This window comes from Lissotriton helveticus, chromosome 4_1 (assembly GCF_964261635.1).
Source record: "Lissotriton helveticus chromosome 4_1, aLisHel1.1, whole genome shotgun sequence".
In the NCBI taxonomy this organism is placed as follows: Eukaryota; Metazoa; Chordata; class Amphibia; order Caudata; family Salamandridae; genus Lissotriton; species Lissotriton helveticus.
The window spans coordinates 1,829,477,618-1,829,549,706 of record NC_136063.1 but is presented as its reverse complement, the minus strand read 5'-3'; positions in this window follow the sequence as shown (position 1 = coordinate 1,829,549,706).

Sequence of the window (72,089 nt, the reverse complement as noted above, 5' to 3'; positions counted from 1 at the left end):
ATAGGTTAATTTGAGGAAGATCACCAATTTGTTGGTGTGATTAAAATCCGGTAAATCTGTTAGGAAGGTATCTTTTGTGCAAGTTAAATTGCACAATTTACCACACACCAGACAGTGCTGAATTCCAAACACATGAAGATGTTTAATTCAAAATGACCAGAAAAGGAACAGCTGTTTGATTGTACCCAGCATAAACAGTAGATGATTTATATGCTGATTTACGAGATACTGTGAAATAAGAAGTATGGGATTTTTCAGGAAAAGACATCGGGCCAATGAAATCATTAAGACAATTTCTAAAAGGGCAGTAGCTATTTCCAGTGAAGACATTTGCGCTAATTATATGAGGGCCTCTGAAATTGGCATTTTAAAAACAAGGTTTGCAGATGAAGTTGGTAATAGGACATAAAAACTGACAATCTAATAAAAAGTATTGAATAGCTGCTTTAACATTTAGTCCACAGTACACTGACCATGGCTTGCTTTATTTGAGGTTCACAACTTAGGTATATAAATGCAAGTTTAAACCAATCCTTAAACATTAACGAATCTCCAACCTTAACTTCCTATTAGGATGGCTTGATAGATAAAGGTAGGTTTGAAAATTTCCTAACCAGTCTTTAACCCCTTCCATGCTCATGACGAGTTCAGCTCGTCATGCAGTACACTGCTTGTGTGCTGATGACGAGCTGAGCTCGTCATGAACAATGGGATTTAAAGATCTGCAGCACAGCACATAAATATGTGCAGCATCCATGTACTTAAAATAACAAACTAATGGTTTCTCCTTTAGATACTCACAATTTCTTTCCTCAGAAAACTCACCCAATGCAGTTAAAAATACGTTTTTAGTTCTAATGATAACATAACAGCATGCAAGCAGTCAGGGATCAACACATTCCAAAACAAAATAAGAGTGTGTGCAATTACGAGGGTCACCCGGGGAAACCAGTCTAACACTGGCAAAACCCTGCCAACAGTGTAGCAAAGGTCAGGTACTAGCGTGACCCAATGAAAATTCTTTTTTTGTCTAACTCCAGGCCTTTCATCCAACCTGCCCTCTGTGCAATCTGTCAACAGAAGTGGTCCCAAACCTGAGACATCAAGACCACAAAATATGGCACCTGCTTTGACTCCTGTCTTACTGCCAGGTGTGCCACATTAAGCTCTTCTGGTGAGTTGCACCCCTCAAAGAAACTCTCTCCCTGTTAGGAGGATCATTTTGCCACAGCAGAAGATGTTGCAGCTGCAACACCATATAGTGGTACTCAAAGTCAGGTGCAACAGCCCCCACCCATCAAAGGCAGATTTAAGTGTACATGTTGGTAATGGGGGTCTTTGGATGGCAGATTTTTATCTATCCAAGTGGGCACCCTACCTTCTAGTCAGAATACGGGGATTTACACTTCTAAAACAAGCCCTGCTCACCCCGTTAGTAGCTTGGCACAAGCAGTCATATTTATCTCACAGGCAATGTGTAAAGCATTTGCACATATCACAAAGTAATACAGTGAAATCACTACAAAAGGACACTACACCAGTTTTAGAATAATAGCCAATATTTGTCTGTGTAAACCAAGACCAAAATGATAAAAATCCAACATACAGTAATCAAAATACGAGTATTGTAAAAAAATAGACTCAAAATACTGTTCCTTGAAGCCGATAGCTCAATTCCGGGCTATCGCGTCGTTGTGAACATACAAATCCAACAGTTCAGGCCAACCGCGAGGTTGCAGGCCAGCTACCATGTCGGGAAGACCTGCAAACAGTAGCTTGGAAATGCAAGGTGTCGTGCACCTTGTGATGAGCTTCAAAGAGGCGGCATCATTGGCAGGTGTCATTTCTGGAGGTCAGTGCAGGAGTCGTCGGGCCCTTGAAGTCACACGTGTTGCAGAACAAACTCTGTGAGGTTGAGATCAGGAGAGCTGATGCCGATGCTACGATGCAAAGTAAAGTCCACATTTGTAAAGCGCACAATCACCCGTAAGGGTCTCTAGGCGCTGGGGGGCCGTCGGGGAGATTAAGCGAGCTATTGCCCAGAGTCACATGGTGCTGGGCTAACCTGCCGCCGGAGCCGGGGATCGAACCGTGGTCCCCAGATTCCAGCGTCAGTCGCCCTGGCCGCGGCGCCAAGTGGGACGATGCGTCGTGCGGTGCCCATAGGTCACGGTGCATGTAGGGCTGCACACAGCTCCTCACTGGTTATGGGCTGATCCAGCTCCTCAAGCATGTCCTTTGGCAGGTGGGCTAGACCTGCCAACCTCAGGTAATCGATTATCTGACATTCATTGATGTGAGCTTGGGTGCTTTGCCGTCAGCCCACAGCACCGGTGATAGTGGTGATGCAGGGTCTATTGAGTTCCCTGGGGAGGAGCCAAGACAGTAGGGCTCCAGTCTTGACCCCCTTCTGATGCAGTTGACATTGAAACATCCTGTGAGTGTATTTATCTGAACTATGATATGCCTCAATCACCGGACTTCTGCAAGGGTCTTTGCATCCTCCATGTCGAGGGGCAGTCGCACCTCCAGGTCAGCCAACCAACGTTCTCCTTCCTGAATATCCTTTTCTATCTGTGCAGCCACTTCCACTATGCGGCCTATGGTAGCCATACCACCACCTTCATGCCCTCCTACTAGGTTGCTCTCTTTGTGGCTGACCCCCAGTCATCCTCAAAGTATACAGTTACCCATATAAGTCACCTTGTTACACTTAGCTCATTGTCTTTGTTAATGCAGAAATAGTCCAGCCAGCTATAGAAACCAAGTAGTGGCTATTAGTATGAGTATATCCTGGTCTGCGGGTGACGGAGCTGTCAAACCTGAAACTTTTAAATTGGCAAATACGGTCAAGTGTGTGGACATTCTAGCAGGTGGGTCGTCCTTTGCTAGTTGCCTATCCGGCTGAGAGGACATCACACAGGTAAAGTCTCCTGGCCAGGTTATGGGGAACCCAGATATGGCACTGTTGATTCCAGTAGCCTAGGGATAAAGGTAATGTTGTCAATATTGGGGCCCTAAAGTTAGAAGAAACAAATAAGAACAGCGTTCAGTGTCTCCACTATCATTAAATAACAGGTCCCTGGTCTAGTCGCTAAATACTAAGGGCGCCCTTCTATTCAACAAAATCGAAACTTCCCTTGGCATAGGAGGAGTAATCTGCAGAGTATGGTAGTCCCCTTCATTTCGCAGCCAATTTAGTGTGTTCCCTTAAGGTGAAGTGTGTCTCCCGAATAAACACTATGCCTCCATGGTGCCTCCTAATGTAGGGAAAGAACCTGTTGCCTTCAAACCCCAGGCATTACAGCTGAGTAGAGTAATCTCTTTTGTCATCATAGTGTGTCCCCCCAGCAGGATTGAGAGCCAGCCCATCACCTCAATGGCATACAGTGTACTGCATTTCTCCATGAGAGCATTGATCAAGAAAAAACATTCCCCCTCAAACCCTCCTCTAACTGACAACAGTGAATGTTAGCAGTAGGTCAAATCACGCAAGGCTATTGCATTCTGACTCTTTACCCAATTTCATTTGGTCTACAGATTTGTGCAACGCCCTGGACCAATTACCCATCCCACCCCAAAGCAATCCCCATGAAAAACTGAATTAAAACCTAAACAGTATCCCAACCATGCAGGACAAAACCGCTTGTTGACCAGTCAGAGTATCAGTGCTCCAGAACCTTAAAGATTATGGGCATTGTGGCAACAAGCAGGGGTAATAGCATAGGCAGCACAGATGTAGCACCACCCCACCTCGTCCCCCACATATCTCATAGCTATTGAATATAAAAGAATTGCGTAAATGTCAAGTATCATAATCACAGCCATCCTCCAACGTTACCTTTTGACGATAGTCACAATCCTGTGATTTAGTCCTTCTCAGCCTTTGACAATTAAGGTTCCATCAGTGGTATCTTTGATGCAGAGCGGAGACCACTTTGACAGTGTAGTGTCATGAACTTCCAACTGCTGCGCTCCACTGTCAGTCGCACACTGGGAGCGAATACATTTATTGCACCCATGGCCACACATCCAGTCAGTTCCATACAAGTTCAGGAGTAGGAAAGAAATTAGGATTATTGTCCTTAATATCGTTAGGCTTTGCTGGACATGGGAGCATGTATTTCAGTCCTTCCTCCCGGAGACTTCTCTTCACTGCCTCAAAGGAAGTTCTGCTTTGTTGAACCTGTCAAGTGTTATCCGGATAAATCTGTATCGTCGCACCATTGTAGTGTACTGAGTCTCTCCGGCAGGCCCTTTACAGTATAGCGTCCCTATCAAGGAAATTGTGGAAGCGTGCGTTGATTTTCCACGGTAGAGCGTCAGGTGTTGGAGGTAGTAGGAGTGCCTTATGCGCTCACTCCACCGAGAAATAGTTGTATAGGCCCTTGAGCCTCAGCACGTGGAGAATCCAGTCCTCCAGAAATAAGTTCACCGATGGGCCCTTTACTCTCTCTGGGATGCCCAGGAATCGTAAATAGTATGCAGGGAATTTGCCCCCACATTTTCGGCCCTCTCCTGCAGCACTCTCATTGAGTTCTGAAGTTATATCACTGTCACCTTCAGCTCATTCTTGTGCCCCTAGATCTTCATCACTGTATTTTCCTGTGCCATCGTCCTATCAGAAAGCTTATGGAGATCCATCTTTAGTAAGGTCATTCCAATTGCCACAGCATCCATTGCCTGGCTGGAAGCAGTGATAGATCACATTAGGTCCAAAGCCGATGGCTCTGCAGGGCAGCCCCCTCCAGCATAGGCGCAGGGGACTCCGATCTCTCAATCACAGTATATTGCACCATTTTATTGCTCTGCATCTGTTTGCTCTGGTTGCCGTATTAAAGGCTAATCAAGTCTGCATCCAATACCAGGGCAGGATTTTAAACTTCTGTGCCTTATGATATGAGGTAACAGAGTCTCCTATACATGGAGGCAATCTCAGACCTGAAGGGCTTCTCCTGAGAAAAGAAAAGCAGCCAAGTAAGGTTCAAAGTATGGAGCGAGAGCAAACAGCCTTGCGTCCCAGTTGAGGGTTCCACCCCTATAGAAAGTCACAAGCACCTGGAAGCCCCCTCGTTCAGAGTAAGAAACCAGAAAAGAGGCAGTAGGCTCTGAATCAGCAGTTGTGTACCCATGCTGATTGCAGGCAGGTCTCCCAGGAGCTACTTTCTCTGCATCCCAGTTGCTATAGGGCCCACCACAGCACTGCCCAGGTGTTCAGTGAAACTCACTTGTTGCCATGCTATTGCCATGGTCAGCAAGGCCCAGCCAGGGATCCACGTGCCAGAACCTCCTCCTTCTCAAGTAGCTTGCAGCTTCTGTCCAGCATCAGAGAGGCCCAGAGATCATAAAGCGTTGGTCGGGAGCCTCCTTGGGGAAGCAGTCTTCAGTCCTGGCACCTTCCACACACAGTGAACCGCTACAGGGCCGCTCTCCATTCGATATGAGCCCACAGGCCCATTGAGACCCGCCTCTGCCAGTCCCAGGGTACCGCTTCCAATCCTCCAGGGGTCCACAGTTCTCTGTATGTTGCTGAAGCACAGCAGACCGGGGTCACCACTCACCCGCATGGCTACTGTGCAACTGCCCAAGGGAGCCGCCATCTTGAGGCTCACCACGGTCTACCAGGGCCTGTAAAATTTCCTCGGTCCAAGAACAAAAAGCAGGCAGAATTCATCTGACCTGGGGGGGATTGTCATCTGTGCATCCAACGAGTTCTTGCTGGTTCAGATGGGAGCTAGGCTCATGATGTTATAAGATATTTGCATGGGATGTTCAGAACTGTGCAAGATTGCGTCTATTTTACCATCTTGCCGGCCACACCCCCCAAGTATATAGGATTTTATTTATTTAGATGATCATCTTTCTATAAAACAGCAGATTAAATCGGTCTCTTCAACCTGTTTCTTTCAGTTTAAAACTATTAGGAGCATTTTGCTCTTTTGCCTGCATCTGTTCTTCCAAAAGTGGACTACTGAAGCATGCTTTATTGTACTTGTAATTGCATTTACATATACATTGCTCACTACACCTGACAAGGCGTCAAATCACTTTTCGGCGAGTAGTACGCTACTTCAGAACCCAAAAAGGATTAGTGGTGAATTAGTATAAAAAAAAATTATTTGAGCAGTGGGCATGTGAGTTTGTTAGTTGGATTGAAAAGGACAGTGGAGGCATAGAAAAAGGAAGAGTCTAAAAAGTGTTTATTTGGAGATCATAGCAGTAGAAGGAGGTTTGGCATGAGGAAAGGGTCACTCCCCATTTACGGGGGTGAATATTTTGACTGTTTCTGCTCCACTTGGGGACAGAGCTGCCTTATGCTTTTAGGCCCATCTACCACTCATCTTGGCTGGTGGATCGTGTGTGGACTGGTGCATTATTTGCATTTGTAATTGGAAAGTTGTATTACTCCTTTTTATTCTAGTGCAAAGCTTTTGATTCTTGTTTGCGGTTTCAGAAGTGGTGGATCTGCAGTTTTGCATAGTTGCATTTATTTGGTAAGAAAAACATTTTTGTTGTGTCTACTGCAAATGAGTATTATTGTCATGCATGAATGCATTTTTTGTAAATGGTGTCATAATAGCAGCATATTTAGTTTGTGTTTTGACTGTGAAATTCTTTACGTGTTTTGCTTTGTCATATGTGTAATTTTCTTTTCTTTTTCTTTTTTAGAGGCATATTGATGGTTGGCAGTGCAGAGTATGTGGTGGTGAGTCTAGCTACTTCTGGCTAATGAGTGGTATAGTTTTGGGATGTATAGGTCTTTGTGACATGCTACATTGAGGGGCATATTAGCAAGGGCCATATCGCCGCTTTAGTGGCACTGTTTGCCGCTAAAGCGGCAATATTTTTACCGCCCTATCAGCAAGCTGTCGCTAAAAGCAGTTAACGACAGCTTTTAGGCGATAGCGACCGGTTTGGGGCCCGCTTTGCATGTCAGCGATATTTATCGCTAATGACATGCAAAGTGGGCGTACCCAAACTGTTAGTGACTGAAAGCAGTCGCTAACACAGCTATCGCCTATTAGCAAGGCAGGCTTAGTGATAAAAAAAATCGCGCTAAGCGCGGTTATCACTATAATCTAACACCTGGTAAAAACATGACTTACCTGTTCATCCAATGGGAGATGGATTGTCAGGTTCAGTCCCCATTGGCGTTAATGCGTGAATATCGCTGGATTTCCATCGATATGCACGCATTTTGCCGCTATCGCTGGATATTTTAGCACAATGGAGAAAAACGTTACTAATAGCATGTTTTCTCCGCTAAAGTATCCCGCGATAGGCAGTGATAAAAAAATGCGCTAAGCGCATTTAGCGATAAATATCGCTATTCCTTGCTAATATGCCCCTTTGTTTATTATTGTACAATGTGTTTGTTGTTGTTGACTTGTTTGACAAGTTACCTTTATTAGGCAGGATCATGGCTAGCTGCAGAATTACTGCTCAGCAGGTAGTTGGTATGCTTTTTGAATCTTCCTCTGTCCGTGATAATGAGACTGACAATGTGTCTGAGGGAGAGAAGGAAGTGCAAGATACTGGCAGTGAGTTTACTGTTCAAGAGGAATCATCTGATGACGAAGCTACTTACAGTGCAGAGGAAGATACTCTTAGTGCGGATGAAGTACCTGTTTTAGAGGAGGACACTGATGTCTCGATGGTGCAGCAAGAGGCATCTGGATTGCAGCCTGGGGCTGCAAGGCTTCCCATTGGAAGTGCTGGACTCTAGGTTGATCCAAACATGGTGCAGCCGGTGTTGCCTGCCTTTAGTGGTGATGCAGGGTGTAGAAAGAATTGTGAAATGTTTTTTCCTATACAGTTTTTTCAGTTGTTTATGGATGATGTATTTTTGGCTGAGATTATTGAGCAGACTAATTTGTATGCTGAATAGTGTTGGAAGGACAACAGTGCAAGACTTAGGCACCGCTCTAGATCTACCCGGTGGACTCCCACAAATCTGGATGAGATGAAGATGTTTTTGGGTTTGACTTTTGTGATGGGCTTGGTCTACCAGTCCATTGATGGCAACGGGCATATTTCCTGCAATTATGAGTCATGATCGGAATTTACTTTTGCTTTGGATGCTGCATTTTGTTGAAAATGGTTTGCCGTTGCCACAAGATCCTCCTGACTGTGACCGTCTTTTTAAGATCCGACCTGTTCTTGATCACTTTATAGATGGATTTTCAGAGATCTGTACTTCAGGGAAAGAAATCGCTGTTGATGAGTCTTTGGTCCTGTTCAAGGGCTATTTGGTTTTTAGGCAGTACATTCCTAGCAAGGGGGCACGTTATGAAATTAAGATGTATATTTTGTCTGAGAGTAAGACAGGATATGTCTATAATTTCCGGGTGTACACTGGTAGGGATTCCACTATTGACCCCCCTGGTTGTCTGTCCACTTTAGGAGTTTCAGAGAAAATTGTGTGGGAACTTGCTAGAGGACTTTTTAACAAAGGTCACCATTTGTACCTAGATAACTTCTACACTGCTGTGCAATTGTTTGAGGAATTGTTGAAAGTGTACACTTTTGCTTGTGGCACAATCCGCTCTAACCGTAAAGGTTACCCAAAAGGGCTTTTTGCAAAAAGCAACAGAGGGGACAGTGCAGTGTCTTGCGTAGTGATGAACTACTAGCTGTGAAATTTGTGGACAGGAGGGGTGTGTAGATGGTGACTACCATCCATGATGACAGTACTTCACCTGTGACTGTTTGGGGTCAGGTTGCTGAAGCACACAAACCTGTCTGCATTGTAGTTTACAATAAGCACATGGGTGGTTTTGATAGAGTAGATGAGAGGTTGGAACCATACCCTCCTGTTCGTAAGTGTCACTTTTGGTATAAGAAGTTGGCCATCCATCATTTCAATTTAGCAATTTTTAATGCTTTGTTGTGTTCAAGGACTGTTCTCCAGCATCAAAGATGACTTTTGTCCAGTTTCAGGAGTCTGTGATAGGCAACCTTGTTGTATTGGAACAGGCAAGTGTTTCTAGAGTTGGAGTGGTGGAGGGTGTGGCTAGATGAAAAGATCGTCAATTTCCCGATTTAATTCCTCCCACGCCCCCAAAAAACAATCCCTGTAAGGGATGTAGAGTCTGTTTGCGAAGAAGTATGCAGAAGGAGAGTTGTATGCACTGTGCTGATTGTCCTTTTAATCCTGGGCTGTTTGCCCACATGTTTCAGATTGTATCACACTCAAAGGAGTTTTTGGGAGTAACTGTAAGTCTAATAGTGTAGTGCCTGGTCTGTATGGTTTTATATTTATTGTTCAGTTTCACAGTAAGCATTAGAATTATGTCTTTAGTTACTGCTGTTGTGTTTGTAGTTATAGTTTTTTATCTAGTTCCAATTGGTTTGTGTTTTCTTTCTTGTCAGAATTTTTTTATGACAGTGTGCGTGGACTGGCGCTTGGTGGTGGTGTGCATTGACTGGCGCTTGGATGGCGGTGTGCATGGACTGGTGCTTGGCTGGCAGTATGTTTGGATAGTGGTGTGCGTGGGCCGGCACTTGGCTGGCTGTGTGCGTGAGCTGGCACTTGGCTAGCGGTGTGCGTGGACTGGTGCTTGGCTGTCTGTGTGTGTGGGCTGGTGCTTGGCTGGCAGTGTGGGTGGGCTGGAACTTGGCTGGTGGTGTGGGTGAGCTGGCACTTGGCTGGCGGTGTCGGTGAGCTGGCGCTTGGCTGGCGGTATCGGTGGGCTGGCGCTTGGCTAGCGGTGTGAGTGGATTGGCGCTTGGCTGACGGCGTGCGAGAGCTGGCACTTGGCTGACAGTGTGCATGGACTGGTGCTTGGCTGGCGGTGTGCATGGGCTGACATTTGGCTGACGTTGTGTTAGGAGTAACTTGCTGATGGTCATTGCACAATCTGTTAGCCAAACACCACTGTACATACTATGTCAACCACCAGCCAGTGTGATTGCTGTGTCAGTCATGCGGGCATATGAAAGTGATGGATTCAGATTTTTAACCTTTCAATTATTAACAGTGGATTTCCTATTTTTGAAATCAATTGCTAATAACATTTTACGCTCTGAACCTTCACTCACCCTTGGCTAAATCCAACTAATATGTGTGTACTTAAGGAATAGTTCATTTTGAAGTAATATTTGTCTTTTCTGTCTTTCTCTGCCAGGGTGTACATTGTCTCTACATTGTCTGTTGATGTGAGTGTTGTAATGTGCTGGGGCCACAGCTGGTGGTGTGAACGTGTGTGCCAAGTATGTAAGGTGTGTGAACGGCCCGTAAAGAGGTTAGTGCCTTGCTGTGGCTTTACAGCACATGAGCAGTGTGTCATTGGTTTAGGTTTTTAACCTTTCAATTATTAATAGAGCATTTCCTTTTGTGAAATCTCTTGTTAATAAAATATAAATTTTGAACCTTTCACTCACCCTCATGCCAAATCCAACCAGTATGTGTGTGTACTTGAAGAAGAGATGGATAGGCAGTCATATTTGTCTTATCTGTCTTTCTGTGGTAAGGTGTAGTTTGTGTCTAGGGAAAATTTACCAACTTTTGATATTTTTGTAAACCAAAAACAAATGAGGAGTACTGGGTGGTGTGCCTCTCATGGATCCCAACAATGTGTATTACTCACAATGCCATGCAAACCTCAATATGTGACAATAGTCACACATTTTTCTTGCATTACTATGTCATAATCTGGTGGTATCAGAAAAAACACAATTTTCCTACCATCCAGCATTCCCCCCAGGTCTCCTGACAAAAATGTGACCTCACTTGTATGGGGGGCCAAGTACCCGCGACAGGTAAGGACCCAAAATGTATTGTGGAGACATCAAAATGACCTATCACAAAATAACCTGTATTGGCAAGGGGGGTCACCTGGGTTTTTTCTCCACAGGCTCAGCGGCCATCTAGGAAAAGCTACCAATCCAACACATTTATGAAAGCTAGACACCCGGGGGAATCCATTAATGTATAGCTGGTGTGGACCTCCCAACATTTTCCTACCGAGAATCCCCTGCAAACCTCGAATTTATCTGAAAAAAATAAAGTTGTTCTCAAATTTCTGTGTGGGAAAGTTGTGGAATCACTGGGTTGACACACATTTCCTACTACCCAGTGTTCCCCCAGGTCTCCCAATAAAAATGGTACCTCACTTGTGTGGTGGGCCAAGTACCCGCAACTGGAAAGGACCCAAAACATATTGTGGAGACATTAAAACGACCAATCACAAAATAACCTGGTTTTGCAAAGTGGTGTCACCTGGGTTTTTGGCCACAGGCTCGGCAGTCATCTAGGGAAACCTACCAAACCCACACATTTATGAAAACTAGGATCACCGTGTCGGCACAAATGTCCTACCACACAGCGTTTCCCTCAGCTTCCCAAGTAAAATAATAGTGTTATTACAAATTGACTTTCTTTGCATTTCTGCCTTCCAAACATACGACAATTTGTAAAAAAAATAAGTCTTTTTGAAAAATGACCTCTAATTCACATGCTTGTATGGATAACCACAATTTCGAAGATGTGCAAAAGCACTGCTTCTAAACTCTATATTTTGTTCACATTTCAGAAATATATTGTTTTCCTTGGTATGTTATACCAAATGAATTGTGATATACCCGGTACACAATGAAAAACCATTGCATGATTCAGCTCAGTTATTGGCTCTGGGTTCCTCAGGTTCATAGTGAACCTACACATCCTATATATCCCCGCTTTTAAAAATCTGTCATACTTAAAAGAAGTTACAGGTGAAAATGTTGGCATAAATGGCTGTTTTTGTTTTACTCAATTTCAATATTTTCGTTTTCAACTGTCAGTTTCTATAAAAAAACATTGAAGGATCTACGCAAATGACCCTGTGCTGAATTCAGAATTTTGTTTAGTTTTCAGAAATGTATAGCTTTCTGTGATCCATTATTTGTTTCACACCCATTTCTACCACTAACTGGAAGGAGGTTGAAGATACAAAAAATAGGAAAAATAGGCTATGTCCCAATAAAATGACAAAACTGTATAGAAATTTTTTGGTTTTCTGACAAAAGTCTGCATGTTCAGACACTTTCTTCTGCAGAAATGATTCCCCATTAAAAAAAAAAAATAGCTGTATTTTTTCTAATTTCTGGGTCCCCTCAAGGGGAATCCGCAAAGCCTGGGTACCTTTAGAGTCTTCAGGGTTTTGAAAAAGGGAACAAATTTGACTAAGATACCTTATGTGGACAAAAAGTTACAGGGGCCTAAGCGCAAACCACCCCATATGGCCAAAGAAAGGCTTAGCATGGGGGGAGGTCTAGCAGCGAAGGCGTTTAAGATGATCTGTGGTGAAGGCCATTGGCGTAACCAAGTTTAGACAGCACAAGAGAGATAGTAGCCTGGACTTGTGTGGAAATCCATGGTGGGGGAAGAGTTTTTTATAGTAATGAAGCTTGATCTTGTTAATTGGTCCACTTGGGCATTCATTGTCAGCTTGGAGTCCATGATAATTCCGAGGTTTCCTACTTCCTTAGGTACTTTAGGTGGTGTTCCTAGATTGTCAAGCCAGACGGCGAGTGGGTCATAATTTTCCCAATTGCTGCATGTGAGTATTTCCATTTCTGGAAGCATTACATTTGAGATGGCTCTATGTCATCCACTGATCAAAGGCTCTAAGGCAACTGAAAATATGTGCATTTCCAATGTCTTTTGGGCTGCCCAGTTTAAGGAGTATTTGTGTGTAAACAGCATAGTTATAGCATGTGAGGTGAATTTGATTAATCAGTGCCTGGAATGACTTTATGTAGAAGTTAAAAAGCATGGATGAGATGATAAAACCTTGAGGGATTCCCTGCTTGTGTGAAGTACAGTGTGGATGAGAAAGGGGGGACATGGAGACCATTTGTACTGTTTTGAAGGTTGGGTGTGATCCAGTCGAGAGCAGTCCCCTCTATGCCGTCTTCGTAGAGTCTTTGTATTAGAGTGTCGTAGTCGACTGTGTCACAGGCAGCTGTGAGGTCCAAGAGAAATTGTGCAGCAACGCCGTTTCTGTCAACTGTGTTCTTAAGGTCATCCCAGATGATAATGAGGGCAGATTCTGTGCCCCTTCCTGGGCAGAATCCTGTTTGGAAGTCTGAAAGTAAGGAAATATCATCAATGAATTGTGACATCTAGGCGAATGCTGCTCTTTCTATCAGTTTGTCCAAGAAAGATCCATTTGAAATTGGTCTGTTGTTGTCGGGGTTTAAGCAGGTTCAGGTTTGTTTTCTTTAGTAATGATTGTATATATGGCTTTTTTAAGTCTTCTTGAAATATTCCCGAAGTTAAAGAATTGTTGATGATTCTTCTTACTGGTGTGGTAGCAGAGGTAGTTAGAAGAATTTGCTTGAGGGTTTGTAGTAGACATGGGTTAGAAGGGCTGCTGGCAGGCCTGCTTGCTTTGACCAGATCCATAAATTCATTGTGTGATATTTTTGGAAAGGAATACAGAGGCTGGGTTAGCCTACTCTTGGAGGTTTTTTTTGAAAAAGGGTCGTGCTGAAGCTGGTGCTTTTCCTTTATTTCAATTAGTCCAAAGTGTCTGCTTTGATTGTGTAATGATTTTCCAGTTTGTCTGTAAATTCTTGAGTAAAGGAACAAGCTTCTTCCAAGCAATTTGATTTAAGAAATTTGGTGAACATTTTTATGAATTCTTTAGCATTTTGAATTCTGTCTGAATAGTATCTTTTTTGTAGCTTTTTTGATTGCTGACTTTTAAAATCTGTTAACTTTCTGTAGATGAGTTTGTCTTGATTTGTTTTTGTTTTTAGCCAGGTGCATTGCAGCTTTCTAATTTGCTGTTGTATCTCTTTTAGCTCTGTATTTCTCCAAGGTGCCAGTTTTTTTGTCCTGTGTTGTTGTTCTTAGTGGTATTAGGATATCAAAAGCTTCATGTAGCCACTATTACAGCGTTTACTGTTTTGAATATACTGATCTACCTGGTTTCTGCCTCAGCTTTTCTGATTTCTTCTTCTTATACTCGACATGATATATTGTGGGAGTCGCCAATTTTTAAGGTCATGTGATCTACTGATAAATTAAAACCATCCTGAGCTACTACCTAATATATGGACTAAATAGAGAAGGAAGAAGGGGTAAAAGCAAGCAAGAAAGGAGAGGAAAGGAACGGAAGGTAGGAGAAATTGGAATGAACAAAGAAATGAAAGAAAGGAAAGAAGCAATGTAGGATGCAAGGAGAAAAAGAAGAGAAAGAAAGAAAGAAGGAGAGAAAGAAGGAAAGTATGGATGCAGGAGAAACGAAATGAATGGTAAAGACAACGAAAGAAAAGGAACAAACAGAAGAGAAGGAAGGGAATGGATTATAGGGAGGCAGAGAAATAGGAAATTAAGTAGAGATGAAGACAAAGGGAAAAGCACAGGAGAAAAAGATGGACGAACCAAAGAGGAAAGGGAAAGTAAAAGGAAAGAAGTGAGAAAAAGACAAGGGGAGCCAGTTAGAAGACACTCAAACAAAGTAAGAAGGAGAGGACAAATAATGAGACAAGAATGGGAAAGATGAAATGATGAAGAGAATGAAAGAAAAGAAAGAGAAAGTGACTAAGCAAGAAAAGAAAAAAGAGAAGAAAGGAAGAGAGAAAGACAAACAGAAGGAAAGCATTTCCAACACAAGGTGGCCTAAAGACACTTCTGTGAATACCACCAACTGTTACCCTCCCCCCTCCAAGCAGGAAGGGAGCTGGAGATAATCCAGTGAGTATCATGAGCACGGCTGGACTGAGAACGTAACCAGACCTGGCAATTAAGTTGGACTGGCCTCAAAGAAGGGGGTGCTGGTGTGAAACACTGCTGCTGCTTTTGTTACAGGGGGCCGATATTGCAGCACTGCTGCAAAACAGGCCTCCAGTAAGTAAAACGGCCCCCACTGTTCCAAAACCATCCCCAACCCTTCCGGCCCAGAGGGAAAACGTCTGGTGCCCGCTACGGCCTGGTACGGCCCTGCCTGCGTGTTCCCAGAATGCTGTCTTCTTAGCAAGATGAAGCCCAAAAACAAACAAGTGAGTTATCATCCTTTCTGGCCCACCTCTCAGACACAAAAGATCCAGAGACATTCCAGGTAGTTGTGACTATGCAAACTCAATAACCTTGTAAACTTGTGTACATAAGCAACACACTTCCACACTCAAGTAAAACCTAGAGACACAACAGTGAGCTTAACCAGCCCTTATTACATTCACATACTCCCTGAGCAGGGTGGGACTTCACGAGACTCATAGGAGCATCCCCAACTCAGCATGGCCGACCTGGAGATGCTCAATTGACACCCTTCAACACCTGCACACCTATGGGACACCTTCCCCTGGCCAGAAAGGGACCTAAAGACACTCCAGTGAGTTTCACCATTCCTTGCACTTCTTTACTCAGCATGGCTAAATGTTAAGATTCACCTTCCTTACCACCTTCTGCGAGACACCCCATGAATAGGATGAGTCTTGGAAGCAATGCTTTGCCTTTCAACAGCCCTCACACACACCCCTCTTCTCAGCATGACAGCACTTGGAGTGAAATCTACCTGCTGTTGTGCTCCTCCGTTCAACATGGCCGTCTTGTCCTTCACATAACGGCTGGACTGGGAACAGCAACCAGCCCTGGCAATCTGCTCGACCAGCCCTGGCATCTGGGGTGGGGCTTTAGTGAGAAGCATTACTCCCACTTTTTTTTTTACAGGGGGCTGATATTGCAGCACTGCTGCAAAACTGGCCCCAACAGGTCCAAAACTGGCCCCCACGCTTCCGGTCCACAGGGAAAACGCCCGATGCCCACTATGGCCACTCAGGCACTGCTTCTTATGCTGCTTACGGTCAGCACTGGGCTGCTGTTTTACTTGAGAGAGCACTAACATGCAGAACGATGTTTCATAAATGATCAAGTATTTATTTAAGCTCCAGGGGCCAGATGTACGACCATTTTATTTTGCACCTCGCAATTTGCGAGTAATTGCAAGGCACAAAAGAAAATGTCCAACAGTGTGTTTAACACTGTTTGTGATTCCCAATGGGGTCACAAATTGCGAGGCTCATTAATATTAATGAGCCTCTCTCAATTTGCGAGCCCATTGGGAATGACAGGCCCTCCCAGGAATGGTGGCCTGCTGGGCTCAGCAGACCACCATGTCTGGCACTGCTTTGAAATAAAGCAGTTTTTTTTAAATGCAGCCCATTTTCCTTAAAGGAAAATGGGATATATTTTTAAAAAATTAAATGAAAGGTTTTTGTTTAATTTTTTTAAGGGCAGGCAGCGGTCTCTGTTTTCACGTGGCTCACTTCAACATGCACAGAAGCAAAATGCGCCTGAACCCAATGCCCCTCTTCGACTCTCCCATCGTCAATATTTAACTTCCACGACAAGAAAACTCAAAGGGGGATAAGGGGAAGGGAACAGAGAAGAGACAGCCAAGGCTTCATCAATTCTTCTCCCAGTCTTCTTGCATGCTCCTACTCTCTCTTGTCTTCTGAGCGCTAGTATTCTGGTGAGTTACTGCAAGAAAACATACAAACTTACTTTCTACATACTTGCCCTTTTTGACTCTTTTAATATTTACATTTCATTAATGAACATACTTAGTATTTTCTTGGCTCTTGCCTCTCTTCTGTTTTCTATCATATTTCTTAATGATAGGCTAAGAAACTCTCTAACCTTGTTAGTATACAGTATATAAAATGTAAATGTTTTTCTCTTTAATTTATGTACAATCCCTTTTGCTTTTTTCCAGGATATGTGACACACGAAGAAACGAAATTCACCCAGAGATTCTAACTTCACTCTGATATAGGTAAGTAAGTAAAGCACCAAACTGTAATGCTACTTAATCTCCACTTAGGTTTTCCTGTGCTGACTCATAAGAAGCGTGAGGCATAAATACAGGAAGAATCCTAATGGACTTCTGTAAAGCGCAAGTGCTAAAGCGCTATCAGACTTCTGCTTTTTACAGTGAACATAAACTGATACGAATGCTAATAAGTGCTGAATAAATAAGCCTGCCTTAACGCCCGCGCAGTGGCTACTGAGAACTCTAACGCAACTACGCGCAATGCTGATTTTGGAAACGATACACCTACGTGCATGCCTAACACAGCCTTTAGCCTGACTGAGACGTTGATGGGTTCTGACACCTGGGTCCACTGCCTGCCCTTAAAAAATATTTCCGCATGTATTTGCAAAGGGGAAGGGGTCCCCTGGGGATCCCTTCCCATTTGCGAATGCATTCCCACCTACTTGAAGTAGGTGGTATTTGCGAGTGTTTTGCAACTGTAATTGCAGTCGCAAAACATTAGTATATGGTTTTGAGACTTGCTATTTGGAAGGGAACGCCCATTTCAAATATCGAGTCGCAACACCTATTTAGTGAGCTGCAAATAAATTGCAACTCGCTAAATAGGCTTTGTATGCATGCAAAAACGGGTTGTACATCTGGCCCTAAATGAAGTAAAAGAAAAGAAGCAAATAAGTTAAGGAATTCCTTAATTTTCTAAGACCTCTTGCAACAAACGTGTAAAAATATGATATAGTCTCTTCAAAATGCAAAAAATGTTTATATCATTAACAAGCTGAAGCATTTCGCCTTAGTACATCAGCTTATATCATTAAATTGAGAAGTTATTTTTTTGAAATGGTAGTTCAAAAATGTACGTAATTTTATTATTGACTATTAGTGTAATAACAAATGGAGGACCCATGGCGGCAGCTGTCGTAAGAAAAAATGGTTTTATATGTATATTGTATGTGTGATTGTGATTGACAGTGTGCTTAAGGGAGAGAGAGCTTGCGTACTTGTAAGAAAATGTTTCTGAAAGTGTAAGCATGGATGTGTGTGTGTGTGTGTGTGTGTGTGTCTATATGAGTGAAAGAGAATGGGAATCAAGTGACAGGTAGTGATTGAGATTGTGTGAGATTGAGGCCCAGATTTACTATTCTTTGATGCAATGCAAAGCTGCCCCAAAGTTGCTGCAATACATTTCATCAAAGGGGTGAGAAAATATGTGCTATATCCTGTAAGATACGGTGAATTTTCTTTCTCCCTGAGTGCTGATGCACTTTTAGTAGCCATGTGCCCTCACACATACCCTTGTGCCAGAGTAAAAAGTGTGTGCATTCTCTGAAGCATAGGTTTTGTACTGGAAGGGATCCCTTTGTATGCACACATGCAAAGTTGGAAAACCGTGAAGAAATGAAAAAGGTTTTCCTCTTTACGCCTGCCTCAAGGAGGTATAACCCTTTGGTGCAAATTACTGTCGAACAATGTTTGTAGATAGGGAATACATCAAAGCCCATGGGTTGTTGCATGGGAACGCCCATGTACCATCCAGGGAACGCCCCCTTGATACAATATTATGCAAAGCAGTCCATAGCGCAACTTTGCGTTACTTTGTAACTTACTTACTTTGTGTTAGGTCACGGGACATGCATTCCTAGAAATAATTAGGGCCTGGGATAGTTTTGGAACATTATTACAGGAATATTGAGCAACCCTGGCTTATTTGAGCAATACCACAGGCACACTGAATGGCAACCAAGAATATCTGAGCAGGACCATAACAGCAGCACTCTTTCAACGGAGTGACACAGTGAACATCTGATTTGCAGCACCATGGAGTATTTGAGCAGGAGCCAACATTCATCGATGTATAGATTGATATTTAATGACAGTTCTGTCTCATGTAATAAAACAATTCTGATGCTATTTTGATTAATTGTACATGAAAGTGATGAACTATTAACTGAAGTACATAGAAGGATGGACAATATTTCGATGGGAACAGTGTATTTCCCTTGGCATGTGGTTTATGATTGCCATTTCATTCAGTGAAGCAGTGTTGTATGGTGTGTCAGAAAGGTATTGGTTGTTAAGTGGGAGAAATATGTACCTGTTTTGCACCCAGTGGTTCTATCAGGTGCACAGTTTTATGATAGGCAAATGCCCAATTAAGTGATGCGGAAAAATATGCTCCTGGGTTGTATGCCAGGCCCAGCAGTATTGGGTTATTTTACGATTTCTTCTTTAGTTTTGTCTGTAAAGATTATGATGTTTGCTAAATTTATATTGCATCCAGTCTATGCTGTGAAATGCAATCGTTTGCTGTCTTTTATTCAGACATGTCCTGGGGAGAGAGTGCCCCCTCCCAGCCTTCCTGATGAGGGTATACCCCCAGGGTATACCCTGGGGGTATACTCCCAGGGTGTACCCTGCAGTACTGAAATAATTAGCAAGTTGCCCTTCATAGCCCTGTAAAATGTATGGCTTTCAGCCAAGTACGGTGGAAATTTGACATCCATCATTGTTGGTGAGTACATGCTTCCTTTTTTTTGTGTCTCCTATTTTCAGTATTCTTTCATTGCCAATCAAAGTGATATGACAAATCTTTCAGAACTATACTTTCTTTTCTTAAAATGAGCGGCCCCGTCCTCTTAGTCCTTCAACCTCCTATTCTATTTTTCTTGAAGTTTAAGTTCTGGTAAATGGGCTGCTTTATTGTCTATATATCATCAATAGTTTGTCTTCTAATTAACATAGCAATTCAAAAGAATCAGGAGCTTATTTACAAGCACCTTGCGCCACTTTTGCGTCACTTTTCCCATGTTAAAAGTGACGCTAAAGTGGTGCAAGGAGCTTGTAAATCTGCCCCTTACTTATTATTTTGCTGTTGACTGTCAGCAATTCCCCCCACTCAGATTTATTTCCACCTGGCGCTGGAGTTGTTCCATACAATGTAACCAAGCAAGGTCCATCCACACACAGATGAGGCCAGTGTTGATGCAGAAAGGTAGATAACCATCTCCACCGCAGATCCTAACAATGTGAATGCCACTTCCCTGCTGACCACAAAAGGTCCACTCATTGTACACTTAGCACTCAAAGGCATAGCCAGACACCTTCCGACCGCCGTATTACAACTACGGCAGTTGGACCTCGATGGCATCGCTGCAACCGCCAGGGATCTGCCATCCCTGGCGGTGGCATGGGGTGTGAGGCTGCAATATGCTTGGCATGGCTGCTGCAGCCCCGCCAAGTACATAATGAGTTTCCTCACTGCCAACGGTCTCATGGCAGTGTTCACGCCATGAAGTTGCTTGTGGGGAGAAAACTAAAAGGGCCCCTACAGATCCCTCTGGTGCCTCAGGCCATGGAGATGCATGCACTGGGCACAGTCCTCTGTCTGCATGCGCGCCCAGCTCCTGCACGGCATGGACTTAACAGTCTATGCCGTGCAGGAACTTTCTTTGGTGTTCCCATTGTGGTACCTTTTTCAAAGGCACCGCCGTGGGAATGCCAAAGGACTGCCCTCCAGACAACAAAGAAACTCGTAATCTGGTGGTCGAGTGTGGTGGTGCGGGAGCACGGCCGTAGCGTGCCGCCCCGCCAAACCTGAAATCAGGCGCTTAGTGTTAGTGCAATGACACTAGTATAATGATCGATACAATAAACACTCAAAGCCTATTCTCGTCTCGAATATGAGGTTATTACTCATATGTCGAGTTTACAGTTGCATTATGAAGTGAAATTTGGTGCAGAAGTCGGAGTGCTCAGGAAAGTGGGAAACATATGTACCAAATTGCTAAAAAAAATACTGAGACAATACTCAACATGAAGCTTTACCACTTTCACAGTCCCTTCTTCTGGAAACGAAAATAAAGTCATCAAACATAGGTTCCTGAAGGGAAGGTGAAGGTTAAAAACACTAAACACATGTTTTACTGTTTAACAATACACTTATACATCTAGTTGTACTTTTCAGAGACCCCGCAGTACACTACCTTAGTCATCTGTTATTTTCTTGGGAATGAACAAGATAGATTTTTTAGTCACATTAGAATGAATATGTAAGAACTGTTGTCGTAAATGTTAAGCTTTGGAAATAAAACTATTTCTTTAACAAAGACAGTTTGTTGTTTATTTAATATTTATAATTTGAACAAATGTTCGTGCTAATGTAATTTTAAAATGGTTCATGGTTCTACATTTATGTAATAGACAATGCACTGCTTGTGTTACTGTCAGACCCGGTTTGGAGGTCCATGGGTTTAGAAGGGACTACTGGGCTTCAGCTATGGGGGCTGGGATCTTTTGCCTATGATATCCTGGGGTGTGCCCTCCTATGTCTCTGCAAACTGGGCAAACTACAACCCCTTCAAAACGTGATACTTCGTGGTAGCGGTGGTAACCAGTCACGGGCTTCTCAAAGAGGTTGTGTGTTGGTGCATTACACTGAGCATTCATCAATCACCCATCATTTCAATAACTGATTTTTCAATCTATTACTTGTTTTTTATAATAAAACAAACCATTCATGCACTTAACAAAATACTCCACATTACGATACACCTGCACTACTCCCTTGAATATATGCCAGTGTCTTAAGGGTTCAAAGCCCCCTTTTCCCCACCTTCACTTTAACTTAGTGTAAAGTCTAATATGGCAGTTGTTTTAGCACAGGGGTGGTGCAAAAATTCTGTAATTCAGGGTTTTTGCATTCAGTTTCACAATCTTTAGTTCCCAAGTAAATATTGACAATGTAAGTCCTTAGTCCTCCACCAATGCGGTTGGGTCCACAGCTTGGATCTAGCTCCTCCTCCCTCTTCTAGGAGAAACATATGAAGTGCTCTGGCTCTGGTATAAGAATTATCAGCTGTGGCGCCTGCTACCCAGGGACTTTGGGATTGCTGATGGTTACAGTCCCTCTTTGTGGCAAAGGGTCAGCAGTCATTGGTCCACTGTTGGTACTTCGCAAGATGGATTAAACTCAGATCTGTTGACTGGGTATGAGTGTTTGATTGGTTCAGATGCTCCGTCCATCACCACCCCCTTTTGTACCGCTTTGTTTGACATAAGTTGGCAGGGTATGCTCAGACGTGAGTCCCTTGCTCACTTTGCCACCGGATTCAAGCAAGCCTGGCTGAAGACGGCTGAAATGCCAGAAACCGGTCCTAGAAAGCTTGTTTCCGGTCCAGGGAAGGCATGGCTTGGCAGTTTGGGTTGGACTGTTCCCATGAGGCACAGGGTTAGGCTGATTTGCATATGGCCATGTCTGAACTGGGGTGGCAGAGTGGGCTAAAGAACGGTGATGGAGGAGGAGCTTCGCGCGCATCCGAGATGGCTGCGTGAGCACAGGGCTCGCGAGGACCCTCGCTGCCTCCCGCATTTATCCAGGACAATATCCTGATTTGATGGAAGGTCGTTGAAGACACAACCCGGCTGATGTACTAGCAGGTTTTTGGGTCGGAATCGGACGCAGGGTCCCCGACTTTTGCCGTCTTGAAACTTGCGGCCTTCTCCATGGAACAGCCTGGACCTTGAGTTGTAGCAGTGCCCAGGTCGTAATTTAGCAACAACGGCTTGAGGGGATCAGACCACAGCCTCACTTTACTTTCGGTTTCGTTTCTCCGGCGCACTGCCTCATATATGCGGTGTGTCTGTTGATCGGATGAGCCCCGATGCCAGCTCATTGAGTTTCGAGCGGGCGACTGTTTGGCTGTGGACTCCACTTGGCTCAACTTTGCCTCCTGTATTTTTGTGTGTTAATTTTAAGGAGCCATTTGGACCAGATCCCAAGCCTCCCTCCGGGGCACCCGACTCGCCATGAGGGGCAAGTCTGAGGGTGAGAAACGGAAGGTCAAGACCACTATCCGTGGAGGTTCAACCCAGACGAATGTCATGGATCGCTATACACTTTCTAAAGGATCCCCTGGTGGCGCACCTAAGACCCGGGAGGAGGTTGTCGACGATCCTGCTGTATTGGCGGACCTAACGCTACAAGACGTGATGGGCGCCATTGCTGGTATTCAGTCTTCAATTGGCCAACAGTATGAAGCCTTGGCTCTGAAGTTGGACACAGTGGCTATTGATGTTAACCTCATTCGAACTGATCTGGCCAAGACGAATGAGAAAGTGAAGTCCTTGGACCTAAAGACATCCAGCCTTACCACGGATGTGTCCGACTTGCAAACAGAAGTGCGCAATCTTAGATCTGCTAATTACTTTTTTGCTCGTCGCTTGGAGGATTTTGAAGGCCGTGCACGGCGCAATAACTTGCGTATTATTGGGGTCCCCGAAGATTCTAGTTCACTCGCCACTGATCTTCGAGTGGAAGACCTCATTCTTAATCATCTTGCACCCAAGGGCCTGAGCAGATTCTTTGCCATCGAACGTGAGCACAGAGTGCCAGGGGGACAGGCGAAGCCCGGTCTTCCCCCCGTCTGATTATTGCACGGATCTTCAACTTTAGAAATCGCAAAGCCATTTTGCAGGCGGCACGGACAAGCGGCCCTACGCAGTTCGAGAACGCCGCTGTGAATTTTTATCCGGACTTTTCTCAATCGGTCCAGAAACAACGTATGGGATTTCAAGGTGTGAAACGGCGACTAAGAGACATGGAACTAAAATATGCTATGTTATTCCCAGCCCGACTGCGTGTTGAATATGACAATCGAACATTCTTCTTTGTCAGGCCTGGGGAAGCGAGTGATTGGTTGGACACTTTGCCGACTCGCCGTGCTGGCCAGGAACATGCTGGTGGTGCCGAAGGGGGACTGATGGACCAAGAATGATTACGGTGCCTGTGTCCGGAACACTACTCAACGTGACCAGCTGAAGCTCACTGATTTTTTGATCATTCCATTCGTATCTTGGGAGGTAGCGGGGATGGCGGGACCCTTTCCTCCTCTGGGGTTTTCTTTGTGTAGATTAGTTCTTTGTTTGTAATTGTTAGGGCGACAGGCACACTGCAAATTGGGGTGGCTTTTGAGTCGGTGCAGGGGTGCAGGGTGGGGGGGAGTTGTGTTGGGAACCTCGGGGGGAGGGAGGGACATGTACTGAGATTGTTTGTTTTTTCTTCTTCAAGGCAAGGTACTTTCATCATCTTTGACATTGGTGTGATGCTCGTTTTGCGATGGGAGTTCATTGTGGATCTGGATGGGGGTAGAGGGTTGAGGGTATTATGCTGGAATGTGAATGGGTTGGGTGATCGCATAAAGAGAGGGGTGGTTATGCAGCTGTTGCGGCGCCTTTAGCCTGATGTCGCTTTGCTACAAGAGACACACTTGATAGGAAACACTTGTCACGCTCTTAATAGACGGGGTTATCGTCTTGCTGCCCATTCTGGATTTACATCTAGTTCTAGAGGAGTGGGTATTCTGCTTAGTGTTTCCCTCCCCCTCGAGGTTGATGATGTGATCCTTGATGCCAGGGGTCGATATGTTGCACTTGTCGGGCGGTGGGAGGGAAAACCAATTTTGTTGGTGTCAGTTTATGTCCCCCCGGGCTTACTATCCACGACATTTACGGACCTGGGGCGGATGGTTCTGGGTCTCCCGGAGGGTGTTTTGATACTGGGTGGTGATTTTAACTCCGTCATTTCTGGCAGGATAGACCGCTATCCCCCCCGAGATCTTCCTGCTGCGCAATCCTGGTTGGGTGACTTCCTGGAAACATTGGGACTCATAGACTGCTGGAGACTAATGCATCCAGAGCAAACACAGTTTACTTTCCACTCGGAAGCTCATGGTAGTCTTTCTAGGATGGATTATATCCTGATACCGGCGGCACTGTCCCCCTCGATTGGAGAGATTAGACACTTGGCCCGGGGTATATCGGACCATTCCCCTATTTGGTTTCATTTTAATCTTAGCATCGGGGCCGAAGGGAGGGTGACTCCGATTAACCCCTGGTATCTTCTTAACCCTAAGACTCGCATTGAATTGATTAAATCATTTGATTTGTATTTTACTGAGAATGCTGGTTCTGTAACCTCGCCTGTCTCGTTGTGGGAAGCTTTTAAGACTGTGATCAGGGGACAGGCATTGTCTTTGGTGGGGTGTGCCAAGAAATGTAGGAATGAGGCAATTGTTCGGCTCAAGACTGAAATCACAGACCTGGAGACTGCATTGGAGCGGTGGGTGTCTCGAGAAGCATTACACGTCCTCCGCCTTAAACAATTCGAATATAAAACTTTGGTTACTGAAGCGGCAAAGACGATGAGTAGGGAACAACAGGGACGGCTATATCATGTGGGTGATAAAGCAGGAAAATTGATTGCATGGCTGGATAGAAGGGAGAGAGCGAATCGTGTGGTTCCGGTGATTGAGACATGCGGTGGAGTGCGTGTAACGGACCCTGTTGAAATTGTTGAATGCTTTGCTGATTATTTTCGAGAGGTCTATACATCGGTCTCCGACAGGCCCGAGGAGGATTCGCAATTGTTGCTTCGGGATATAGCACTTCCATGTTTGTCGGAATCGGATCGGGACTGTTTGGATGCCATGCCCTCGGTGGATGAGGTGGCTCTCGCGCTACGCTCCCTTCGTTCCGGCAAGGCGCTGGGTCCCAATGGCCTTCCTGTTGAACTGTATAAGTTACGCCCTGATACCCTAGCTCCCTATCTCCGCGATATGTTTTTGGCTGCGCGAGATAATGGCTCCCTCCCTAGAGATCAGCGTCTTGCGACCATTGTGGTGATCCACAAGGAGGGTAAACCACGAGATCGCTGCTCGTCCTATAGGCCCATTTCGCTCTTAAATGCGGAGCCCAAGATCCTCGCCAAACTGCTTGCTAATCGTTTGATTACGGTTATTGGCGACCTGATTCATCCGGATCAATCGGGTTTTATCCCGCACCGTAACACGGCTTTAAATTTGCGACGTCTGCATGGTGTTCTCGCGAGGGCCCAGACGCTGCGTGAACCGGCCATCTTGACGTCCTTGGACGCCATGATGGCCTTTGATACAATCGAGTGGTCTTATCTCTGGGCGGTACTCGCCAAATTTGGATTCGGCGCAGGTTTTATTGGTTGGTGTCAAACTCCTGTAGGAAACGCCACTGGCACAGGTGGTGGTTAATGGCCGTGTCTCCGTGCCATTTACTCTTGGGCGTGGCACGCGGCAGGGTTGTCCGTTGTCCCCGCTCCTCTTTGCTTTGGCGTTGGAGCCACTCGCCGCTTGGCTACGGTGGGAACCTTCGATGAAGGGTATGCGCTGGACGCCGGAATTTGAGGATCGCATTTCCTTATACGCGGATGATATCTTATTGTACCTTACATCTCCCCAAAAATCGCTCAACGTATTGTTTGACGTACTTAACTCCTTCGGGAGGAGCTCGGGCCTTATCATTAATTGGTCGAAATCCTACATTTATGTACTTGCGGGTGATGTCCCTCGTTTGCCACGGGGCTGTCCCATCCAGTTGTCGCAGTCTGGCTTTAAGTACTTGGGTGTGTTTATCTCGATGGATCCGGCGGTTCGCTATGAACGTAATATACTCCCCCCACTCCAAAGGTTGCGCCCCGATGTAGCACGTTGGCGTAAATTACCGTTATCTCCCCTAGGGCGTGCGGCCCTTTTTAAAATGATGTCCTTACCGCGGTTCCTATACGCCCTACAGAATAGTTTTGATGTCATCCCGTCGACATATTTTCGGGAAGTAGAATCGTTGCAGAGGCAACTAATATGGGACGGACGTTCACGCATCGCTCTTCCGAAATTGACACTTCCCTGGTATGATGGCGGTATAGCGCTCCCGGATATTCGTAGGTATTATTGGGCTTCCCACCTTGCTGCCATCAACCACGGGATGTATGGCCCGGCGTTGAATCCAGCATTTGAAATGGATAAGTGGCTGCTCCCGGGTGGTGATTACTACAGGGCACTTTATTCGGGACCCTCCCGTTCACAACTCACGGGACCTACCGCTATAGCCGTGCGGGTATGGCATAGCGCAACGGCGGCTATGGGCTGGAGTGATACATTAACTGGTGCGACACCGCTCTATACCTCTGTGAAGCTGGGTGGCCTATGGAAAACGAAGGGATTTGATAAGTGGGACATGATCGGTATTGGTAAAGTGCGTGATCTCTGGGTTAAAGGAGGGGTGAAGGCCTTCTCGGATCTGCAAATAGAGTATAAGCTGAGTGACAGGGAAAAATTTCGTTATATCCAGGTAAGCCATGCTCTTAACTCTGTGTTGCCAGTGGGTAGTGATATTCCGGATTCCTCCCCCCTCGAAGATCGTATACTAGACGGTTATGTGCCAGACAGTACTATCTCATTGTTCTATAAGAAAATGATTAATGACCGATCGAGTCTACTCGATCGCCTCCGTGAAGCCTGGATTGCTGATGGTATTGAACTGGATGATGAGGACTGGCAGTCCGCGATCTCCTCTCCCAGGGAGGTGGCGATTCCGGCCCGCCTCCGTCTGGTCCAACTCAAGATCCTCCACAGAATCTATGTCACCGGTCCCCGTCTGATCCATATGGGCTACTCCACGGATGGCATGTGTAGGCGTGGGTGTGGTCTCCTTGGCACCTATCTCCATTTCATATGGGAATGCCCCGTGGTGGTGCGATTTTGGAAACATATACATGAGGTGATGGATGAAGTTACGGGTGTTGTGATGTTGCCGGAAGCCCGACAATGTTTATTGAATGTATGGAGTCCGAATGACTATGACGTGTCGCAGCTTCGGTGGGTGATTCTGGCCAATATTGTTGCGAAGAGGGATATTGCACAGTTGTGGGGATCCCCGAGGCCGCCTACAGTGACTGCTTGGAAAGAGAGTCTGGACTGGTGCATGTTCAGAGAGAAAACAGTGTATATGGCAAGAGGTAGACCCAAAAAATGGGGGAAGATTTGGAACCCTTGGAACTCATACCGTGGAGATATCTGTACGCCCCCACTCACCGCTATTCCTAGTCCTTCCCAGTCGCCCTGACCTACATTCCTTCTGGCTGTTCATATGCAATTCTGCCTTTGCCACCCTCCCCTCATCTGTATTCAAAGACTCTTTTCTCCTGCTGTCATGTATCTCCCGTCCTCCTTGAGCGCAGACCTAATGGCTGTATTATTACTGTATTGCCTTGCTTGTCTGTTTGATGTGTTGTTTTTTGTGTTTTAAATAATAAAAAGTTAAAAAAAAAAAAAAAAGAACGGTGATGGATTAAACCCAGATCTGTTGACTGGGTGTGAGTGTTTGATTGGTTCAGATGCTCCGTCCATCACCACCCCCTTTTGTACCGCTTTGTTTGCCATAAGTTGGCAGGGTATGCTCAGACGTGAGCCCCTTGCTCACTTTGCCACCGGATTCAAGCAAGCCTGGCTGATGACGGCTGAAATGCCAGAAACCGGTCCTAGGAAGCTTGTTTACGGTCCAGGGAAGGCATGGCTTGGCAGTTCGGGCTGGACTGTTCCCATGAGGCACAGGTTCAGACTGATTTGCATATGGCCATGTCTGAACTGGGGTGGCAGAGTGGGCTAAAGAACGGTGATGGATTAAACCCAGATCTGTTGACTAGGTGTGAGTGTTTGATTGGTTCAGATGCTCCATCCATCACACCCCCTTTTGTACCACTGCGGATTAAACAGGCATCACTACTATAGAAGAGTGGCTTTGCCTGCTTTTTACATAATGTTCAGGGTCACAGAATTGCAATCCACTTGGTACACTTTGGCATATGACACCGCATATAAGAGAGATTATGCTCAAGTCCCGCAGTATGCTGGTAGCTCTCTAGTGAGGCTCTCTCTGTCACTCTCCAAGGACTGACACATAGCTGAAGACCCTCGGTAGTGGTTGGAATGTGAGGACCAGGCCTTGACGGTCCTGGTCCCCCAGAGGTAACGGCAACCTACTCTAGTAGCCACCATGACTCTGACACTTGGGAAGCTATCTCCGATGAACATCATAGGAATCAGTGTCTGGTGAGGCACCAGCACAACACTCTCAAGCGGGACTGACCCACAGCCCATGGGTCAGCTGCTTCTGCTCACCGTGGGAGTGTCGCCTTTCTGTATGGTTGGCTCACTTCTTTCCTCTTATTCTCAGGCAAGTCAGCTTCCAGGTGCTTCATTCCAGAATAACAGTTCTTACTTCAGATCAGACTCCACATGATATATCCTCACCTCTGGCAAGTTGGTTGTCATCGGGCACCTGCTCTGACTGCACAGCAGTCATGTGGAGCACCCCTTTCTTCATGTTAGATGACTTGGAACTGGGAAAAACAAGAACAATATTGGCTGCATATGTAGAATCGGTGTGTGTTGGTTCTTTTATGTCTCCTTTCCAAACTGTGTTTAAGAGTCAGGCTTTGTGTAGAGCGATGCTTCTCATAGCAGGGCTGTATCCAGTCTGGAACACCCACAAAAGAAGCACAAAAAGGTTTTAGAATTGTGAACAACACCTACAATTAACAGTAATCAGGAAGAATGGCATCCCCTAAAGAACCCTTAACACTCTGAACAACAGAGACAGCAGTCCCATATTTCACCCGCACCGTCTACCCAATGGTAGTTCTTCAGGAAGAATAATTTGCTCCTTGCAGAAAGTGGTCATGACAAAGTTTGAGAAGGGAAGCATTGACTCCCACAAGTGTCTGGTTCTCCTCCCACAGTTTTCTGGAATCTCAGCAATACACTTAGACTGTGTGGGGAAACAAACTAATTTCCATCGTATGCACTGGAACAGACCAGCAGTTTCCAACTTGGAGCAACCAGGCCTCCATTACTGTTGCTCACAGTCTCTCTCTGCCTCTTTCTGTCCGTCTCTCTCTCTCTCTCTCTCTCTCTCTCTCTCTCTCTCTCTCTCTCACTCTCTCTCTCTCTCTCACACACACTCACACACACTCACACACACACACCCACACACTCACACATACACTCTCTCTCTCACACACACACACTCTCTCGCACTCTCACACACTGGATAGACCGCATGGCCTATATAAATACTTTCACATAATCACACACAAATACTATGTACTGAGACATTAGTGCTAATACCATGCACTAGGACATTGGTGGCAAGATCTGGGTTAGCGCACAGAAGTAGACCTCTAAATGAATGTGCCAGCATTCCTGACACTCCCATCACACATCTAAAGCAGTTTGGTTACAAGTATATATTCACACAAAATTGAACGCTGCCATCATCACACTACATGCTAAGCCCATGACAGGGACAGTAATCAACTATGCATAAAATTAGAACTCACTTTGCTGCCCTGCTCCCTAGTAGGATAGGTTCAAAGGTTGAGCGACTTACCATGTCAAAGGACAGTTCAAACCAAAAAAAACACAAGATAGCACTTACTGACAGTTGGGCAGTCCAGGTAGTTGACGATCCCTGGCACCATGTAGGGGGCATTCTCATTTCAACATTTACCATTTACAAATGGTTTTGTTTTCAAAACCAATACCCCTAGATTAAAAAGGAGTAAGCACTTAGATATCTAGTACTTACAATATAAACTTTAAATTAAGAAATTATCAAATATATTGCACTATTCATATTGAAATATTCCGTAAAAGCTGCAATTGTTAAGTGTGAGATTTATTAGTCAACACATATTTCCACAATTGTGAGTTAAAAAGCGATGCCTATGTTTCTTAAGTCAATTAAATCAACCTGGCCTTAGAAGCAGTCTATTTGGGTAGCATTTTAAAATCAAAGTTTGGAACAACCTGTCTGAAAGGATTAGTGGCTGTGAGTAATAGCGATTGTTAATCACAAGAGTCTAAAATAGTTAATGCAAACCAAGTATAAGGTTGTAGCAACATGCAAAGTCCGAGAGTACTTACCCCTGCTCGTTAGCCAAATGAAAAGGAGGAGAGAAGAGGACAAAGATGGAAAGATGGTTTAGGAGAAGAGCCTTTCTTTCTGGCATGCTACGTAAGCAGGATGTGGATCACTTTCACTTCGCAGGAAATATAATGAGTGAGGTAGTTAGTAAGTGGGAACATGATTTAACACCTACCACCTTCAGATCACACCCAGGCCCTACTTTTGGAAAAGCTTTTGATGCCCAGAATGTTTTTGCTACACGGCCTAGCAGCTTGTATGTCACAATCTCGATGTTCTCATAAAGTGTTTGTAGCCATCCATAAGCGAGCTCCTAATTATATATACATGCCTCAAAGCATACAGGAGTGATTACAAGTTGCTTGTGGGTGTTTCCAAGTGGCACATTTTCAAGAGTGGTAGGTGTATTTGAATGAACACTTGCTTTGCTTTGGAGCCTCCTTTACAGGAGTTCAAATTAACCTGCAAGTAATACGTGGTTCTACTGGTATCAGGAATGTAGTTACAAATTCCTCAGGGTCTACCCATTACAGTTTAACCTCCAGATGGTCAATGGTGGCCAACCACTACCATAACACACTTCTTATACGATTATCATTTGAAAATGAAACAATAATTTATAGATAGGTCAGGTGCCATCGGGTTACTATGATGTTTTCCTTTGAAAATGTATGTGATGAAGGCTATACCCTATAGTCACATCTCCTCACTCCCTTTCATCAGCCCAGATCAACTGCAGAACATTGTGATAATAGTGCACATATTTGCCAATGGAACGCTCCAGGTACCTTTGCAAATTGAAATCATGCTTTTGATGTCTGGATCACACATGAGGTGCTATGAAGCACTCACCTCAAACTGTGCATAAGATCATTATGTCTCATTGAGTACTACACACTATTGCCTTGCTCAAAGGCTTACACGTTGAACATAACCTCGGAATTGCAACCACAGCCAGCACTCACATTAGCTGATTAATGTACAACCAGAAACCAAAGAGTGCTTGCCAGAAATGATGTTGTGATCATATTATTTCAGTGATTATGGTCAGAATATAGTTTGAGCATGTATTTAAAGGCATCAATGATGATGCTTGTGGTGTCAAGGTCAATGCTCAGAAAGAACACACTGAGACATATTTTACTGAATCCATACGCTGCCTTGTAAGGTATGAAAGGAGTGTATCTTTGGGCAATTGCTTAAACTCAAAATTGGAAAACTAGCCCCAACATTTTTATTTCAGAAAATCTAATGTTGTGCTGTGATTATGTAATTTAATATACATAAATAAATGTAAATAGCGTTAATTGTGTACACGTATCTCATTTTCAAATGTATATCTTCATAGGGTAAAGAAAGGATTATCTAACTTCTCAAAATGTAAATTGAATTCAAATAAATCTATCAGCATGTATGTGGAACATTGCATGATTAATGTACCATTCAAAAAGTTTTTTCTTGAACACAATGACAACGTGTCTTTAATAAAACAATGACTTTAAGATTATTAATATACATATATTTATTTCACACATAAATATGAATGTTATTCTTACTATAACTGAATTATGACTATACATACTGATATACATGAAAGTTGTTCTAACCGTTAACTTTCATTATAATGTTAAAACCATGGCCGAGTACTATGCTGGCAGCACCACTATTCATTGGTAGGTGAGTGTTTACGTAGTCTACTACTGTCTCCTGGTTTGCAACTGGGAGAATGGCATGTGTTTCTCTTTCAGATATGTTGACATTTTCCAATTTTCCCGCATTGTCATCCTGACTAATAGTAGATACCTCGAATCTACCTTCACTAGGCCTGCCCCAGTGTTGCTGCTGGTTTATTTTATATTTTTTTATTCTTAGGGTTTATAAAGTGCTACAAACCACCAAAGTAGTCTCAAAGGGCCCGATTCAAAAAGGGACTTACAACTCGTAAAGTTACGAGTGCAGTGCTCTGTGCGGTGATTTCACCACGAGTGTAGAGACTCCTCCCCAAGTGCAGAGACTCCGCACTCATAACTTTAAGTCGTAAGTCCCTTTGTGAATCAGGTCCAGAGTGCTAAGGCATGTGACAATGGTGTAGAATAATACTAAGAAGTACATAAGAGCCACTAACAATACCCATGTTAATTAGGGTGAAGTGGTAAGGCATTGAGAGAGAAGGAGGGGAGCAAGAAGTGGAATTGATGGTTTTAGGCTTTTAACTGGCTGTCTCTGGATATAAAATTGTGAGGGCTATATGACAATGAAGCAGAGAAGAATAGATAAGGTACCAAACAGGAGACTCGTGTAGACCTGGGTAAGGTGACAGAGTTATAAGACATTTGAATGTCTGAGAGTCACTACCAGAAATACAGCGTTTCCTGGTCCCACATGCTTACCATCAGTCCTCCGGTGGACCTTATATTTTATGCCTGGGTTGTGATGGGAGTTAACATTTACATCAGTCAAATTCAATTAACAGTGTAAATGATTTGGCTACACAATAAGGTCCAGGAATCATTAGCTAGGGATAAGAAGGTTTATTTTAAGTTTAGAATCACGTTAAGATACAAAACTCTTAACATCATGCAATGAAGGTACAGAATAACAACAAGAAGGCCTAACCTATGGAATAAATTAGAGTGGATCAATATCAGGCAATAAAGCAAGTCGGTCATATCAATACAAAAGATTATTAAAATAATCTGATGTTCAGAGAAAGGTCTCATATTTTGAGTCTATTCCTGGGTAAATCTAAATCATGTAAAGTAAAGTCCCAGCTAAAAGGATGGTTCTAAAAAATCTCAGGGAACTCAAAAATCGGGAAATTCCATAATGGAAATTAGTATTAGGCAATGTGTCTGCATTTCAGAAGCTTGGTCAAGAGTCTGTCTTCTTGGGTCAGGGAAGTAAGTGTTAGCCTAAGCCACACTCGGCAAAGAATCACATAAAGAATAGAACCCTGAACCTCTCAGTGTCCAAGGAAAAATACTCTAAGCATTCAGGGGAAAGTCTCTGAAAAGATCTGCAGGGAATCTGTAAAGCATCTGTTCTCTAATGGTGTAAACACAAGAGACTTCTTGAGCAGCACCCCGTTGCACGCATCATCAGGGGTCTAGTGTCTTTCTCTACTTCTCATGTTGTAGACTGCAACAATATCCAGGTGTCCAACACTGAACATGGGAACAACATTACCATCTCATACACAGGCCAGGTTGTAACTTTGCTGTATGAGCCTTTCAGTTAAAGCTCTAGCTCTCCATATTCTTTCATCAAGGTCTTCTTTTCAGGCTCTTTCTTTCTATCACCAGTACAGTAATGTATCTACTCTTCAACTAGCAATGCATGAAATGTCACGTTAGCAGAAAATTAAAACCAGTGTTATGCAGCATGAAAAATTATGGGCCTAAAAGGTCAAACTTGAAGTATTAGCAAGAGAGCACATTTAACATGCGTGCGCACATTTAAACACAAACAAATATGAATTCTAGTACATTAGATTCAGATTACATAGGGCATACAGTAAATCCTTTGAATAATCATATGTAAGTATGGCTTAGAACTACATTCAAATGACATATATTAAACACTAGTGCACACATTATATACACTTTTTGTAGTTTCTAGTGCAATCACATTCTATATACATGGGGATGGTTCTTATCGAGTTATTCAATGTATTAAGGCACACATTATGAAAGTCGAATTTCATCTTTATAGTAAATTCATGTCTACTAAGTAAGGATAGTTTATGAATTCCTTTTTAATACAGTTAGGTTCATAGGGGGTGAATAGGATGGTGGGCGGACATCCCCACAGTGTTGGGACCGGCCGCCAGACATGCGGAGGTCCCGACCGCGAATTAGGATGTGACCCCCACGCTCGTGGTTGCATTTTGCAGTTTAAAATTGCAGTGGGTGCTGATTACAGTAGCACGCGCTGCAATGCCAATTTGCCATGTTTTGCATTTCCATGTACAACTTGGCATGCACCGCTCGGTTCATGCCACCTTTTGCATGGAAATGTAGGGGGGTACAATGGGTACCCCCCAAGTGCACCCTCTACCCCCCTGGGGCCCCGCAACGGGCCCCCATAGCAAATCCCGGCCAGCTAGGCACCGCCACCATATTGTGGCCCAAGTCCGCCCGGCTGGGAATCGGGATGATTACCGATCGGCGGAAAAGCCCCATAGTTTGAGTATATTTACTGATCATACAGTAAATGCACTTTAGTTATAATGCTGAATGAATGAATGAATGAATGAAATAAAATTTATAACGCGCAACTAAAACCCGAAGGCATCAAGGCGCCTAACAAACAGATCCGAAAACAAAAGGCAGAACACAACTACAAATATGCCTTCGCAAAAAGCCGAGTTTTCAGCGCCTTTCTAAATGACTGCATGGTGGGAAGGGACTTAAGTTCCATCGGAAGAGTATTCCAAGACTTAGCTGCTAGCGTAGAAAAAGCTTTGCCACCCCATTTAGCTCTACGGGTGCGTGGTACAGATAACAGAAATTTGTTGGAGGAGCGCAAGTTCCTAGAGGGACTATAAAGGGACAGGATGGACCCAATCCCAGTAGAACTACCTCTAGCCAAGGCCCCGTAAGTCATTCACAGAGTTTTGAAGCAAATACGATCTTCAATAGGAAGCCAGTGTAGCAGTTTTCTGGCAGAGGTAGCCGAGGCACGTCTAGGCAGATCTAATACAAATTTGGCCGCCGCGTTCTGGACCAACTGCAAGCGCTGCAACAGACCCTTATTTAGTCCCGCGTACAGCGCATTGCAGTAGTCCAGACGGGAGCCAATAAGTGCGACCACGACTTGTTTTCTGGCCTGCTGGGAGAGATAGTGTCTAATTTTCCTCAGTACATAGATTATACCCCAGCAGGTTGAAACTGTTCTATTGACCTGTTGACGCATGCTGAGGGTAGGGTCAATCAGAACTCCTAGATTTTTGGCCAAAGAGGCCGGGACAGGACAGGCTCCCAGTGAGTCCGGCCACCAGCTCGCCGACCATATCTCCTCTTTCCCTCCGAACACCATGACCTCCGTCTTCTCCCCATTTAGTTTCAATGAATTGTGAATCATCCATTGCGCGACTGCCTCCATACAAGATCTAAAATTGGAGGCAGTCGTGCTGGCCGATTGGAAGAGAGAGACGAGGATCTGGGTGTCATCAGCATAGGAAACTACCTCCATCCCGAAAGATCTAATCAGTCTAGCAAGGGGGGTCACATAGATGTTAAAAAGGGTCGGACTTAATGCCGACCCCTGAGGGACCCCACAATGCACAGACAGGGATGGAGATAGGAAATCCCCCAACATCACCCTCTGCTCTCTCTGATCGAGGAACGAGGTCAGCAAACGCAGGGCAGACCCCTCAACACCAATCTCCCTCAGACGGGATGTGAAAACCGAGGGAGAGAGGGTGTCGAAGGCCGCCGTGAGGTCTAGCAGGATCAGGAGGGTAGTCAAGCCCCTATCGGCACGTGTGCGGATATTATCCAGCACTATGGTAAGGGCCGACTCGGTGCTATGTTCCCTCCTGAAACCATGCTGAGAGTAATCCAGCTGACCCGAACTTTCCACGAAACCCGCGAGATGCTTATTCAGATGGGTTTCAAGCATTTTCTCAGGGGCAGGGAGCAGTGAGATCGGGCGGAAGTTTTTTAATACTCCAGGGTCAAGAGATGGTTCCTTAAGCAAAGGCTTTACCACAGCCCTCTTCCATTGCTGAGGGAAGATGCCGTCCGTTATAGCCCTGTTCATAATTTCAACAAGGGGAGGCAGGAGAGAATCCCTGCACTGCTTAAGAATCCTAAGCGGACAGGCATCTAATGGGGAGCCCGACCTGGTTTTATTCAGGAGATTTTCTAATTCCTGAAGAGAGAGAGGAGGAAAGAAGGCAAGGCGCCTCTCAGCAGAAACTGGTGCAGAAGCAGAAGGGACAGAGGGCACAGTGATAAGAGTCCTCTGCAGCTCTAAAGCTGAATAGATATCAGCGATCTTGGTCTGAAAGAAGAGCGCTATGTTGTTACAGAGTTGCTGAGAGGTAATAACAGGGTCTGGGGTCTGCAAGGATGTAAGGGAATCAACAATCTTGAAGAGCTCACTCGGGGAGGAGAGTGAGACAGTGAGGGCCGTAAAATATTCCTGTTTCACCCATATCACCTCCACCTTATAGCTCCTCAATAAGATCTTATGCGCCTCTTTGTCCCTTAGATCCCAGCTGGTATGCCAGAGACGCTCCTGTCTCCTGACTCCCTGCCTAAGGAGGCTTAAGTGCTCAGAAAACCACGGAGCCGACGGTCTTTTCCTCGCCAAATAACGCAACCGGGCAGGGGCCAGTTCGTCAAATGCCATAGTAACGGCCTTTTCAAACTGCGAGACCGCCCGATGAATGTCTTCCTCTTGAGGGGTGGACATACTGGAAATCCAGGGAGTAAGAGAGCTATTAGAGATGTTTTTAAAATTCCTCCGTAATTCCATTTTACTCGAGATTTTGTTGTTGCTGATGGCAATCGGGCAGGTCACTTCAATCGGTACAGCAAAGTGATCCGACCAAGAAAGGGGAAGGGGGGCCTTTACAGCCAGCCTACCATCGTTGGAAAAGATCCCATCAAGTGTGTGACCCGCTTGATGGGTGGCACCCCTCACAAGCTGATTCAGCCCACAGGCTGACAAGGCATCCAATAGGGAGAGAGTATCACTAGCCTCCAGGCTCTCTAAGTGATAGTTCAAATCTCCCAAGATCGTTAGATGTTCACAACCAAAATAGGGTTCAAGGATGCTCAGCAGTTGTTGTACAAAATCAGCTCAAGGGCCGGGGGGGCGGTATATCAGGATCCCATTAAATGGACTTTCGAAAACGCCCTTTAGAGAGAAATACAGGGCCTGAAAGTTATCCTGGGGATCCGATAAAGGTAGGGTCTGACAATGAAAGCTATCTTTATAAAGGATAGCAAGCCCTCCTCCTACCCGGCCTGTTCTGTCCAGCCGAGCCAAGAGATAGCCCTCTGGAACTGCCTCAACGTGGTCTGGGCCTGAGGAATCTTTTGCCCACGATTCGGTGACAAATACCCATGAGGGCTTTGTGTCCAGCACAAACTCTTTGAAAGCGATATTATGCTTAATTAACGAGTGGGCATTGATAAGGAAGCCGTCTTCCCTCACGGTACTACCTCTTTTATTAGTATGGTATCCCGATGGGTGGAATGACGGGGGAGAGCTAGAGCTCCCTAATCCCCCAAGAGAACACCCACAACATAGAGGGTGGGAAAAGGCCTCCGGGGGGGCTTTAAAGTGACATGGGAGCCGGGATGGTTTTAAGTTAAGCAAATCATGGCTTGAGTACCTGACAGTCGTAGATATTTCCTCATGAAAACCCAGCGACCAGCCGTCCAGCCCGTCCTCAGCGCGGACGGGCGCAGACGGGCTGGACTCTGGCGTGACTCCGGTGATGCTACGGCGCACACGCTGCGCGCACACGCTGCGCGCTACCATACTTGGAGTTTATAGGGCTCTAGCCAGTCAACCTGACTGCTAGAGCGCTCGTCCAAAGTCTCAGGCGTCCCCTCACAACCCCCAAGATGGCGCTTCAAGTTGCCCTACACGCTATGGCCAGCCAGCTGAAGCCGCGGTGGGGGCACGAATTATAGTGTGAGCAATGCGGCAGGTGAGTTTAAAAACAAGGCAAAATACAAATCAGCTTTTAAAATAAAAACGAAAACAGGGATATTTAAAAATATAGCGGCGCCTGGTTTGCAAAGCGCAGCGCGCAGTAGTGTGTGCCTAAACAGGCAGACCCACCTTTACTGACGCTCTAAATAATCCACAGAAGTCCACACCTGATTGCCTCTAGCCAGTTAACCTGACTGCTAGAGCGCTCGTCCAAAGTCTCAGGCGTCCCCTCACAACCCCCAAGATGGCGCTTCAAGTTGCCCTACACGCTATGGCCAGCCCGCTGAAGCCGCGGTGGGGGCACGAATTATAGTGTGAGCAATGCGGCAGGTGAGTTTAAAAACAAGGCAAAATACAAATCAGCTTTTAAAATAAAAACGAAAACGGGGATATTTAAAAATATAGCGGCGTCTGGTTTGCAAAGCGCAGCGCGCAGTAGTGTGTGCCTAAACATGCAGACCCACCTTTACTGACGCTCTAAATAATCCACAGAAGTCCACACCTGATTGCCTCTAGCCAGTCAACCTGACTGCTAGAGCGCTCGTCCAAAGTCTCAGTCGTCCCCTCACAACCCCCAAGATGGCGCTTCAAGTTGCCCTACACGCTATGGCCAGCCCGCTGAAGCTGCGGTGGGGGCACGAATTATAGTGTGAGCAATGCGGCAGGTGAGTTTAAAAACAAGGCAAAATACAAATCAGCTTTTAAAATAAAAACGAAAACGGGGATATTTAAAAATATAGCGGCGCCTGGTTTGCAAAGCGCGCAGTAGTGTGTGCCTAAACAGGCAGACCCACCTTTACTGACGCTCTAAATAATCCACAGAAGTCCACACCTGATTGCCTCTAGCCAGTCAACCTGACTGCTAGAGCGCTCGTCCAAAGTCTCAGGCGTCCCCTCACAACCCCCAAGATGGCGCTTCAAGTTGCCCTACACGCTATGGCCAGCCCGCTGAAGCCGCGGTGGGGGCACGAATTATAGTGTGAGCAATGCGGCAGGTGAGTTTAAAAACAAGGCAAAATACAAATCAGCTTTTAAAATAAAAACGAAAACGGGGATATTTAAAAATATAGCGGCGCCTGGTTTGCAAAGCGCAGCGCGCAGTAGTGTGTGCAACACTTAATTTTAATATCGTTAGACGATATCATGTGCTAACTACACATTCATTTCATGTATCTGTTATGAAGTTGTGATGTATTTATGAAGTGTAAAGAGTGGGAAAACTTCTGCTTCACCACCAGTCTAAGAGGGAATGATTTCCAAGTGGAAGACAGGGAGTGAAAAGTACAGCCTATGAAGTTGTTGTGGCAGAAAATGTGTCTCTAGAGAATTCAATGTGATGGCTGAGGCTACAACAGTTATTAAAGGCCCTGTTCCTGAGTTATATGTCTAATCCACAGGCAAGGGAATACAATAATGGGAGAGGGCCTTTAACAAACAGTATAGCCCAATGCTGACCTGCTATAAAACTATAACAGTATTTCATACACTGGGGGTGGAATATTCTAAATTAACAAAGGGGAAACAGAAAGACAAGCATTGGAATGTTTGTAAAGCAGTGGTCGAAGTGGGTAAAAAAAGTAGGGGAACTGTGGCCGGATACTCCAAGGGCAGGGTTAACCCAAGGATTGGATTAGTGGGCGGAGTCAGAGGTGTTGCCAGAATGTGCAAAACATGCCAATTTTTAGTATTTGTTTGGCATTTCACTGACCAATTACAGCTTATTGTGTTATTTAATTCAACCAATGGATACACTTGCTCATTTAAGGTTTAATATGAGTTATTGACATTTAAATAAATTCCCAATGTGGGATATATTTCCAATCACACAATGTCCAAAGTACGCTTAAAAGCTGAATCACAAGCCATTTGTCTCCGAGCCTTACAGTTTCTGTCATCAGCACTTCTCCTCCCTTCTTCTACAAGAGCAGTTCAAACATGAATGGCAGAACATCCTAGTTTGCAAATGTTTTCTATATATTTATGGCTCTGCCATATTTGTCACATAATATATCATCCACTGCATAAACTTACAGTTTTAACTAATCATTTTTGTAGCTCAAACAGATAAAAAGTTACTAAAAACCGTGACTTGAGTTGCTGCAATGTGGACGGCCCTTTGCAAAAGTTGACTGATAATCTTTCTCACTGCTGCATTCGTATGTTACACTGGTACTAATGAGACAGAATATTTGCAGAGACTTAACATGTATAAAAATGTCAAATAGGAAAAATATTGCATTATGCTGCAGCCTTTTTTTGCTGCATAATTTAGTCAACACTGCTGCATAATTCCCGTGGCCCCAGTGCAGGTATCACATGTTAAAACTGCTTGTGCATGATGCAGAGAGACTGTGAAGTTTGCAAACTCGGGGCATATTATCAAGACAGGCGATAAAATTATCGCCGCTTTAGCGGAAGAAAACTGCCACTAAAACAGCGAAAATGGGCTTAATAATATGCTCTATGGAATTCCAATTGAAGCCCATGTTAGATGTCCTTCACATCTAACATGGGCTTCAATTGGAATTCATTGAGCATATTATCAAGCCCATTATCGCCGTTTTAGCTGCAGTTTTCTGCCGCTAAAGTGGCGATAACTTTATCGCCTGTCTTGATAATATGCCCCTTAGTTTGGTGTGCGTGCAAATCCTGCATTGCCGATCCATGGTGAGTTGCAGCTACTACTGCTGAAACAAGGACAATGGAGGTAATAATGGGTGATGCAGACTGGCCTCGAGGGTAGAGCGGCTTTAGTGCTGGTGGCGCCCTGTGCAGCAATGTTTGTTGGTGCCCCCCAATGACCACCAATGCCTCGCACTCCCTCACTACCATGCTTTAAGAGTTCCCCTCAAGGCTCCATAACCACACTTTTTCTCAGATGCATTTAATTTGATTTACTGCGCCACTCATACCAGTGTATGGTGTCAGAGCACTTTACATCACACACATTACACAGAGACAATCATTTATATGTGTGTAAATCTCTGTATTAGAAAATGTTACATAAGACAATGGACTGCAAGGTGTAGAAGTCACATGACAACCATACTAGTAGGCAGTATAGTTTAATAGCTCACTGTTCTATGTTAGGATTTTAACTTGTAAACTGCAAGAAACAAAAGGATCTCTCTGACAAAAGCAGTAACCCACTCACCTAGTTAACATTATGAGCACTTTGTGATATGCATGTAAAATGTTCTCTGCAGCAGGCACATTAACCTTCTGCGCTACGTTTCCAGAAGTCAATCCTTCCACTAGACAAAACTCTAATCTCTTTCTGGGAAGAACATTAATCACCAGAGTTATCATGACATTTTTGTTGTTGCTGAAAATTGCTAGAGGCCAGGAAGGAGGTAGCAACTTTTTTTAACTATTATATACTTGCAAACACTACGCCTCCACCCGAAATAGGTGCCCGGTGCGGTCACACCGTTCATACCGCCCTAGCCTGCTCAAGGTTCCTGTGATGTCAGTGCCAGAGTCACAGTGACTGGATCACTGTTGCTCTAGGGTGTGCTGCTTCGTAGGTCTTCCCGCAAGACAAGCGATAAACTTCAGTATTGATTATGGTGGACACGCCTTCAAGGTTAACACACACTTGCCACCACGAGGGTTGACTTGCTGGTGCTAAGACACCAGGGCTTCTAAGGTCTAGCAGGGCCTTCTAAGGTCTAGCATGCAAATATGCTCCTTCGGGAAATTGGTCTGGTGGACTGGTCATGAAGGCTGAATCTTGATTCCCCAGTTACAAATTCAGCAGCTCTGGCCATAGTGCCACATCCTCTCCCCAACTGAACACCATACTGCCCCACTGAGAGAAACTCGCACTGCCTTCAGCTACAACCTAATTGTGCCGCGCTGTAAACACCTGGATGTGGCTCAATTCAAATTACGCACTAGACAAGAGTAATTTGATGCCTAAAAAAAACATCCCGGAAAAAGCAAACGCTCATAGGGAATGCAGGATTAAGTAAAGCATGTGAAATGTAAGCAGAAACAACATGATTACCTTAACAATTTCTAACTCACTATTTAGAAATCAATGAGTGCTTTTACCTGAAAAGATAAGGACATGACTACAGGACCCAGAAAGGACCTTCTTTCAATGTCCATTGCATATATCCTCCAAAACGTAAGCAGTCTGGTTTTAAAAGACCACTTCTATAAACACAGAACCATGGTACACATTTTGTTTTCCAATCCACCCATTAACAGGTATTGCAGTGACTCCTGTAATGGTGCAATTCCCCACCCGGGAGAAACAATGGGGCATATTATCAAGAAAGGGCGTTACATTATCGCCGCTTTTATCGGCAGGAAACTGCCGATAAAGCGGCAATAATGGGCTTGATAATATGCTCTATGAATTCCAATCGAAGCCCATGTTAAACGTGAAGATAATGTAACGCCCTTACTTGATAATATGCCCCAATGTTTTTCAAAGAAAGACGAGAAAACAAAAGTAGTGCTTCACTGGCAAACTCTTAAAAGTGAGGCTGATGTGTTTGGGGGTGAATTAAAATCAATCTGGCCACTTTGCAACAACTCTGTCTTGTTTTCTTTAGTTATGTATTTATTTTCATATTTTAAACTTTTTATTTCTCTCCGTGAGGCTGTACTTTGGAATAGTAAAATGTGAGAAAAAGAGGGCATTTCCATCAAAAGTATTTTTTTCTTTCTGGGATCCATTTCACAGGGAGGCAAATAAATGAAAGAAGGAAAGAGATTTCAAGTCACGGTTTTCAGTAAGTGAAGAGGGGCTGCTAGAAAGAAAGAGAGGGGATAAGAGGAAGAGAGAGGGCGTAGGAGGGGAGCTACCAGCGCAGAGCAGAAGTGATATTGTCAGTGTCTTCTCTGGGCAGGAAGTTGACTGTGATTTTCCTTCTCTGCCAGTCCCGCCTGTCTGCGAAGGGCCACGAAAGCAGAGCCTTATCTGAAGACCTTGTCTATTACTGCCGTCCTGGGACACGGTTTTGAAAAGAAACAGTAGGGGAACGGAATATTTTCAATAAAGGAAGTAGGGGCACACCGTGCCCTGCCGATCCCGCCCACTTCGACCACTGTTGCAAAGAAGTCCTGTACCAGGCATTATTGGCCCTCTGCCACACCACTGCCTTCGATGGAGCGCCAAACTTTCTAAAACTCTAATGATTTAGTGTAAAGGAAGGAAACACCCCGAATGAGGAGTATCCACATGGAAAAAGTAAAATTCCTCGCAATCAAAAAGCATAGAACAATGGTACTCTTATTTGATAAACAAATTAATATCAGGGTATTGCCCTAGAGTTATCGGCAATCTGGCAAAGGAGAAGTATTGTGAATTTCATGATTATTCGGGAACAGCAGTTCTTGGGAAATATATCCGGATGATCCATCTGGCTGTGCCATAATTCATCTGAACATCACAAAAGCAGGTATGAAAATATAACTCTAAATTTAGAGGTCAAACAGCATAACTCGACGCTGCCTTTATTGTGTAATTGTTGCACAGTTTAGAATGTGAGCACAACGTGAGGTCTCTAAGTTATGCTGACGTTTTAAGAAGTTGAAGAGCCCGTTTTGGAAAAATCCATTTGCTTGTTTGGAGACATTCCGTGGCTTCTTATCTATGGCCTGAATTGGAAATCCTGGCTATTATTTGCAGAGTGAAACATCTTTTAATTACATTTGCAGTCATTTTTTAATCGCCATCAGTTTGAATCAACGGCAAAGTAATGCCTAGTGGAAATGTGAACTGATTATGAGTTATACCCCTCTGTCTATTTGTCATGTGTTTTGTCAAAATGAAAATGACAGGACATGATGGATGACTGGCTAATTTTCCCCTTGGTAATAGTCTCTGGAAGCTCCGAATGGCTAATTCCTTGAAATTAAGTACCTGACTTCTGATTGGAATCGCAATTTAATTTTCAGACGTTTTTCCCAGCACACACACATTTATTTGGCTGATAAAACATTCTTACTGTGGGCAGCAATCTAGAGGATGGTCTGTCCAGAGATACTTTTATAATATCACAAAGGTAAGACTAGGATTAAAATTGCATCACGGGAGAAGCTTGGAAATAGACTAGTAGGTTGCATGTGTTATTTTTGTCTACATTAATATCGTTTGTGATAAATGTTTTGGAATCAACATTCTTTTTAAACATATTGTGATCCTACATATTATCTTAATTTGGGTTTAATAATCTATAATGCATTTAGTTTTTTTTCGATTTCACATAAATGATACCATACTGACAGACAAGAGCATGTGGGAGAACTACAAAACCTTTCTGCCTTCTTACATGCCTGATAACATTTTTTTCACGTTCTGTCCATGGAGCTTTGTTTGGTGCCCTCGTGCACTCCTGCCCATCACATTGCTAGTCATGGGTGCAAACTCCTCTCTACATCTCTTTATTTGTAAATGCTTTTATGATTTTAATTGCCCAAGTCACAAAGATTTTGCTATGAGTAGGAGTAAATTACACTTTATTTTTTTTTAATTTTATCTATTTATTTATTTGAGTTTTATATAGCGCTGGCTAGACCCGGAGGTATCAGAGCGTTTTACAGAAGGTTCCACAAAATTACAATTACATCACTTAACAAGTTACATCAGTTAATAGAAAAATATCTAAAGAGCTCAGAAAACGAAACAAATGGAGCTTAGAAGGGTAAGGTGGGTGGGTAAAGGGGTAGGAGGGAGAGACGAAGGAGAGTCTGCCCAAAGTCCGGCTTGGTTGGTGACGGCTGAGGGGGAAGTCCACAGCCCATCTCCTCTATAGCTATCAGGTAGCTCCACCGACCATCAGCCAAATAGGTAGGTCTCAATGGGAAAACAAAGAACAAAGAGGAGGGATAAATGGATTGTAAGGGAGAAAGTAGGTGGAGTAAAGGAGTAGGAGGGAGAATACGACGGAGAGATGAAGTAAGGTCTGCCCAAAGTCCGGCTGGGTAGGTGACGGCCGAAGGGGTAGTCCACAGCCCATCTTCTCTTTAGCTATCAAGTAGCTCCACCGGGCATCGGCCAAAAAGCTAGGTCTCCACGGTCAGGGGCCTCCCTTAGGGTGATTCAAATGCGTATTTTAAAAGAGTCAATTAGAAAGGACCGACTTTTCAACAATGAATGCAGAAATTCCACGAGCTGGCTGTTCAGGATTATTGTCTGTTTTGGCATAAACAGTCAGAACATCGGCTTCGGGCCCATTGGTAATCCAAACCCATTAGTAATCTACAATTTGTTGCCATTTAAAACATAATGATCACCTTTTTTCCTGCCTTCAATATCTGGGAAACAACATTTGAGCCAGGATTTGCTTTGCTCATTCCAAGAGCACCAACATTTTCTCCATTTATTAGCTTGGGCAAATATTTCTCTTTCTGGGCTTCATTGCCATCGCGGACTAACTGGTTAACACAAAGGTTTGAATGAGCGCCATAGCTGAGGGCAATAACTGTGGAGGCGCAAGACATTTCCTCCATTACTATGCAGTGCTCCAAGTATCCCATGCCGGCTCCTCTATACTCAATGGGAGCAGTTGTTCTGAGCACACTTGTAACTCACCTGGTTTACTCCTGAATTCTAGAAGAACTATAAGAGTAAGTCACAGCAAATACTTTGTGAATTGGACTCTAAACCATGAAAAGGCCATCAAGGACAGGTCTGAGAGGGTTGATAGCATGGAAATTTAATACAGTTTAACAATTTAACTTACGACAGAGATCCCCAACTCTGCGCCAACTCTGTCTCTCGGTCGACAGATCTTTGCCTCGAATGGAGCACCAATCAAAATTCATCAACTTACAGTAGTTTAAGTTCAGTCAATGATGAAAGCTTTGGTAACGTTTAAAAGTTATATTTCTCATTAAGAGATTAGTAATAATTTTTGTTGTACCAGTCGGCTGTTCCCTGGGGCACAATAGGACCATGGTGGTCACGCTACCTTGATGAAAGTGTGACAAGAGGAGACACCCACCCCAAACAGACAAGCATTTTAAAACTAGGTTAAATAACCTGGAATCTCCATCAAAGAGGTAGGTCTTCTCTACATGTCTTCTATGGGACTCTCCACTAACGCTACTGTAGTGTACGGACACATAGATCTGGCCTTGACGAATGCCTAAGAACATTTGGCTAAAAACTATAGGCAGAAACATTTTGGCATGATAGTGTTATCAATTAAGGGACTCATATAGGTCATTATAACTGCTGGTGCCGCCTGATAATACCCTTTGTTGTTTTTAAGCAAGCCTAGGATACCACCTGAAATAAAGCATACTTTTTGGTTTATCCTAAGGCTTTTTTAACTTTGAAACTGGATCCAAGTATTTTATCCAGGAGGAAATAAATAATTTCTAAGAACTCCCTCAGGCCAGCCCCCTCCTGAGATTGAGTCCACCCTGGTTAGGCCCACCAGGGTGGGATGAGGTGACAAATGATGACGCATATCACATTACGTGACTGAGCCTACCCTGTTCAATTCTTGGAATTGCCCTCTTTCTGGGAGTTAAAGTAATAGTAGGTAGCTAGGAAAACATTAGTAGTGCGTAATACCTGGCAACAGAATCAACATATCGGTTGCTCATGGCACGTATCCGCTTCCATTTTGATGATGAACACACTCTACTATAGCAATTTTTCCAGGTACTTGTAGCGCTTCCAATAAATCTTTGACAAGCGTCGCGTTCTTTATCGGAGTACCTACGGAGGTAAGGAGGTTTCCTTAGAGAGGGGTTCCTCTGAGGTCACAATTGGCGCAAAATCATGGACAACACTAAACCCGTATTGGTTATCTGTGTGAATAAGGTGACTCTCATTTGTGCATTTAAACCGCAAGCTTTGGTAAGAGCAATCAATTCAGCAACTAGGGCAGAAAACAATTTCTGAAGCCATGTAGCGTCAACAACATCATTAATGGTGCACATGGCATATGCTGCTATTAGTGTGCCATCTTTCCCTTTAAGACATGAGCCATCTACAAACAATACTTGGTCAGGCTCAGTCAGGGGTTTATCCTTAATGCCGGGTTAGGTTTGATGCATAGTTCCATGACATCTAAGCAATCGTTTTCAACCTTTTTACATTTGTCATCATCACTATTTACAGGTAACAGTGCTGAAGAGTTTAGGATGGTACACCTTTTCAGAATGATATTAGTAGGGGACAATACGTTTTTTTTCATAGAGGGTCAGCCTGTTATGAGCTAGATACTGTGTTTTTGCTCTTATTAACAGACCTCCACAGAGTGTCAGACCATGACAGTTAAAGGGTAACCCATCACTATGTTCTCTTTTTCCAGACTAGTACTTACAGCAGCCATCGCTTTTAGGCAACTGCAAAGACCTGCTGCTACAGGGTGGTGTGCGGCAGAAAAATTGGCAATGGGCTATCAAACCCCTCCATGTTTTTGTGTCAAAACTGAGAGTGTGCACCCATCTCTCTCACTGCACGAGCAATGAAAATTCTTTATATGACACAACTCTTTCAGCTCTAGGAATGCCTTTGTACATTTGTTGTCCCATGGAATTGGATCAGACAAATCTGTGTGTGTCATACTCAGTAGTGGCTTTTCCAACAAGGACAAGTTTGGTATTCAATGCCTGCAGTAGACAACCATTCCCCAAAACATCCTGACTTCCTTTTCAGTTTGTGGTGGTTTCATCTACAAAATCGCTTCCACTCTCTCTGGGGACACCTTCCTAGCTCCTTTGACAATAATGTGTCCCAAATACTGAACTTCTTTTTGCCAGTACTGCAGTTTCCCTGCAGACACTTTATGTCCATTTTCAACCAGGTGCCTCAAAAGTGAAACTGTGTCATGTTTACATGCATCTCGTGTTTCTGACGTCACAAGCAAATCATCTATATAATGTATAAGAGTGAGATTTGTATGGCATTTGCAGGGTCCCTAGATTTCTTTTCAGAATTTGGTTGAAGATGGATGGACTTTCCGTATACCCTTGTGGGACACAACATCTTGTTAATACCTTCTGTTGGAAGACAAAGGAAAAACATAAACTTTCTCTCTTCATGCAGTGGCACTGAGAAGAAAGCCTGACACAGGCCAATAACTGTAATCCATTTTGCAGTACATGGGATTTTATACAGTATAGTAGCTATTCGGTACCATGGGCCAACAGGGCACCACAATTTCATTCACCTTACTCAAATCCTGCACTACCCTAAACTTTTAATTTGGCTTCTCTAAAGCCATGATTGGAGAGTTACATGGACTTGCAATCAATTCTCTCAGGATCACTTTCTGTAACATGTCATCTATCATTAGCTTTCTTCCTGCAATTGTTTCTGGTGGCATTCTGGGATAAACAGAATTTACCTTTACAGTGACTCAGACTGATTCCACACCGTTAATAAGTCCAATTTCTTTCACTGTTGTATAGCATTTTAGGACCATAGTGTAATTTTCCTGATTCATGCCCTTATATAGGTATAAATCACCTTGTCCTTATATAGGCATAGAAATCATAACCATATTTAGACATAGCTCATGCAGTCCAAATACGGCATGGCTATTTCCACTAGTTCTGAAAATCCACAACGATTTCTTGGAAAACTTGGCTTCAGCAGTTAGGGACTTCCCCTTGCTTGAATATTGATTTGTCCAAGAACTCGTGGAGTTTTCAAAGAACTGAGACTCTTTGATGATGTTATTATGTCCACCTTTACTTCAAACTCAGCACCTTCAAGGTATAAATAAGCTCACACTTACCCAAGCAAACACACGGTGGTTTGGAGCAGTTAGACTATCTACTTGCCTGACGCATCTCGCTACAGCAAGTGCCGAAGGAAGCCGACCATTCAGCAGACTCACTGATAGAGACGCTGTCTTTTCTCTTGCTGAGAAATCCAGCTCCAGTGTTTCCAAGCTACCCTTGCGGGTTGTTGGGAAATCGAGTCCTGAGACTGACCTCCTTCATTCTAAACCAAGGTACGGAGCTGATTAGACACTAAGAGAAATCTTGGATAGATTCTTGGCAAAAGAATACTAAACTTATGCCACACCACACTTACTTCTTCCCTCGTACTAGACTTAGGTTAGGTACATCGGGGTAGGCGTATTTTAGAAGCACCAGTTGAGTACTTTTAGTCTTCATTTATGTATTATTTTATGGCTTAGAAACCATAGCATGTTTTTACAGTATTATTTTATAATACTCTTCTTACTGTATGCATTATAGTTTACAGCCACTATTACGATTGTAGCAGTTCATTTCTTCTGCATGAGAAAGAAGACTGTTCAATAAATACTTTTATTGAAAACGCCCGTCTCTCTATTTTCTCTGCACCTATCATGAAACGAAGAACGCACGAATGACTAAGTAAAATATCTATCTATTGTTTCCACGACTCTGAAGATCAGTTTTATCATGGGGAAACAAAGTTGTCATGTTTATGCAGTTGTCAGAAACTAATCCCTTCTTGTGAATTCAAGAAAGTTTCTGGTGACCTCTGAGCTAGCTGGCACTCACAATTAAGTTTAATAGATTCTATAGAGACCTAGAAGACATAAGTCCTACGTCACATCTATAGGCTATATTATTCCAATGTGCAGAGCCTATTGGGAATATAGGAACTACACTACATGGCGCCTAACGTTTGGTAGGCACTAATTTAACGCTAGATACTAGAGTAACTCAGTCGCGCTTTTCACAGAGAACCCTTTTTCCCGTAAAGTATTCCAATAGACGTCTGGAGTGGGTTAAAGGATTGAATATCCGCCATAACTGAGTAGGACGAAAAATCCTATGTATTCGTTTTTGGTTTTGTTCAACGTTGAAGGATACAGTGTTCCGAAAATATTGTGCACCTTATCTTTGTCTCCTTGAAACTTGCTCTGCAAAACTTTCAACAAAATGTTGTATAGCGACACCGAGAACGGTGAAGCTGCAAGAACTGCAGCCCGACCAGGTTTAAACAATACAGGTTTCCAAGAAACCGATGCAGATGCTATAATCATCCCGGAAAATGTAAGGAAAATAATAGCTATAAAGCTTATAGAAAATGGCCTATCACCAAGAGGTGGTAGGGTTATATTTGTCATAGGGGCACATGAATATCAGCAGACAGAGGCATTCTATTCATGGATTATCTTCTCAGAAGCAAATCCAACAACACATGTGTTCCACTTCCACAAGATGGAGAAACCTCCAGCGGAATACATTCCTTTCGAGGACATTGAAATTCCACTAACTTACCAAGAGCATCAGCTCTGGTTTAAAGGCGCCCTACAACATCAAAATCAGATTACCGGGCTCGGTCCACTAGGTAGACCAGAGGCGACATGGCCGGTACTAGCCAGCTATACACCACATCCTGACATTTAAAGAATGACAGATGTAGAACTGTTAGCTCAGTTAAAACAATTAATCAAAGTACATAGACAATTGGTTCAATATGTCATGCGGACTCTAACAGTCCAACCGACTATCAGAATTCCACAGCAAACCCTTCAAGGGAACACAAACAAAATTACACCACAGACAATCAGTCATTGGTAAATTACCCACAAAAAGGGAACAAATTCCATTCTGGTTAGCTCAAAAAGTTACTCAGATCGAGGCAGTATTTCCTGATAGTACACCTCATGAGAAACACAGGATTCTAACAATCTGTTTACCAATGGGGATCGCACCACACCTGGAGGACTGTGACACTTGGGGTATAGTCTTTGCTGCAATCTACACAAAAACTCATGGTGTACCATCTATGGCGGTGATACCAGACGTCCTGAAACAGATTCAAAATGAATATGGGGCAGAGCCTGCTTTAAATCTCGATATGAAGTTACTGAAGGATTTCAAACAGGTCTCAGATATAATATTAGCTAGTATTAAAGGTGAAGCAGCATCTGTGGCAATCCACTAAAAGAACTTGATGTTACTGAGCAACCATACCTACTGGCCAGAATAATAGAAAAATCCTATGAAGAACTAGGTAGAGATAGGTTGGGTGGGAAACCAGTAAAGCCCGAACTAACCGAAAATCCTGAAAAAGTTTTTATTAAAAATACACTCACTGCTCCTAAAAAGAAGTGGGACAATTCTAGACAGACACTTCCTAAGGAGAAGCGTTCTCAATCCAGAGGAGGGCCTCCTCAAAAGGAGCACTCTGAAAAGAGATATAACCTCAGAAATAGGGATAATTTGAGAAAATCTGATAGATATCAAGATACTGACACACGTTCCTCTCGTACCTTTCAGACTTCCTCGCAGAAATCCGAAAGAAGAGGACGATCAGAACACAAGGAAGAACGCGTGAAGTCCAAAGACGATCAAAACGTTCCAAAAAAAAAGAAAACTCAATTCACCAAGATGAAGGTAGCAAGTCTAAAAATCAGATATGCAGAGGATCTTGAGGACACAACTCAAGAACGGGGAGTGGGCCCAGACAATGCTGGACAACGCAGCAGAAGTTACCATAGATCGCAAGATCCTGAAGGATCATCTGGAGACAGTGGACCTGAATAAATACATTCAGGTTGAAACTGCCGATACTAGGGTTAGTGTACCACATAATTTATATGAAGTAACACTCCGGATAGAGGGGGACATAACTAGAAAAATAAAAGCACTCTTTTGGGAAAAACTATCTAAGGGTTATGACATCCTTCTGGCTGAAAAAGACTGGCCACCTGAATTTGTCAGGGAGTGCCCACATGGCGAAGAGATCATTATGCCAGCCTTCTCCAATCATGTTCCTATTCATACAAAAATACACTTATGCCAGAAAATGGGATGTGGCCCAGTCTCCAGCATTATATAAAAAGCATGTGGGATGGGATGAGGACTCTCCTCACCATAGGATCCAGTTAAAAAATCAACCTACTGCTCAGAGGCAATATCCAGTTAAGCAAGAAGCTAAAAAACAGGTCAAGGAGATCCTAGATCAATTTGAATACCAAGGGGAGATTGAAACATGCACCTCGTCCATGAACAATCCTTTGTTTCCTGTCTCCAAACCAGACAATACATGTCGTCTAGTTTTGGACAACAGACATTTAAATTCTTGTTGCAAAACTTTTGCAGTACAAAATGCACACCGTGCAGCACTGATGAACAACATTGTGCGCAAAAAATATAAAACTACATTAGATATTTCAAACGGATTCTTCTGTCAAAATATTGCACCTGAAAGCAGGTACTTGAGCGCTTTCTCAATTATGGGGACACAGCGTCACTTCTGTCATCTCCCCCAGGGATTCAAGAATAGTCTAGGGTTATTTTCAGCCAGAGTAACAGAGTTAATACAAACGTATGATGATGAGGCATTATCGTATGTCGATGACATCTATCTTACAGATGATGATTTGGACAGGCACTTGAACAGGGTGAACACCATAATACTTGGCTTCGCCTCTGAAGGGTACAAATACAATTTAAAAAAATCAAAGATCGCCCACCCCAACGTCCTATTCTTAGGATATGAACTTTCAAGTGAAGGCAAAAGCCTGACAGCAAACTTTTTAGAGAAATGCGCGCTACTCCAACCTCCAAAAACGATGAAAAACTTACAGTCAGTTCTAGGATTCCTGAATTTCGGAAAAACGCACATTCTGAACTACGCAGAAAGGTTTAAACCTCTCTACGAATTAATCAAACCTGATTTCAAACCTACTAATTGGACTCAAAAACACACAGAAATTTTGCGTTCAGTACAGACATGTTAGCAACAACCCATTTGCAGAAACGCGTAAAAGAACGCAACCTTGTAATCCGAATCATCCCAGGAAAATGCCGATTCACGTACCTAACCTTTAATGAAGGTGAAAAGGTACCAATAGCTTACAAATCACACTTGTACACACACGCTGAAATGAAATTTACTTCAATAGAAAAGATTCTGCCAGCGGTTCAAACTGCAGTAGCAAAAGAGAGAGCTCCTTGCGCAGGGAAAATGCATAAAAGCAATTACTCCTGTACCTGCCTTAGAGGCAGTAACAAAAGCGAGCATTCCGAATGCAAAAGCTTTACATCCAAGATGGATACAATGGGTTAATTCTCTTGCTGCAACAGACGTTGAATACGTTTTTGACCCCTACTTGAAAACTGAAGAATTTCTACAATACGAACAAGAATGTCCTCTGCCCACTGAGATTCTGCCTCTAGAACATTACGGATGTATAATTTATACAGACGGATCAGCACAGCCCGCAACTGGGGGTAAACAACATTATAGTGCAGCGTGTGCGATTGTCAAAGGTTGCTGGCGCGATGGTAAATACAGACCTATGGTCACAAAAACTCAATCTCTCGGAGACTGTACAGCCCAGCGAGCTGAACGACAGGATTTCAAGATGGCGCTTGAAAATACCGATCGCGAATTACCCACACTCATAGTGTGCGATTCGTATGACTGCTTTCTATCTTACAATGAAAATTTGCAGAATTGGGTTCAAAACGGTTTCAAAGATGCAAAAGGTGGCACAATCAAGCATAAGTTGCTTTGGGAGCAAGTAGTTCAGTTGCAGAAAGAACTACAAAAGACTCACGTGATCCATACACTGAGTCATCAGCGTGATGGCGTTCACGTTCCAGTGAATTCATTGGCTGATGAAGCCGCGAAGGCAGCTGTGCAAACGGCTTCCGTAGCTGCAATCACTCGTTCAAAAACAAAAATAGACAGAGAAATAATGCAGGCTGTCGCCGCTTCCAACAAATACAGCGGTAAAACATTACCAAAAGCCTTTCCACTCAAGTACTCATATATAACTGATACAAATAATGTTCCTTTTGCTCAAATCCCTGGAGTGGGGGATAGAGTAATTCCAAACATGGAACATAGATTAGGACTAATCTCAGCAGCACACGAAGGGCTCTTCTCTGCACATGCAGGTGTTTCTGCCACAGTGTCATTATTAAAGCAAAAATACTGGTGGCCGCGCATGAGGAAACAGACCTGAAACTATGTTTTGGAATGTGAAATCTGCCAGAAAATGAAAGTTTCTACAGTGAAACGCCCGGCGCAGATGTCCCTTTTATTTCAGATAAACCACTAGCATGTGTTTACCTGGACCACTGTGGTCCCTTACAGAGGGATTGCAACTATAAATATATCATGGTCACAGTGGATTCATGCTCAAGATTCATTTGGATGTGGCCTCAGTGCTTGGCTGACGCCCGAACTGTTATAAAAGATTTGCGAGTCTTTATCGGCACATACGCAATCGGCACGCTACATTCTGACCAGGGTCCTGCGTTTAGCTCTCGAGCATACAAGGAGGCCATAGCCAGCTTGGGCGTTGCATTGCGGTACTCTAGTCCATTCCATCCTGAGGGAAATGCGGTTGTGGATTGAAAAAAACGTGACATAAAGCAATCTATAATTGCTAGGGTATTAGGCTTGAGTGACGGGTGGGTCAAACATCTAATAAGTGTCCAACGTAGTCTTAATAACCTGCCAAGAAATTCTCTTGGTGGAATCACTCCATATGAAATCCTTTTTGGTACTAGAATGATGGTCGAAGACCTCGATCGTCATACTTCAGTGGTAGAACAAAAACCCTTTGATATCAAAGACCGTTTGGCTGTTTTGCAGGACTTAAATGAAACAAGAAGAAGTCTAAGCAACACCATACAGAAGCCAACGACCACTGAAGAAAAACCACCTGTCCCAGCAAGACCTGTCTGGATTCCAAAGATTGGGGATCTGGTCAGAGAGAAAATAGCGGATAAGAAGGAATTTGGGCCTTCTTACAGAAAACCAGTACCTGTGCTAGCAATCCACGGATTAAGAACAGTGTTACTGCCGCCCCTCGCTGGAAGAAAGGAGAACCGGTCCGTATCAATTGACCTGGTAAAACCACACCATGTGGCCGATAATAAGTAGTAGGCCCAGTGGACTCCAAAGGTGTAGCAGACAACCAAATTTTGCTACTATCCAAGAGGTTCAAACTGAGAGACTCATCACCTTTGAAGAATCTGCAGTGAGAAAAGAAAGACTATGCATGGCTATGGAACTTGTGCCGCTTGAAACCCAAATAACAGTTCGTTAAGAAACTCCCGTCTACAATGATGTAGGGAACAAGCAGCTCCAGCGATTTCAAACAATCCAGATGCGATACCAACAATTGACAGAACTGCCTCTGGCTATTTCATCGACTTTGATACATTTTCTGAGGATCCCAGTGAGCCCAAAACAATGCCAGCAAAAAAACTTTCAAGGAACAAGTAACAGAACATTTTCACCAGCTTGAAAATACATATCTGGTATCACCATGGGTTGAATTCTGGATTGTGTTAGGTGTAATTTTTCTCCTACTTTGGCTCATTCTTGTTCTAAGTTTGGGAAAGCTGATAGATGGAAAATATAGTAAAATGGACACAGCTAGTAAGAACATCAACTTGCTCCTGAAGCCACACAAATCATCCCATCGTGAACAGAGAGACCTATCATCAGTAAACATCACAGCCGTTCCACTACCAGGTGGTATGGCATGGGACAGAACTGATTATGACATTTATGGTCCTGTTAAGCTGCTGAAGATTCCACACCAATTTAAGGTTTCCTTGAATGATTTTGTTTCACCAAGTACATTTTCTGATGATTGGGACTTTGAGACTGTTAATAAAATGATGGCAGACTTAGAAATGTCAGCAACATTTGCAAAACATGAATAGTTAGAAGGTTCATCTGATTATGAACAAATGTATTGTTTTAACCATATGGTCACCATTATTTGCACAAATCAAATCTGCAAACACTAGAAATGTTTTAACTTATAATCAATGGGAACATTGTCCAATGCCACCAAAGGGTAGCTCACAAACATTTTATGAAAAATGTCCATACTTCTCAGGCTTTAATGTCACAAATCCAGAAACATTTTACTTTAAAAATGTTAATAAGACAGGCATGAAAAGTATGTTGACTAATACTAAGCAAATTTATTCTGCGGCCTTTTATGCTCAATTGTCCACATTAGTTTATGACTTTTGGAAAGACAACATTGAGACAAAAACTGTCTGGGGCACAAAAGACTGGCAGATGCAAGGGTTAGAAGCCTTATTTAGAGCCTGCATCATCCCAGAACAAATTCTGTTTTTAAATAAAACTGTTCAACAGACATCTTGTCTTGGCCTGGCTAAGATAAAAGACTTAAACAAACCATCCATACCGAAGCCCACACCTGATAGTAATAGAACTACAGATGAGGTGGTAGACATAAATAATTTTTTACAACAAAACAGAACTAATCCTGATTGGAAAAAATGGTTTATCTGGCCCACAGACACAAATAACTGTCAAGATAGATTCCTGAACAAGACACAAGGGTTTACAGTAACTAGGCCTGATCCAAGATATATCCAGAGACAACATCCAGGGATAATAACAACTTACAGTGTAGGAAGACTGTGCCTTGAGTGGCTACAAAAATCCACACTACCAGATATAAAACAACACTTAGCTTTACTTAAAGATGGCATTGATTTGAGAGAATTCTTACTAGAACCTCGCAAACAACTTCTCAAACGTTTCATATACGCTGGTATTTACGCTGCTTATAATGAAGCATGGAAAGTCACGCAAATGGAAACTGCAGAACGAATACGTGAAATTGATCGGATTCATTTAGAGAAAGCTCTCTCTGTAGTTGACAATGGGTTAACAACTCTGTCATCCAGAATTTATTCTTTGGACAGCATTGTATCCTCTGCCATAGACATAATTGAACAGGACTTGCTCATGTTACAACATGGACAGTCTCAATTACGTTCTATAATGCTGCTAGGCTGGACATTACAAAACCTTCGTTCAGGCTTTGTGCCTTGGCGTCTAATCAACACCACGTCATTGTTTACTGGATTTAACCTTACAGATAAACAAATCTCTTTGGCACAGACGGGAGCAGACTATACGGTGCTGAGCATAGAAAAACTGGAGAGATTACCATTAACCGTTTCTGAGAAACCAGCCGTGGAATGGATAATACATGGCACCATCACGATACCAGTGACGATTTTCCAGTTTCAGTATTGGTTAAAACACATACCAGCAGGCCTGTATGAAAGGTTGGGTAAAGAGTACATAATGTCGACCTGGAATTTATCATACACACAAATGTTGGAGTGGGGAAAAGGAGGTATTTCTTAGTGGTAAAAATTGCAAAACCACATTGAGCGGTACACTTCTGTGTCAGGGTATTAATTTGCATGGAGCCTGCGATGGTGCTTCAACCATCTTATCGTGCCACCCACAGGGTTCCCTGGCAGCAGTGATAGATCCAATTTTTGGCAGCTTTCCAATGGGAGCTACATAATGTTGAATGATCACAGCTGTTGTGGAATGATGCCAAGAATAGCCTATCTCGTTAGTGTATCAGCCAGTGTAACGTGGTGTATGCATGTATTGTTTCCGAAAACTAAGACCACTATGGCCTTCACTGAACATCTCTTCTATACGAATTGATACTTTAAGCAGAATGAAAGCCATTCTTTTACAAAAAACTGTACCACTGACCTCGTCCAGAGAGACGTATGATCTGTAAGTTGCAAGGTCCTCTGCGGAGATACATGCCTTATTATCAGCAAACTGCCCCATACATTTCGCATAAATGTTAGGTCGTATCTTAAACACGTCTGATCCCAGTGGTATTGTACATGAATTTAAGACAATTTTTTCGGGACTGTTAGCACCCTTTGAAGCAGTCCTAGGCATTTTTCCAAACTTTGTGCACTCTGTGTTCGGCGGCCTGCCTCTCATTTTGGGACTCATAGCAGGGATACTATTTTTATTCCTTCTGCTCCATTATGGCAAGTCCAGTCACCAGCGATACCCAGATTACCATGGAGAACACTCTTCTGGCAATGCAGTATCGTGAGCGCATAACACAGATTCTTAGCTTGACTCGTTTGAAAGATCTGAATACCACGTGGTTCCTATCATTCAGACCAATCTGGCAAGATTGCATCTTACCTGTTCTACGATGCCTGCTTTGTGGAGAAGAATGCGTGTTGGATATCTGTCTAACACTTCCATCAGCGCTGCCAACGGACGTTGACGCTTTGTTTGGTTCAGTAACGGCTCATGCATTGTGTTGCCCCCAACGGCTACCAATCCTGATGACGGCATTCATTGAGGTCTCACCGGCAATTCCAGCTGAGGGTGAGCTACGTGGACCAACAGGCACACAGGTACCATCTACTGCGAACATTGCTAATGAGACTGATGCTGACGGCGATGCTTCTCATCTGTGTACGATTGATCTACTTAATGAAGTGGTTCAACTTTCACCTACTGTGGTAGACGATTTCTTTGCCAGCTTAGAAGATTTAATACTTTCTCCTGACACCGAGAATAACTTTTGAAATTAGCACACAGCGTTCTATCAACTTTGAATTCGACCTTCATTTTTCAAAACAAAAACTTCTAACTTTGGTACTCTATTTTTCTACGATTTGTTTTGGCTTTTTTCCAAAAATGAACTTTGGCACAAAGTAATCTGCTTAAAGTAGAACTATTCTTAGAGAACAAGAATTCTTTGAATTCCTAGAAACAATATTTACCTTATCCACAAACCAAAACAGCTTACATATTCTGCTATGAGATTGTCTCCACCGTTTTCGTCTGTATTTAGAGCCATTTCATAAATGTAATTTTTTATAATTCATTCAGTTAGCATTGCCAATATCATATTTTATGCTTACAATGAAATCATTGCTTTTATATGCGTACAGTATTAATGCTCATTTTCGTGTGCAACCATTTAAAATGCATTTTTATGTATTTTTGCATGGGATTGTAAACACATGCTGTAGATATGTTTTAGTGCTTACATTTTAGTACTGTCGAACATAATAAAGTGGAGTGGGTGTTGTATAGCATTTTAGGACCCTAGTGTAATTTTCCCGATTCATGACCTTATATAGGTATAAATCACCTTGTCCTTATATAGGCATAGAAATCATAACCATATTTAGACATAGCTCATGCAGTCCAAACACGGCATGGCTACTTCCACTAGTTCCGAAAATGCACAACGATTTCTTGGAAACTCGGCTTCAGCAGTTCGGGACTTCCCATTGCTTGAATATTGATGTGTCCAAGAACTCATGGAGTTTTCAAAGAACTGAGACTCTTTGATGACGTTATTATGTCCACCTTTACGTCAAACCAGGCACCTTCAAGGTATAAATATGCCCACACTTGCCCAAGCAAAGACACAGTGGTTTGGAGCAGTTCGACTCTCTACTTGCCCGACGCATCTCGCTACAGCAAGTGCCAAAGGAAGCCAACGCACCAGCAGACGCACTGAGAGAGACGCTGTCTTTTCTCTTGCCGAGAAATCCAGCTCCAGTGTTTCCAAGCTACCCTTGCGGGTTGTTGGAAAATCGAGTCCTGAGACTGACCTCCTTCATTCTAAACCAAGGTACGGAGCTGATTGGACCCTAAGAGAAATCTTGGATCTTGGCAAAAGAATACAAAAATTATGCTACACCACACTTACTTCTTCCCTTGTACTAGACTTAGGTTAGGTACATCGGGGTAGGCGTATTTTAGAAGCACCAGTTGAGTACTTTTAGTCTTTATTTATTTATGTATGTATTTTATGGCTTAGAAACCATACCATGCTTTTACAGTATTATTTTATAATACTCTTCTTTCTGTATGCATTATACTTTACAGCCAGTATTACGATTGTAGTAGTTCATTTCTTCTGCATGAGAAAGAAGACTGTTCAATAAATACTTTTATTGAAAACGCCCGTCTCTCTATTTTCTCTGCACCTCTGATGAAACAAAGCACGCACGAATGACTGAGTAAAATATCTATCTATTGTTTCCACGACTCTGAAGATCAGTTTTATCTTGGGGAAACAAAGTTGTCATGTTTATTCGGTTGTCAGAAACTAATCCCTTCTTGTGAATTCGAGAACGTTTCTAGTGACCTCTGAGCTAGCTGGCACTCACAATTAAGTTTAATATATTCGATAGAGACCTAGTAGACATAAGTCCTACATCACATCTATAGGATATATTATTCCAATGCGCAGAGGCTATTGGGAATATAGGAACTACACTACATCACCGTAAAATCCCAAACTTCCGTATTCACTGTTTCTTTCAGATCCTCTGGCAATTCATTAAGGGTCAGCAAAGGGAACATTCTTGTTTCAGTCTGCTGTTTAATTATGTTGAAACCTAAATCCTCATCAGGAATCTCGAAAACCACACCATCCGGCATACAGTAAATGGTGCAATTTAACTTGCACAGTAAATTTCTCCCTAACAGATTCACAGGGCTTGAATCACAAACAACAAATTTGAGCGTTTCACTAAATGAGCCTATTTCTACTGGGACTTTCTCTGAAACTGGGTTGATGACTTGTTTATTGGTAATTCCCACAACTTATGGTAATAATATTCCTCGAGAGAGGCAGATCTGGGACTTCCATTGTTCTAACAGTGGACCGTGTAGCACCTGTATCGATGAGAAACGATACGGTGTGGCCATAGACTTCCGCGTCTACATAGGGGCGATTCTGGTCTACCTATAATACTACTGCAAGTACGCAATCTTCTTCCTCTCTCAGGCACCATCATTTGGAATTATCTGAACCAGAACCATAATTTTCAAATAAAGGAAAATGCTGTGATGCGCTCACGTTTGGGTCTCGAAATTGTGGCATGACATTTTGAAACAAATTCGTATTTATTTTTGGAATTTAATTTAAATTGAATCTAAGATTCCCTATTTGTGCTGGTGCATTAGGAATCATTGGAGCTTCCCCCTGCATTGGTATCTGTTGTGCAGGCACATTTGGGGTGTGCATACCTCGTTGCATTTGTAAGCTTCCCCTTACTTTTTCAGGATTGTATCGACATCTCCTCTTTCAATGTTCAATTCTATGACAAATGTGACAAGAAGTTTTTTTTCCATAGCAGCAATCTCTGATCCAAGCCTTGTATCCACAGAAACACCTCTATCTCTACCCTGTGACACATTCATTGCTCAATGAAGGGGGTGGGAGCACACTGCTTCACCTCCCAGCACAATTAACCCCATAGCATAATGGTAAATGCAGTTCACTTTAAATGCTTACTTGAACTTTTGCTGGAGTGTTTCACCAGGTTAGTGCTGTGAATCTCTAGACACAGTTATTATACGTCATTAGGAAAGATAAAAATGGATTTAATCTGGGGTTGCAGAGAATGGTGCCACGATCCTCTCAGGTCTCAGTACCTCTCTCTGGTGCACAGGTGCAGCTCCAAAAGCTCGTCAGCTCAATGACTCAAGGGAGCCTTTTCAAAATTAAGTGGGATGGGAGCACACTGATTCACCCCAAGCACAGTTCTCCTCATTGAATTATGGTAAACGCAGTTCACTTTAACTGCTTACTTGAATCTACAATATTTGTATTGGTCATTCTATTGGGGTTGTACCTGGATGTTCTGGAGGGGTAGGCACTGTCAAACTAGTAGCACCTGATTCACTTTGCTCTGCAGGCATTGCATGATGTGGGGGTCTTAAAGTCAACATTTGTTACAATATTTCATCCCCTGAATCTGTAGCTGACTCATCCTCTTCTTTTTTAAAGGAGTTGTTGTCCTTTCCTTTCTTAGCAGCCTCTGTGGTAAGTACTGGGTATAATCTAGTTCCTTCTATAATAGCTTTTCTCCATCTACACTGCTCTTCATTCCATCGGGCATTCGCATAATTTTTCACTGCCCTGTTAGTCCTCCTCTGGTATTTTTGGCTCTGTTTCTCCCTGGTAACTTTTTTCCAAGCATTGAATGCTTCATACTAAAGGAGTCTAGGTGGCAAGTTTATTTCATACAATATTTCCTTCAAAAGGTCAAGAATTCTAGTAATAATTGTCTCATTTATAGAAGAGCTCAATTCACGCTCCTTCCCTGTGATTCTACACCACTGGCGAAGCCAAGCACATGTTTAAACCATGCTCTGAAGTAATAATCTATACAGGCATAGCCTCAGGAGGTGCCTCTTTCCCTTTTCGTAGTGGAATTATAACATCCCCTCTCACTTATTTTCCCTAAAACATTGCATGACAAATCATTTTGAAACAGCACAATCAAACTGAATGCTATGATTTTTGATGTTAGAGCAATTAAATTCCAGTTATTATTTTTCACAGTTCTAAATAACAAACCCAAATACCGTATTCACTTTTAGAGATTCAATTCCAGTGCAGAAGCACACCAGCCAACCAATCCCAGTGCGAAACACTGTCACACAAACTCACTCCTCGCAGCAGCTTACCCTCCTTTACAATTTTCTTCGTATTCGCAGAACTGTAATTATACACTTTTAAAAACACCTTCTTGTTTGCTTTGCAGAGGGAATAGGTATTACAATCATTGAAGAATAAACTTCACGCTCACAAGTGAAATCTCGACCAGCATGAAATCACCCAAATCAATGCAGTTTCCCATATTTGCGCAATTAGGTTCAACTAACACCGATCAATGTTAATCAGTCACAACAAAACTGGTGTAGGTGACGCTACCTCACACACCACACCTCAATCCTGCAAACAAGTTTTTCAAATTAATTTGTAATATCCCGGGATATTTCGACTGCGACAAACATGAAATCTTCAATCAATTTCTTCAACAACTTATCAATACTTTCTCTCACCACTCACTCAATCAAAGCTTTTAGTCCAAAAGAAAAATATAACCACAACATATTGGCTCAATTAATACTCGCACCTTCAAAACCGCAACGGCCTTTGAACACTGCCTTGTCAGTAGAGACATCTTAAAGATTTTGGGGGCCCTGGGCCTAATGTTTTTTTGGGGGCCCCCTTTTGGAACAGCTTTGACTTTATGAACCAGTTTCAGCTCTTTCTTGCCCTCTTCGGTCAGGTCACTAAGTGTACAGGCACTCTGGTCCAAATTCTAAATGTGTTTACATCAAATATTTAGGGATAGTGATCTGTGTTTTCAATATTGTAACACAGCAGAAGCTTACTAATATTGCAAATAATTTCTGTGACATCCTCCCATTTCTTATATATTGTTTTGATCTAAAAGATACTTTTTTATAGATGCTGCGTGAAACATAAACTCAAAATGTTTGTAAAAGACTCTCAAACATCACTCACATTAAAAATAGGTGAAAGGAAAACTGTATTCAATCAATCAATCAATCAATCAATCAATCAGGGGAATTATAAGGCACTACTCACGCGTGATGCTCTCAAGGCACTGGGGGGGCATCAGTTTGGCATCAATCGAAGAGCCAGGTCTTCAGAGCTTCCTTGAAGGTGTTCATGGAAGGGGTGCATCTGATGTTGGTGAGGAGCTGGTTCCAGGTTTTGGCAGCGATGTAGGAGAATGATCTTCCTCCTGTTCTGGCCCTGCTGATGCGCGAGGTTTCTGCAAGGAGGAGGTTGGCAGAACGAATGTTTCTTTTGGGTACATGGAGAGTGATTCTATCGTTGAGGTATTGGGATCCGTTGTTGTGTAGGCATTTGTAGTCATGGATGAGTATCTTGAATGTGATTTTTTCTCGATGGGAAGCTAGTGGAGCTTGCGCAGGTGTTGGTTGATGTGTTTGTGTTGAGGGACACCAAGGACAAGTCAGGCGGCGGTGTTCTGTATCATCTGGAGCTTGCGGAGTAGGGACTTGTTGATGCCAGCATAGAGGGTGTTTCTGTAATCCAGCCTGCTGGTGATGAGAGTGTGGGTACCGTCTTCCTTGTCTCGAGGATCCATTTGAAGGTCTTGCGGAGGATGCGGAGGGTGTTGAAGCAGATGGAGGTGACAGCGTTGATTTGTCTGTTCATGGAGAGGGAGGAGTAGAGGATGATTCCACGGTTTTGGGTGTGATCCGTAGGGTCGGGGGTGCCAAGGGCGGTGGCCCACCAGGTGTCGTTCCATGCTGAGGGGGTGGTTGCAAGGATGAGGACGTCTGTCTTCTCTGAGTTAGGTTTCAGGCAGCTGTTGCTCATCAAGGCTGCAACGTCCTGCCTTCCTTCCTGGAAGTTGAGTCTGGTGGTGGTGGGGTCCTTGGTGAGGGAGAGGATGAGCTGGGTGTCGTTGGTGTAGGTGACTATGCTGAGGCCATGCTGTCGGATGATGGCGGCGAGGGGAGCCATGTAGATGTTGAAGGATGTGGGGCTGAGTGATGAACCCTGTGGGACTTCGCAGTTGATTTCCGTGGGCTCGGAGAGGAAGGGTGGCAGTCTGATCCTTTGCCTTCTGCCTGCCAGGAACGATTGGATCCAGTTGAGGGCGGTGCCATGTATGGTGGTATCATGTAATCTGGCTGCGAGTGTGCGGTGAGAGATGATGTCGAAAGCTGCTGACAGGTCGAGTAGAACCAGGGCTGTGGTGTGGCCTTTAGTCGAGGAGGGTGCGAATGTCATCTGTGGCAGCGAGTTTGGCAGTCTAGGTGCTGTGGCTGCTTCGGGAGCCCGATTGTGAGTGGTCGAGGATGGCGTTGTCTTCTATGAACCTTGTCAGTTCTGCGTTGACAGGCTTCTCATTGACTTTCGCCACGAAGGGGAGGAGCGAGATGAGTCAGTAGTTTTTTAGGTCTGTCGGTCCGCTGTGGGCTTCGTGAGCAGGGGCCTGACTTCTGCGCATTTCCAGGTGTCAGGGAAGGAGCGGGTCTTGAAGGTGGTGTTGATGGTGTGTTGTAATATGGGAGCGATGGTGGCTTTGTGGGTGAGGTGGGCAGGGGTCCCAGGGGGCCCCGGAGTGGATGCCTTTCATGGTTGTGATGGTCTCTTCAGTCGTGATCGGTCGTGATCGGTGTCCAGGCGAAGGTAGTGGGTTGGCTGGTGTTGCTGGAGGGTGGGCTGGTTGTGGGTCCGGCGTGAGGTTGTTGAAATTGTCGTAGAGGTTTTTTATCTTCAGGTGGATGTAGGATCCGAGTCTGTCGCCGAGGTCCTTGGAGGGGGTGATGTCTGTGACTTCGCTGCAGGATTTGGTGAATTCCTGGATGACACTGAAGACTTCCTTGGGGTTGCTGTAGTTGGCGAGGATTCTGTTTTGGATGAAAGTTCCTTTGGTGGTTCTGATGCGTTGATGGTATTCTGTCATAGCGTCCTTGTAGGTGGTGTAGTTTTCCGGTGCCTTGCTGTTTCTCCAATTCTTCTCCAGGCATCTGCAGGTGCGTCTGGCCTCTTTGAGATCGGTGGTGAACCAGGGGGCTTTCCTGGGGCGTTGCTTGTCGGGGTTGCGTAGTGGGACGAGTCTGTCTGCGCAGTTGGCGATCCAAGTGTGGAATTCCATAGCCGCGAGATTGGTGTTGGTTGCAGCGGGAGTGTTGCCGTTGAGAGCAGAGTTGAGTTGTTCCTCTGTGACTCTGCTCCAGTTTCTCCGCAGAGGGTGTGGAGCGGGTTTGGGTGGCTCAGGTTTGTTGATGAGGAAGTGTACGCTGTGGTGGTCGGTCCAAGGGGGTTGAACTCGCTCTGGCGGAAATCTTCCGTCGCACGAGTTCCGCACGCCTAGTTGCCGATTCACTGGGCAAGCGAGTGAGTGGGACTAATCGTCACCTGGCACATTTGTATTAATTGGAGATATGTGAGGGGACCTTTGTGGCGCCTTAAATGGATTTATTGGATTGCAGCCATAATTGACTTCTCTTAGTTTCAAATTTTGCCTGCACAACCATATTCATTGATGACTGATTGCTTTGCATTAAGCAATATCACGCCCAAGTATCTGGTTGTCCTGATGATGACCGCACAATCATATAGCGGTTGAAACGCCGTCGACGCTTTTTGTGGCCCAAAATTCATAAAGGACACATTATTTGGTTTTGTTGTTTCCTTTGTGTATACAATGTATGTTTGTTAGCCACCTGTTTGGCTTGTGAAGTGTTTGTTTGTTTTTGCCAACTATTCTCTTGAGCGTTACTGTTCCTTTTTGAACTTTTAAAGAATATATATGAAAAATATATTATAAATGTTCTTTTGATAAAGTGGTTTCTGTGTATCTATAGGCTTTCTTCTTTACTCCTTTTTTCTTGAGTTTTTCCTAAGTTTTAAGGTCTATGCCAAACTTTTTCACCGGAACCTTTTATTAGGTGCAACAATATATTGTCCCTGGTTCAGGGGTGTTGGATAGCCCTTGTGGTATATAAATGATCTCTGCAGAACAGAGCCGGGTCAAACAGGGGTCCCCTGAAAGACGAGGGCCCTGGGCCAAGTCCCACTTTGCCCAAGCCTTAAAACGTCTTTGCAAGGACACAGACTGTGCTGGTTGAGTCCCTGGTGAAATCGGCAAGGCCTTATGGCAGAGGGGGGCTGTGTCGCGGCCCTCGCCAGCCTGCTCCAGGAGAATCACAGAGGGCCAACATGTGGCCCTGAGTATGATTGGCCGGCTGTGAAGGAGAGGCTGGAGTCATACTCATAGCACCAGTAGGAGGCATGGAGATGGAGGCACTCCCCGACACCGTGGGACCAACGGTGCTAAAGCATTGGGCTCGCTTTTGAAGGAAACAAACTCTGCTGCATGGAGTCCCATGTATTATCATGAGGGCTGCGCAGCGGAGAGGGCCTGGGTGGCAATCCTTGTTTGCCTCCAACTAGAGAATCAGAGGTTGCAGCGTAAGGGCAGAGGTGAGTTTGGTCAGAGTCCCCAAGGATTTCGCTATCACACAGCAGATTTCCCGGGAGAGGCCCGGACAGGCGGGGAGTCGCTGACTGACCCCGGGAGCATGAACTTGAAGCTCCTGCTGCTTCTAGAGAGACTGGAGAGGGCTCCATTGCCAGCTGCGGGCCATGATCCCAGTGTAGGCATTCTGCAAGATTGGGGCATCGGCGCAGCTAGGGAGACAGGGCCCACTGATTGTGCTCCCCAGGATCATGGAACATTGTGAGAAGGAGGAGGCCCCCAGCAAGAGTGAGGACAGCAGTCCTTGGTGCGAGTAGGACTATCGTGCCAGGGCCCTACACCACGCATCTGGATGGGGGACAAAGGGGGGCCTGGAGAATGACATTTCAGAGCAATAAGGCGCTAGCCTAAAAGACATCCTTGCTAAGGTGGCAGCGAAAATACTGGAGAGTGGAAGCAAAGGTGTGGGGAAAGGAGACCACTGTTGGGAACCTTCCCCTAACAGGCCATACCAAGTGGAGATGGAGGTACCGCTCAACCGCACCTTTATGGAAGATCAGAACAGCAAACTCTGCAAAAACATTGCTGCCCTGCAAGATGATTTCTCTAAAGACTTGGAAAAGGTGAAGCAAAAACTGGGAGTCCTGGGGCAGAGAGTTTGCACACTGACTCTAGGGAGGGGGAACGTGGGGCCCTCAGGCAAGAGGTCCTTGGATTGCGAGACCAGCACATCGACTTCAAACGTCACTTGAATGACTTGGAAAATAGGTCCTGTAGAGCCAACATATGGATATGAGGAGTCCCCAGAAGCATAGCAACGAGCACACTTGAGGTTCACATGAAACAGTTTGCACAGGAGGACAACCAGCTTGACCGCACCCACAGAACTGTCAGATAATCTGCATCAAGGAGAACCCCCCATGATGTAGTCTCCTGCTTTAATCATTTCAAACAGAAAGATATGATAATAATCGCGGCCCAGGAAGCTGAATCATTCTCGTTCAAGGGTGCAATGCTGCATCTTTACCAAGACCTCTCCATGAGCACCCTTCAGTGGTCTTGACAATTCTGCCCTGTAACAACATGCCTAATGGCTAACAGGGTGAAATATCACTGAGGCTTCCTGTTCAACCTCTTAATCTCCGTTTCTGGCTCCACATATATGGCCTGCACCCCCTCTGAGGTGAACTTGATCCTAGACCTACCTGCAACACCAGAGGGCACTCAGCCACTCGCCATCACCCAACAATTGAGAGAGCTGGAATGGTGGGGAAGGAAACGATTGACCACGGTGCCATCCAAGTGTCTTGCCCACTATCTGTCACAGGATGAACCCACAGAGAACGGCAAGAAGTCCTATATACACTTCAAATATCAGATGCACCATAGACAGCTTTACCTTCGTAGCTGCTAGTGATGCACCGGGCCCAGGGTGCTGGACAGGTGGTGTGCACTTTGGAAGGTGCCCGGGTGCGTATGTTGGGGGCAATGATAAGATGAGTGATACTGGCGGTGGGGTGGGTGAGATGCCAGGAAAAGTGAGTGAGGATGGACACAGACTTGGACTTCATGCACCCAATGGCTGGGCACGATCAAGGAATTAGGGATTCCACTGAGCAGGAGGTGTTTGTTTGTTAATGTTGTTTGAAGGTTCACACGAGGGAGGAGAGATGGGTCAGTGCACATGGTTTACCTATTGCACCCGGCATGGCAATTATCCACTCAGATACATTGGCACATGTCACACCCTGTGCTGTCTGTGATTTGACGGGCCACCTTCATGTACACAATATAGTCAGTCAGTCAGTCATAAGCTTTTATTCGATACGCAGAGATATCTTATAAGCACATACATAATACAATCAATACAGTATACAAAAATTTTATATAGTAAAAGTCCTCAGTTTTACTGTGAGAGGTATGAACTCCCCAGTCGAGCACTTAACTCTGGTCTCATTCCTGCAGGAGGCAGACAGTGACGTCTGACTCCTACAGGAAACACACGTATTCAAGCGGAACTGGGTCAGGCTCAGATCGTGCTGGTTCACTAGACAGATCTTCTCGTAGGACCCTAGGAAATCGAGGGGGAGTTTCAATCCTACTGCCCATCAAATTTCAAGGCAAAGTACTGGACACAGTGATTGACATACCGGGGCGACTCTTGGTGGTGCACACCAGCAAGAGGGCCAGCTGGTTCACCCCAGAACTCCTAGCCTCCAAGCAAGCCTGCCGGAAACTAGAGAAGAAATGGCACAGTGAACAAACTCCGTACAGTCACGCAGCACACAAGGATGCCATCTGCAACCACCACCACCTCATCAGGGCGGCCAAGAGGACCTCCTTCAAAGACCGCCTCAACAACAACGCACAAAATAGCAAGGAGCTCTTCAACATCGTGAAGGAACTCTCCAACACCAACGACATACCGCCGTCGCAAGCCCTGTGCGACTCCCTCGCCACCTTCTTCCACCGCAAGATAGCAGACATCCATGACATCTTCAACACCCAGACAGCCCCAACAGACAGCAACACATCAGACCCTCTGCACACCATCAACCATGACCCCCTGCTAGCCTGGGCCAGCGTGAGCATCGATGACACCATCAAGACCATGCGCACAATCCACTCCGGCTCTCCGTCAGACCCATTGCCGTACCACGTCTTCAAGAGAGCAAGCAGCTCCATCGCACCCCACTTGGGCAACGTCAGCAATCTCTCCCTCGAGACCACAACCTTCCCAGAGATCTCGAAACACGCCGAGATCAACGCCCTACTCAAAAAACCTAAGGCAGACCCAAGAGACCTCAAGAACTTCCGGCCCATCTCTCTGCTCTCCTTCCCGGCCAAGGTCATCGAGAAAACCGTCAACAGACAGCTAACCCGATACTTCAAACCAAACAGAATCCTGGACCCTTCCCAGTCAGGGTTCCGCAGCAACCACAGCACCGAGACTGCCCTCATCGCCGCCACCAACGACATCAGGACCCTGCTGGACAATGGCGAGACTGCAGCACTCATCCTCCTAAACCTCTCTGCCGCCTTCGTCACCGTCTGCCACCGCACACTACACGCATGCCTCCATGCCGCAGGGATCCGAGAGAAGGCTCTGAATTGGACCACCTCCTTCATCTCCGGCAGAACCCAGAGCGTCCGCCTCCCTGCATTCTGTCCCAAAGCCTCCGAGATCATCTGCGGCGTACCCCAGGGATCCTCCCTCAGCCCGACGCTGTTCAAAATTTACATGGCCCCGCTCGCATACGTAGCCCGACAGCATGACCTCAACATAATCTCCTACGCCGATGACACTCAGCTGATCCTCTCCCACACCAAGGACCCCATCACCGCCAAAGCCAACCTCCACGATGGAATGAAGGTCGTTGCCGACTGGATGAAGACCAGCCGTCTGAAGCTGAACTTGGACAAGATGGAGGTCCTCATCCTCGGCTCCAACCCTTCAGCCTGGGACGCTCCTGGTGGCCTACGGCACTGGGGGCAACCCGACACCCACCGACCACGCACGCAACCTGGGAATTATCCTCGACTCAATGCTCTCAATGACCAAGCAAGTCAACGCAGTCTCCTCCTCCTGCTTCAACTCCCTCTGCATGCTCCGCAAGATCTACAGATGGATCCCGACAGATACAAGAAAGACAGTCACCCAGGCCCTCGTCAGCAGCAGACTCAACTACGGAAACACCCTCTAAGCGGGAGCCCCGACCAAGCTCATCAAACAACTACAACGCATCCAAAACGCATCGGCACGACTGACCCTCGACGTACCACACCACGGCCACATCACCCCCCACCTGAGAAACTTGCACTGGCTCCCCGTCAACAAGAGGATATCCTTCAAGCTCCTCACCCACGCACACAAGGCACTCCACAAGACCGGCCCAGCCTACCTCAACAGACGGCTCTCCTTCTACATCCCCAACCGCCAGCTACGCTCTGCCGACCTCTCACTCGCCACCGTCCTGTAGTGTAGTTCCTATATTCCCAATAGGCTCTGCGCATTGGAATAATATATCCTATAGATGTGACGTAGGACTTAGGTCTACTAGGTCGCTATCGAATATATTAGACTTAATTGTGAGTGCCAGCTAGCTCAGAGGTCACTAGAAATTTCTCGAGTTCACAAGAAGGGATTTAGTTTCTGACAACCGCATAAACAAGACAACTTTGTTTCCTCAAGATAAAACTGATCTTCAGAGTCTTGGAAACAATAGATAGATATTTTACTCAGTCATTCGTGCATGCTTCGTTTCACCAGATGTGCAGGGAAATAGAGAGACAGGCATTTTCAATAAAAGGTATTTATTGAACAGTCTTCTTTCCCAGGCAGAAGAAATGAACTGCTACAATCGTTAGACTTGTTGTAAAGTATAATACGTACAGTAAGAAGAGTAGGAAAAATAATACTGTAAAAGCATTGTATGGTCCCTAGACCATAGATAAATACATACATAAATAACAGAGGCTAAAAACGTACTCGACTGGTGCGTCTAAAATACGCCTACCCCGATGTACCTAACCTAAGCTTAGTACGAGGGAAGGAGTAAGTGAGGTGTAGCATAAATGTATTATTTTTTGGCAAGAATCAATCCAAGATTTCTCTAAGGGTCTAATCAGCTTCGTACCGTGGTGTAGAATGAAGACGGTCAGTCTCAGGACTCGATTTCCCAACAACCCGCAAGGGTAGCTTGGAAAAACTGGAGCCGGATTTCTCGGCAAGAGAAAAGAGAGTGTCTCAGTGCGTCTGCTGGAGGGTCGGCTTCCTTCAGCACTTGCTGTAGCAGGATGCGTCAGGCAAGTAGATAGTCGAAATGCTCCAAACCACCGTGTGTTTGCTATGGCAAGTGTGGGCATACTTATAGCTTGAAGGTACCGAGATTGACGTAAGGTGGACATAATAATGTCATCAAAGAGTATCAGTACTTTGAAAACTCCATGAGTTGTTGGACAAGTCAGTATTCGAGCAAGGGGAAGACCCTAGCTGCTGAAGCCCAGTATTCCAAGAAATCATTGTGGATTTTCGGAACTAGTGGAAGTAGCCCTGCCATATTTGGACAGCATGAGCTATGTCTAAATATGGTTATGATTTCCATGCCTATATAAGGATATGGTGATTTATACCTATATAAGGGCATGAATCGGGAAAATTACAATAGGGTCCTAAAATGTTATACAACACCCACTCCACGTTATCATGTTCAACTAAGTTCAAGCACTAAAACATATAATCTAAAGCGTGTGTTTACAATCCCACCACAAAATACATAAAAAATAAATTTGAAATGGTTGCACACGAAAAAATTAGCATTTGTACTG